This window comes from Emydura macquarii, unplaced genomic scaffold (assembly GCF_026122565.2).
Source record: "Emydura macquarii macquarii isolate MOO-44397 ecotype Brisbane River unplaced genomic scaffold, CSIRO-AGI_Emac_v2 contig_3114, whole genome shotgun sequence".
NCBI lineage: Eukaryota > Metazoa > Chordata > Testudines > Chelidae > Emydura > Emydura macquarii.
In genome coordinates this window covers 5,941,227-6,013,315 of record NW_027133251.1, presented here as the reverse complement: position 1 = coordinate 6,013,315, position 72,089 = coordinate 5,941,227, and positions in this window count along the sequence as shown.

Genomic DNA, 72,089 nt, shown 5'->3' with positions numbered 1-72,089 from the left:
AGTGGGGGTGTCCGAGTTTCTCGTCTGCATGGTATTACCCGAGAAAGACTTTTTCCAGTGGATACCGCAGGGTTAGGCCGACTTGTGATGCATGCTCTGAATACCAAAATATGCTTTACAAGTGAGAACGGAGGAAGGCAGTTCCAATATTTAGCCTCCACACCTTCTCTTAAGAGTGTTTTCAATTTAATTAAAACTCTATTTTATCCATGTGCATTGTATTGGTTCTAACATCTTTCTGCCAGTGTTAACTCATAGAATGGCCTTTCCCTTTCTTATTTCACGGATTTGCTTTCTCCATTTGTTCCTTGTTGACCTAGGAAATTGCTGAAAACTGGGCTTCTCACTGCCCATAAATATCATTGGTCATACTATATGATTATTAAGTCCTTATTGGTGTGGTTTCCTGGCTTTGGAACCCTTTGAAAATTAAAGCACAGAATTTGAAAAAGCCTTTTTTTATTCTGCTTCAGCTACCACCTACATCATAATTTAAGTGTAAGTAATCTTTGTTTTTTGAGGCATCTCACTTATGCAGAGAATTTTGAGTCAGAAATTCTGTGCTACCTTCCCAGCTTTGCAATTCTTTGTCTATTATTTAACCTTTCTCAAACCTAGGTTATCTGCTTGTTAAGTGGTTTTGACCACCTGACCTGGACATTGTGAGTCTTAATTCAGATTTGTAAACCTCTCTGATTCCTTGAAATAATTGATATAAACACAGAGTTACCTATTTTATGATTGTCTACTGACACCCAGGAGAGAATGGGAGTAAAAATGGAGTAGTTGATTTTGTGAATAGTGTTCAGCTTTCATCAGACAGGAAGTTCTTCCAGCATTGAATCAGATATACTCTACTTCAAACAGGAACTATTCAGGAAAGTCCTATGGCCTGTGCTATAAGAAACATAAGAATGGCCATACTGGGTCAGACCAATGATCCAACTAGCCAATTATTCTGTCTTCTGAAAGTGGCCAATACCAAGTGCTCCACTGGGAATGAACAGAACAGGGAAATTATTGAGTGATCCATCCCGTCATCCAGTCCCAGCATCTGGCAGTAAGAGGCTTAGGTATCTTGGCTAACGACCACTGATGAACCTATCCTCTATGAATTTATCTAATTCTTTTTTGAACCCAGTTGTACTTTTAGCCTTCACAATATCCCCAGACAATGAGTTTCTCAGTTGACTATGCATTGTGTGAAGAAGTACTTCCTTATGTTTCTTTTAATCCTGTTGCCTATTAATTTCATTGGGTGATCCCTAGTTCTTGTGCTATGTGAAGGGATAAATAACACTTCCTTATTCACTTTCTCCACCCCATTAGTGATTTTATAGCCCTCTATCATATCCCCACTTAGTATCTCTTTTCTTACTGGTACAGTCCCAGTCTTTTTTAATCTTTGTTCAGATGGAAGCTGTTCCATACCTCTAATAATTTTTGTGGCCCTTCACTGTACTTTTCTCAATTCTCATATATATCTTCTTTGAGATAAGGCAACCAGGACTGTCTGCAGTATTCAAAGTGTGGGCATACCATGAGTTCATATAGTGGTATTATGATATTTATTGTCTTATTATCTATTCCTTTCCTAATGGTTTCTAACATTCCATTAGCTTTTTCGAGTGCTGCTGCACACTAAGTGGATGTTTTCAGAGAACTTTCTGCAATGACTCCAAGATCTTTTTCTTGAGTGGTAACAACCAATTTAGATCCTATCATTTGGTATGTACAGTTGGGATTATGTTTTCCAATGTACATTACTTAGCATTTATCAACACTGAATTCCATCTGCCATTTTGTTGCCATCACCCAGTTTTGTGAGTTCTCTTTGTAACTATTTTCAACTATTTTGGATTTACCTGTTTTGAGTAATATTGTATCATCTGAAAACTTTGCCACCGTGCTGTTTACCCCCTTTTCCAAATCATTTATGAATGTGTTGAACAGCACTGGTCCCAGTACAGATCCCTGGGGGACCCCGCTATTTACCTCGCTCATTCTGAAAACTGACCATTTATTCTTATCCTTTGTTTTATCCTATCCTATAATACCCTAACTTTTAGCCAGTTACTGATCCATGAAAGGATCTTCCCTCTTATCCCCTGACTGCTTACTTTGCTTGAGATTCATTGGTGAGTGACTTTGTCAAAGGCTTTCTGAAATTCCAAATGTGCTATATCCACTGGATCACCTTTGTCCATATGTTTGTTGACCAATTTAAATAATTCTAATAGATTGGTGAGGCATGATTTCCCTTTACAAAATCCATGTTGACTCTTCCCCAACAAATCATGTTCATGTATGTGTCTCATAATTCCATTCTTTACTATAGTTTCAATCAATTTGTACTGTATTTTTTCAGGATTGCTTCTGGAGCCTTTTTTTAAAAAATGGTGTTACATTAGCTACCTTCTAGTCATCTGGTAATGAGGCTGATTTAAGGCATAGGTTTCATACCACAGTAAATATTTCTACAATTTCATATATGAGTTGCTTCAGAACTCTTGGGTGAATATCATCCGGTCCTCTTGTGACTGCTCCTTTTAATTATACAGGTGGTCAGACGAGATGATCACAGTGGTCCCTTCTAGCCTTACAATTTATTAATCTATGAATTTTGTAAAGGTGGTCAGATTTTGGATTTACCTAATCTCTTCTGAAAATTCGCACTAAATCATTTCAATTGCCTTATCCCCAGTTTTCATTTCTTTAGTACTTGGCTTTGTGATCTGCTTTGTTCCAGAGAAGCATGTCTTTGTGGTGATGGGGTTTCTTATGTAGCTCAAATCTGATTGATTGGTTTAATATCAGGACCAAGGTCTTAAACTGGCCGCAGAAGAAGACGAGGAACCAGTGGAGGCACCAGAGGAAAGGCCTGATGTGCTCACAATGAAGGAAGTTAAGTATTATCTGACAGTGATGGTGTAGGTATACTTGGTCCTGCCTTAGCACGGGGGAATGGACTAGATAACCTCCTGAGATTTCTTCAAGGCTACATTTTTATGATTATTTTGAGGCCAAATCCAGGACTAAATAGACTGGTTACAATTTTTCCAACTGATATATGTATATATATAATGGCTTTAAAATAAATATTTTTTTCATTTTTTGCAAAAAAATTCTTTGCATTTTATCCAATATTAAAAATTAAACTAAGAACAACATTTGTATCAAAAGTATTATAGAAACAGTATCAAAATATAACGTTTTTAAATAATTTATTAAAATATAAATGATCAGAAAATAACTGGAAAAGGGTCTATTTTGATCACTTTGAAACAAAACCTTTGACATTTCTTTAAATGTTTGAGAAACTATTTTTCCATCTTGACCAGGTCTAGCAGTGAGCCAGTGCTCTAGGAAAGTGTTAGGAGACCCTCTGCTCCCTTTTGCAGGAGCTATAAACCAGTGCACTTGGAGTCATTAGAAATCCCATGACAGTCTTTAACTCTAGTGACAGGCCAATATTTCAGTGTGGGTAAATAGGATAATGGAGATTAAAGTAATATTGAAATTATTGCAAACATTGCCAAATAGAAATTAATTTGCAAATTAGAACAAACATTTGAAAATTCCACTGTTTCCATTTGTTCCCCCATCCCCAGTTGTAGCAACTTCAATTAGTGTCTTGCAGTTTTGTTGCATGCTATTAAACATTTGCTGTGTGTCATCCCAATAGTGGCTGCCTTTCATGGGGGGATGGAGTAATAATGATGCCAAGCTTTTATAGAGCATATTTTATCCATAAGTGCAAAAGCATTTCGCAAAGGAAGCAAATATCATTATGCTCTTTTTATACATAGGAAATCACTTTAAAGTGACTTGTTCAAGGTCATGCTGTATGCCAGTGGCAGATCCAAGAGTAGTACCCATAGCTCCCAAACGCCAGTCCAATGAGCTACCCCCTGGGTCATGCTACTTCTAAGGATACTCTATGTTTTAGCTAAATACTTGTGCAAAACACTCAGAGATGAATGTGACTGTAAAGTTACAGAATCATAGGATTACAAGGGACTGCAAGTGTTTCTCAACGACCAGTCCATGGACCAGCACCGGTCCCTGAGATCTCCCTGACACAGTATAGGATGCCGGTCCCTGGTATTATGAAGGTTGATCTAGTCTAACCCACTGGCAAGATACAAGGTTTGTTGTGTCTAAACCTGGGTTGTCTAACCCATGGCCCGCAGGCCAGTGTCTGGCCTGCCAAAGGCTGCTATCCTGTAGTTTGAACCCATTGCCTCTTATCCTGCCTTCTGTGGCAACAGAGAACAGTTTTTCTCTATCTTCTTTATGGCAGCTTTTCAACTATTTGAAGACCACTGTCACGTCCCCCCTTAATCTCCTTTTTTTTTCCTAACGAAACATACCCAGTTCCTTCAGCCTTTGCTCACAAGGCTTCCATGCCATCCTTTTGATCATCTTTCTTGCTCACTTCTGGGTCCTTTCCAGTTTCTCCAAAATCCTTTCTATACATTGGTGACCAAAACTGGTCACAGTACTCCAGCTGAGGCCTAACCACTGATGAGCAGAGCGGTACCATCACCTCCCGTCCTGCCTCTGGTAATGTAACCCAAAATTGCATTTGCTTTTTTTGCAACAGCATCGCATTGCTGACTCAATACACTGTAGTACACTCCTCAGCTATAACATTTGTGATTATTAAAGGCCTTCAGTTTTATGAAGGTGCTGGAGTGTCATAAGAAATGTGCTGCTGTTAGAGAAACAGAACTGTGGCGCCGCAAATATCACCACATCAACCAACTCCTCTCCCCAAATTTATTTAGTGCTTTGAACAAATACACATCTTCCCTTCACTGCAATTTCTCAGGGGAGAAGGGGAGGATGTGCATCCTCTCACAGCTGGACTATGTGGGACCCACAGCGTCATGAACACTTTCCATATTGTTCTCAGGGTCAGGTGAAATATCCTAGAAATGTATTTATAACCTCCCAAAGAAAGTTCCTATAGCGAGTAATATCCTGGTGTACTGCTGTTTCTTTATGAAGGGAAAAATCAGAGAGGGCAGATGAAGCAGGGAGTCTCAGGGTATTCCTGCTTACCTGCTGGAACACAGCAAGCCTGAATGAGCTGATGCACTCACAAACCTCACAACAGCAACATCGCTGCTTTAGGCAAAGACAACAGCAAAGGATGTTTACTGACCTGCAAACTGTTCTGTATGTGGGAGGATGTACTACCTGCACTTGGGATGTTTGCAGAGTACATTGGAAAGCCACTAGCTGAGTGTAACCAAGTGTGTATTTCTCTCCCGTCTCTAACCTGGGAATGTCTGATCAGATAACTCCTTCATTCCTTTGGTCTGGTGAAGCTCTCCCTTTCAGGCACATCATGCAGGTTAGATTTGATTTTTACAGACAGGCACCCCACCTTTAGCACTAAGTTTTGCCACTGCACACTGAACTTGTTCCTGCTAACAGAGGGGAAGCTGCAATGTACAGCGAATGAATATATAGAGCACATTAGAGCAGCATCAAGCCATGCTTGGCGGGAACTGTATGACAGTGCAGCGGTTTGTTCCAGCAGTCCTCGGCTCAGTGAAGAGGGGCAGAGATGTTTCAATAGGAGCAGCTCATTTGTTGCAAGCAGCTACCGACCCCAAGGTGCGTTCTTCAAGTAATAACTAGCCTGGGCAATCGAGTTAAAATGGAGTTGTGTTTATGTAAATGTCAGCTTCTTGCTTCACAGATCAGCTCCCTGTGGGCCCAATGCATCATTGCTCCGTGGCCGCATCACACCAGCTGGAGGCCATAAATCAGGCATCCACCCCAACACCTCTTGGGAATACACTGTTGTAATAATGGTCCGACAAAATTACCCTAATTGTGAGCTCAGCTGTGAAGAGTGGGTAAAAGTTCCTAAAATGTCACAATAACCTATAACTATAAATGTTGATGGGAAAGGTAGAAATGAAAGACAGGAAGATTGAATTAGTCCAGACAAAAGGGCCTGCTGATACAACTCAAGGACTATGTTAAAATCATGCCTGGTAAAGAACTGAAGTGTGGGGCCAGACACCAATGAACCAAAATTGGTGTGTCGGAAATTAGGCCTATGGGTGAAGAAAATAATGAGGAGATGGGTTATTTCACTTCCTTTTGGAGATCTTAAACGAAGAGACTGTGGAAGAAAATATGGATGGGCTGATGAACATGGACGCTGATGGACTGAAAGAAGGGAGAGTGGCAAGCTTCCCCATCATGGTTGTCACCGCCATTGTGTCCTGGAACTTCAGGCCTTTGCCATCCTAATCCTGTGTTTGCCGTGGTGTTAAGCGGGCCGAGGTCTCTGTATATCAAAGCCCGAACCTTGTTTAACACTGTGAAATGATGGACAGTTTCACTGTCTTGTCTACACTTTTGGTTCTTTGGGCCCTTTATTCCCGCCAAATGAATACAACACAGGAGGCGCTTGAATCACCTCTTCTACTGTCCTGGCTGCATGGAGAGTTGTGGGGCAAAATGTGGGTAGAGCGGAAGCAACGAAGGAGGGAGATATGTTGAGGCAGAGCTACGCCCTGGTGATGGTGCACCTCTGCAAAACTCCACAGGGGCCAATTCACCAGAGGCTAGCTAAGAACTGATGTCAAGAGCTGCCATTTGCAGGGCACCACAAGCGTCACTGCTCCAAGAGAACTCAGGAACTATGCTACCTTTTCCTGAGCACCATTTACCGGCACTTTGACTCTTTACAGAGAAATAGGTAGCGCATGGCTGAAAGAACGGTGGGACTTAGAGCTCCTGAACAGGAGAGGCTCTGTCTGCCCCTCTTTATCCCCATTCCACTGTGGACACCATTGCACAAATGAATTGACCTCTGTGCCTTATCCAAACCAGTTCTGTAAGGTATAAATGTGTATGCATCATGTACAGTGCCTAGCACAGTGCCTATGCTGGCACTCCTAGCTGCTATGATAATGCAAATAATAAACAACAGTCATAACTAATAATAATACATACAGCACATTTGCATCAAACTATAATTATGAAAGTGACCACGTAAAGGGGATGAGATCATCTCAGAATGGGAATGACTGTTAGGTGCTGTATAAAGGCTCTGAGAATGAGTGCACAAGATATCTTCTAGAAGTTTCCTCAGAATCAGTCTGGGTTGGCTACTCAAGCAGTTAATAAAAGTGATTCTTTCACTCCAGAAAAGCTAAGTGGTCTTAAACACTGCTTTATGGCCAAAACACATTCACGTGACTGAAATGGGTATAATATTTGCCAAGAAACTGGTAATTGAGGCCAGCATTAATACAAGTGACTCTAGGTAAGCTGCTTGCTAATTTATGGGTCTAATTCATTGATGTTGCAGCTAGAGATTTATAACATCAGGAAGGGGTGCTGGTTAGGCATCAGGCCCCAAAGGCTGTCTGGTACTGCTGCTGCTCTGCTCGAGTTTATTAATTACACATGGGACTGGTAGGGTGCAGGACCATTAATAGTAGCCATAGAATTGCAAAAGCAGTCTTGCCAACTATCACAATTTTATTACCAGATCCCAATATATTGGATTTATCTAAAGCCTCAGCTCTTGGAGTCAGGTGATTACTTGAGAATCTCAGCTTCCTGTTACCAAAAAAAGAAAAAAAGAGTAAATTTTTAACCCTCACGACTGTAGACAAAATCTCAAAAACATGACCCCCTAGACCTTCAGAAACCAGCAGGCAAAACAAGCAAATAGAAGAGCCCCACATCGATTATTTTTCAATGTCAGAATTTTGAAGCCACTTTTATTATATTTCAGGGCCTGATTCATGAAGTGGCACACTGGAGCTGGTAAGACTGGATCTGGATTTGGATCTGGATCTGCTGCTGCTGCTACCCCTCTGCATGGATCTGACCCCTCTGCATGGATCTGATCACGGATCTGGATCTGCTGCCGCTGCTACCCCTCTGCATGGGTGAAATTCGACCTAAGGAGAGGAGCTTGCACTGACTGTCTGCAGAAGACTGAATGCACTCTACCTGTTCTTTTGATCCTGCTAATGTACGTTGCTAAATGATGCAGACCAGGATGAAATTCTATTCTACATCACCCTCAGTCCTCTTGTTTAATGCAAAGCTGCAAACAAACAAATGCTTCATGATTTACTCCCATTCTCACTTTTGTCTCTGTGTGGGGATGATAGGTGGCAGCAGAATTTTCATACACATTGGAGACTGTAAAGGAAGTGTTTGGGAAACACTGCTAAGATGCCACTGTGCCACCACCATTGATTTTTCAGGTGTGCATGAGAGTGTACGTTTTTTGAAGATGAGGTATGTATTGTAGTTTGGTGTCACGCTGGCTGGATGGGGGGGGGGGGCATTTATTATATTATTTAACATCAGTGTGTCAAAATCATAATAATTCATATGAGATATGCCATGTCAGGTACTGTTAGAAAGACTATAATATGCTAATTAAGATGATAATGTTTATGTTCATGTGTTATATGTGCAATGGAAGTTATGGATATGGTTGATATATCTGTATTTCAAATTGTGCTGTGTCTGGGCAACACCCCAGACAGGATGGCTGCAGCACTAGCCTGCTTAATAGCCCATTAAGGAAATTCACAGGTACAATGGGCCCAGGGGGAGAAGCCAGGGATATACCTGATGAGTCACCAGGACTTACTCATGTAACTCTGGACTCCGTCTTATTCCTGTAAAATGCCACAAGCAGCATGGCAAAGGCTAAAGGACATAAAAGGCAGCTGCACGACATCCATTTTGTCTTTAGTCTTTCAGTCTTTGTCTTCAGTCTTCACCTACCTCTGGATCAACTCATCTACAACGGAATTGAATTGAAGCTGGGAAACAAAGGACTGAGACCCATCCAGGTACTGGATGTACACCAGAGGGACTATACAAGCCTGCAAACTCCACAATTCTACTAGAAACCTGATATATATTGACTTTCAAATCATTTGTATGTACCTGATTGATTTAACCCTTTAACATTTCTCTTATAGTTTCTTTCTTTCTTTTTATAATAAACCTTTAGTTACTAAAGGATTGGCTGGCAGCGTGGTATTTTGGGTAAGATCCAAACTTATATTGATCTGGTGCTGTGGCTGACCCTTTGGGGTCAGGGGAAACCTTTTTGGTAAAGAGCATAGAGTTTAAATAACTGGTCTCTTTACTGGACCTAGTGGCTGATTGGGAGTCGGAAACTGAGATGCAGTAAAGGGGGCTGTGTGTATTTTTTTATTTTGGCTTCTTGATAACCAGTGTGGGGAATCAGAAGCACTGTTTGTGGCTGGTTGGGAAGTCTGACTTCAGTGTCACCCACCAGTGCTGAGAGAATCTGCTCTCCTTTTACAGCCTGCCCTGACGTTGGCATTTTCAGGTGGCTACCCTGGGCAGATTCCACTGTGCCACCCCTATTGATTTTTCAGATGTGCATGAGAGTGTAAGTTTGATGAAGATGAGGTATGTATTGTAGTTTGGTACCTGCTGGAGACAGAAGCAGGTGGAGTGTATTGTCCCCAGAGTTGAAGGCAATATGAAGGTGGAAAGGAATGCACAAAGCTTTCCCCTTAATTTCTTATTTCCAGTCTTTTAAGGTTTTGTGTGGAGTAGTTATATTTTGCCACAACTTCAGTTGCCAGTAAAGGCAGTAATATGGATATTGTGGTAAGGTGGCCTTCGTGCTCCCATGGGCTGAGCGCTTCTTTTGGTGCGGTGGGCACAAAATGGCCGCCCAGGGCTCCCACCAGACTTAAGATGGCGGCCGCCTCGCTTCTACCCTGTCTCCCTTCAGGCCTTCGCCGGCCGAGCAGTGCCCTCAGGACCTTAGATTCTACGGTGGGGTAGGGGGTGTCCGAGCCCGCCCTCTTCTTCGGACACCAGCCCAGAGACTCTGGCTGACAGCAGTGGCTGGCTGCTGCTATAAGGCACTATGTAAATCTTCCCTCTGGGCTGCTTCCCTACCCTGGTTTCCATCGGGGCTAAGTGGCCACTCCAACGGCCAAACCCCCTGTGTTTCTCTGGCTCCTGCTGCTCGCAGTTCTCCTTCCCCTGTTCTCCACACTCTCCAAAACCTCCAAACTCTCCAGACTCCAGGAGACCTCTGCCTGGCTGGCAAGGAGCTTTTATCTGCTCCCAGGCAGCCCTTAATTGGTCTCAGCTGATCCTGACCTTGCTGACCCTAATTGGTTTCAGCTGACCTTGGCCTCAGCTGGCCCTAATCACCCTGAAGGAAACCTTGGGCAGCTGCTAGGGGAACAGGGCTTTGGTCATTCCTGGGCTAACATAGCGTCCTTCTACTACTCTCCGGTAGCCCCTGTCACAATATGTACAGTTTGCAAGTCACACTTTAACATACTGGAATTAAAAAAAAATAGACAAAGTCTCAGTTTAGCAAAATGATAGAAAATCATGGAATCAGTGACTTCCCTAAACACTATAGCAGAGATATTTCCATGGTGATCACATCAAATTAGGGTGCTTAGGGATTTAGAACATGCCACCATGAACACAGCTATGCACAGGTGAAAAGGCAGACACATATTGCCTCAGCCCTGTACTGCTGCAGTGGTTAGGGTACCCCCCACCCTCAAAGTTAGGTAACTTTGGTTCAGTCGTCTACTCTGCCCCAAGCTTCCCATCTGATGCTGGACAAATCATTTGATTTCTGTGCCCCTCAATTCCCACTCTACAGAACAGAGATAACAGGACTTGCCTTACTCATAATGGTCCTTTGAGGATAAACACATTAAGATCCTGAGGAGCGCAGCTACAATGATATCAGGTGTCATATAAATACCATTGATGGAGGCAGATGAGCTGCAACTTCTTTTACAGGATTAGACTATCTGAGTTCTTGGCCAGCCCTTTCAGATCACATATAAACTTTACATAAAAGTGGCCAACGTAGAATACAAATAACAGAGAATATTTCTAAATTCCCTAGATAACAACTTTCAAAATTGTACCCTAAAGCTTCAGTCCTGCATCTAACCTACACAGAGTCCCAGAGAAATCAAGGGGAGTCTGCCCACACAGTCCAGTTGCAGAATCTGGTCCTAGATACAGTCTTGGTTCTTGAGCTTCACTGTTTACGCATGTAATCAGTCCTGAGCATTCTTTTTTTGAGCTCCCTAGCATAGCAGCTTCCCTGCCTACACTTCCTGGGCAAAGTCCCATGACTAATTTTTATAGTTCCACCCTTATCAGGATGAACAGCTGGGCCTCTCAGGTGCATCCCATAAGAGAGGCCAATAAACAGCCTTCCTAGACTCATGAAAATCAGTGCTAGTGATTTAAGCAAAATCCCATGATTCCAGAACCTGAAGCCCTACCGTCTAGTCAGTAGTGCTTTAATCTGGGCCTGGTTGCCGTGGATGGATTAAGGTCTTTATTTCAATGTCCAATGGAATCCATGCGATGCACCAGATTTTCCCTAACGTACATGAAGCTGAACTCCATCTGTTATATTTTGAAGTCAAAATATAGATTCCCTGTGTAAACTAGATTTACAGAACAGGCAGTTTTATCATTGAAGCCATGATTAATTTACTTAAATGTCACTTTTGATTCTTTTATCCACAAACAAAAACAATATAGTTTTAGACAGTCTCATTAGTTTTCCCTCACAATTCAAGTTAAGAGACCTTTTCTGTAAAAATGTGGACAATCATTGTCTTAATTGAAAAGCTACCTGTAACTCTACCATTCTTTTCTTGTTATACTAAGAAATGTCATCCCCTTCTAAGCACGGTCAGTGGTGATCAGTAGTTGGATGGAAGAGGACCAAGGCAGCTCTGGTTGCAGCAGAGAAGGTTATTAATGATGTAGATGCCCAAGCACGGTGTGTGGGGGAATTGTGCCATCATTGTGTATTATCATTCAGCTGTGACATAAAATTGAGGTGCTGACCACCTGTGATAATGAAAAAAACTGTAGCACTGCTGCAGTAATAGGGGTGCTAAAGCAATCTTAAGTCCTCAGCAAATGAGGCTAATTAATTTGCCTTTCCAAACTCCCCATGTAATCACACGTGGAAACAATGTTCTTTAATTCTTGCCCTAAACTGCTGAGCTGCTGATGTCTGATCTTTGCATGTGTTGCCTAGACAAGACAGACTGGAAATAAATTGCTAGCTAGGTCGATAGGCTGAATGGTGGTGTCATTCACACAGGGGCCTGCAGAATCAGAGGAACTTGGTTTGTTTCTTGGCTCTGCTGTAGATTTCTTGTATGACCTTGGGCAAGTCAGTTAGCCAGTTATTTCTTCCTAAAACAAAAGATGGGTGATAAGAGTTACCTTCTTTCTAAGAGTGCTGTGATGCTTAATTCATTTATTTTTAAGCTATTTTAAATCCTTAAATACCACATGTGGAATCAAAGCATTACTATGAAATGACATTTACTGTAGAGGATATGTTTATAACTTTGTGGTTATGCAGAAAAAAAAGTATTTCTCACAGCATGCATACTTAGGAAAACCATATTCACTCTTGTTTTTTTTAAATAAAGCATCTTTCCCCCCTCTCTCCATCCCATCATACTATATGAGGGTAGTAACTTGCTGTCTATTTTTGTTAGACCTCTGTAGGAAAAAAAGTAATTAATATTTTAGAAGGCTTCCTTGTAAAATAAAGCTTAAATCAGGAGGAAAATATAAATAAATTATTCTGATCTTGTTCTTGAAAAGCAAGCCCCATGTAAATTTAAAGACAACATTATAGTGTTTTCAAGTTGCATTTGAAAAGCCAGTGGATCTTTACCTGGCTGTCCAAATCTGTTTGTTTTGTGGAGAAACATAACTTAATTTTTGCAAAAAACCCCAAACAAATCCAAGTACATTGATACATTCTTGCATTTTATTGGTAGCATTTCCTCACACTCTTGCAGAAAGGGCTATACAATTGGATTCTTGTTATGGCAGCACCTGCATGGGCTCTGTACCCTGCCTGAAAAACTTAGTCTAAACAAGCGTGGTACACAGAGTGTGGGTGAGGACACAGAAAGACAGAGTGACTTGTCCAAAATCATGCATCAGGTGAGCGGGACAGCTAGGCAGAACTCAGGATGTCTGCCTTTCCATCCATGTCTATCCACTAGACCACACTCCCACACCGATGACCTGAGCAAGATGTGCCTGTAGAGACCAGGAAAGTTGCATGTGGCTCTAGACACAGATGTTTAGATGCCCCACGTTAGCCACCAAAACAAAAGTGGCCATTTTTCAGAATTGTGGATATCCAAGACTCTCCGCAACTTCAACTTAAGAGTCGTGGGTGTTCGGCAGTTCTGAAAAGGGAATCAGTTTCATTTAGATGCCACTTATGGGCTTAGGTGCCTAACTTTAGGCACCCATGTTTGAGAGTGTTGGCCACCGGCATGGCAAACTGGAGAGAAAATTTGGGAGCCGGTCTGAAATGTGGAATGACCCTCCCTCCCGTCAGGAACTAAGGACCATCACAAGTGTCACCCCTTCCACTCCAAGGTGGAAGTTCTTTGAGCTAGCCTTCTGTAACACATCCATACAGTAATATGTATATTAAAAAAACAACCCCCCCAAAAAAACCCCTACCAAAACAAAACAGTCCTCCACACATGCTTCCCCCGAAGAGAGAGGAAGAGAGAACAATGTACACAAGAGATATGAGTCAAATAACTTTATATGTGAGTGGAAAGCTTTCAGATAGTATGGTGATGGACACAGTATAAGAATTTCTATGGAATGGAATAGAAAGAACCCGACTATTCACTACAATAACTACCAAACTCTTTAGGACACTGTGGAAAAAGAGGTAAATTTTCAAAAGATTTCATTTACAGTAACCCCATATTAATAAAATCCTTATAAATATTAATCCACCAAAGTTAAAAAATCCCCACATTTTTCCTTTTGGGAATGGTGTTTCAATGATCATCAAGTAAATTCATTTGACAGAAAATAATTTTGCACTGTATTCAGTGTTTTCAGAGCAAACACCAAGAAGATGTTCAAACATTATTTAATACCCAAAAAGTATTCTTTTAATTTATTTTTTTTTCTTTTAATTTAATTTTAATTAAATCTTGGGCTGTAATAAGGAAAGGACAAGGATCCTTTCTGACTATAGCAGAAATACTGTGTAGTGCACCAGGAGTCTAATTCAGCTCTGATGTGACTCCACTAACGTCAGCAAGATTGTTCCAGAGATGAATATAGAGCCATTGGTGTTACACCAAATGTGAGTATGATCTCATTGGAATTACCCATGGATATTTTTGGCCCAATGACTTTATTAACATTCACCATTGGGCAGTTATTAAAAGGCTGTGGTCTTTAAAATGATTTTCTCTTTGTTTGCAATAATTCTAAGGAGAAGTGGAGTCTTAAAATGAACAGTTCAGCTCTGGGTCCAGATTTTAAACACCATAATTATCAGTCAATTATAAAGAAAAGAGATTCTTCTTGCAAAGTATGGAAATGGATTTAAGACTGGATTTTGCTGCCCTTCTCTCAAGTACATAGGTGTCTGGATTTCTGGTTTGATGCAGACTGTTGCTAATTCCTAGACGTTACCAGATGCCTGCCAGCATTCTTCTAGCCTAATCTCAGCTACAATTTTTGGAGTATGAGTGAAATGAGTGAAGAATAGAGAAGAGCAGCGAGGCCAGAGAAGAGCAAGAACAAAAATCCCTGGACCCGTTCTCAAGGCGTTTTATTAACTCTTATTATGGTGACACGTACAGGTTCTCACTGAGATCAGGGCCCATTGTGCTAGGTGCTGTACATACAAATAGTGAGAGATATTCTCTAAAGAGCTGCTGATCTCGATAGAGAAGACAGACAGTAGGAGATGAAGTGACTTGCCCAAGGTTAGTGGCAGAAACAGAAATAATCCCACAGTATCCTGATTCCCAGTCCAGCGCCCTAGCCACAGGGCCACGTTGTCACAAAGGACGCAGAACGATGGAGTTTTAACTATCTTTCATGAAGACTTTAACCATCCTTCTGTGCTTCTGGTGGGAAGGTGTGCCCTGTCTGTCATTAATTATTTATTAGGAGTAATATATTCTACTAGTGCCAACACACGCAAACCGAGGCAGGTGCCATGTTGTGCTAGGCGCTGTACATACACATAAGGCACATGTACAATTATGTAGAGAAGAGACACTGCACACCTAGCTATCGTGTATAAAGAGCAATATAGCTAGTGAGACATGGCTTAGGCAAGCAGAGTAGAGTGAGCTACGTGTCTGAACCCTAGGGTAAATACCTTACCTGGGTATCTAAATGCCCAAGCCACGCTTCCCATATCTACGCTGCTATTTTTAGCAGTATGGTGTCTCACTATCTCCCCCGGCTGGAGCCTTTCCTTGTTGCAGTGAATCTAAACAAACAAGACAAGGGGAAACCAACAAAAAAACCTTCTGCAAAAGAACCAGAACCCGCTCTTTATATGTATATAGCTTCTTGTTGATCACACAGGTGTAAGAAAGCAGAATTTGGCCCTACTATAGGTTATGCATTTGGGATATATCACAGTATTTGTACACGAGTTGCATGTAAGACAGTGGTAAAGTCAGTAAAGTGATTGTATTATAAATACTACAGGATTCCATTGGTCATACTCTCCTGCTCAGCCTTTTAAATCAGATTTTTTTTCCTGTTATTTTTGAGTGCTGGCAACATGCTCAGCCCACCACAAAACCATCAGGCAGACAGGTTCCTGCCCCAAGAAGCCAAAAACCTAAGAAACTCCCAGCACTGCCAAGTCTACCTAGGATCAAGAAATCAAGCTAAGCAATTGACCTCTAGTAGCAAGTATTTGGAAACAAACCAATATCTGTTCTAGCTTGCAGGTTACTCTCCCATCCCTATATGGGCTCTGCTGGTTGAAAAGTAGCAAAAAAGTTGTTGTCAATGAAATAAACAAATGTATGTCTAGATATTGGCACCAACTGGTTAGGTAAATGTCAAGCTAAGACTTCCACTTTTTTGCTGAATTCTGTTCATTTTTTTACTTTCCCCACCCACCATCCTCATACCTTTCACCGTTCTGTGGACACCCCTTTACCAGATTATTTTCACACACACACCCCAACACAGGTAGTTATGAATGTTTAGTGTAACAGTTGGTTGTATTGGGAGAGGATAGTTTGGTAAAGGCTTAAAAATGACCACCAATCCAATTTTACAAACTCACCCCCTAATTGCACCTCTCCACCAAGCTTTCCGTATACAAAACAATGTTGACCGATAGCGGTGAAAAAGCAAGGAAGAGTAGAGCTGTCAAGGAAAAACTAAAAACTAATCAGAGCCAAAATTAAAAGATTTCCTACTAAAACTTTATGAAGGGAAACCAAACAAAAACTGCACAGAAATTTCAAAGAGTACAAAAACACACTGTGAAATTTCACACCAGTTGGCCCCCTGTTTTTAGAGAAAAACACGAATTTATGCTACATTTTCAGATGCAAGGCTAACAATGGAGGTGTTACCAGGCACCTCCATAATCATTGAGAGATGAGGGATGGCAGACATGGGGAGAGAAAAATCAGACAGCATCCTGATGCTAAGAAGTCTATGAATGTTGTATATAGACAAGGAATACTACATAAAATATTAAGAGACTAATGCTGCCTGGGAAAATTTATAGAGCTGGAGTTGTCTGTCTGAAATTATGCCTCTATTTGGCTGCACTTCATCTCCCCTAACTTGGCTTCTCTGAGCGGTTTGCTTGGTTGGTGGCTGTTTTTAAATCTGTATACCTATGCAAAATTTGCAAAGGACAATTTTAAACACCACATTAAAAAAAATCCAAGATACGTTTAAAAAGAGAAAGCTTGCTAGAAATAGGCTCGCAAACCAACTATTGCGAAGATTTTTCCCTCCCTCCCCCATGCAAATTGTCATCATCATCTCTAGGGAAGCAATTATCTGGTGGTTTGTTGCTACGTCTGTTATGGAAAGAAGCTAGCCTTCCGTGAAAGCGGAAATTTTGATCCCTTGCTTGACATTACCAACTCTCAACAAATCTGATTCAAATTTCAAAGGCGTAAATTTATGTGAGGTTAGAAATTTTCTGAGAAGGTTGATGGGAAATTGACAAGGGAAATACGAGAGTTAAAAGGCTGAGGTGCTCTAGTTTCTTAAATATGTTTCTAACGTTCATTTTCCTCAATAAAACTCTGCAATAGCTGGAGCGCCATATTTGGTTTAACTGGTTGGGTGAGGACTGGTGCTCTCAACAGGTTTCAGTGGAGGAAGGGTGGGTGTTTGCGGAACGACGGTGTTACCCAAAACAGCTCCCACACACATCATGTGAACTACTTCAATCTGCTAGGGACGTAAAAGCCAAAACGTTTAAATGGTAATCAGCTGTTTAAATGTTTTAAACAGCTGATTACCATTTAAAATGGGGGGGAGGGAGCTGAAGCTGGGCTCTCCCCCTGCACTGGGCTCTGCGCCTCCCCTAGAGCAAGAGCTGCCCCCACTTGTGGGGAGCCGAGCCCAGCTTTGGCCCCCCGTTTTCCCCTCTCTGATGTGGAGCACATTTTTGTGGACCACACTGTTATGGGGAGCAGTAACAGGCAGGGAAGAACATGCAGCTGGATGGGGAGGCGTCTTTGGGGTAAAGGGGGCAAGAGACACACACAGTATGGTTTGAACGGGAGGGAGAGTGGGGCGGAGAAAGCTGATCTGTGGAAGAAAGAGGGACCCCGCTAGAATTCTAGAGCCTGCTCCCCAAACAAATTCCTTTTACATATTCCCACTCCAGTGATGTTCTCTCCAGGTGCTGTAAGGAACAGAAAGAGGAATGAAAGTGTGGCCATCCTGAGATGCATGGGGTTTGTCCTTGTACAAGTTTCGAACTTCATACCTTTCAGGGTGCTCAATCACTAGGCAATTCCTATACATTAAAAACTAAGGAAATTCCTGGGGAAAGAGAAATTATTAAACCGGCATTAGGTCTGTAAAAAAAAAAAAGGCCATTTAGTTAGAGGAAAACTCCTTAAAGAGAATGGGCATTTTCGAAGTTATGGTTACATTTCAGGAGAAGCACAGTGGGAGGGAAACTACCCAAACATTAGAAAGAAGCGCTGCCATCTGGCTGACCTTCTAGGGGAGCCTTATGGGAGTCCTATGACCCCATTGCATCATGGAAGATAGTCTAGCCAGGGAACCTTCTGTAGAAAAGAATGGTGACATGATGCACCTTCGGTACAACTCCCCTGAAGTGCTGAGGAAGACACGGTTCAATGTCACACGGAGCTGGAAACAGAATGCCTTGCCATGTTTTAATCAAAGCTTTTCTGAAAGGTTTCAGGATGAAAATAAATGTCAAAATATTAGAATTTTCCATGGGACAGAAATTCTGGGTTTTTTTTACCAGCTTTGCCCTCTCTCTTTGTTCATTCTTATTTATTTGTATGACTGTGATTGCTAGAAGTCCCAGCCAATGCGAGGGCCCCAATTCTGGTAGTGCAGAAACACATAATTAGAGACAGTCCTTGCCACGGAGAATTTCCCATCTAAACAGATAAAGAATTGCTCAGCTTTACAGACAGGAGAGTGAGGCAAAGAGAAATTAAGTGACTTGTCCAAAGTCATACATGGACACTGTGGGAGAGCCAGGAATTAAACCCAGGTCTCATGAATTCCACTCCAGCACCGTCCCTGCAGACCATCCTTCTCTTTCTACCTAGGTTTGTATAGCCAACAGGCAATACTATGGGTTTATCGGGGTAATCAAGCAAGAATCCCAGTTCTTCACACCAGTAATTTTCCTTCTTCCCACCTTACTTCCTGCTTGACCTCAGTTTTTATAGTGTATCTTAACCAATCATTTCTTTAAAATATTACAAGATAATTCTTTAACCAATCCTAACTTACTGCAATATAATTCTCTAACCAATCATACCCCATCATAGAATCATAGAATATTAGAGTTGGAAGGCACCTCAGGAGGTATCTAGTCCAACCCCCTGATCGAAGCAGAACTAACCTCAGCTATATAATCCCAGCCAGGGCTTTGTCAAACCTCAGCTTAAAAACCTCTAAAAATGGAGATTCCACCACCTCCCTAGGTAACCCATTCCAGTGCTTCACCACCCTCCTAGTGAAAAACTTTTTCCTAATGTCCAACCTAGACCTCCCCAACTGCAACTTGAGACCGTTGCTCCTTGTTCTGTCACCTGCCACCACCAAGAACAGCCTAGCCCCATCCTCCCTGGAACTCCCTATCAGGTAGTTAAAGGCTGCTATCAAATCCCCCTCATTCTTCTCTTTTGCAGACTAAACAAGCCCAGTTCCCTTAGCCTCTCCTCATAAGTCCTGTGCTCCAGCCCCCTAATCATTTTTGTTGCCCTCCTTTGTACTCTCTCCAACTTGTCTACATCCTTTTTGTAGTGGGGGGCCCAAATCTGGACACACTACTCTAAATGCGGCCTTACCAATGCCGAATAGAGGGGAATAATCACTTCCCGCAACCTGCTGGCAATGCCCCTCCTAATGCAGCCCAATATGCTATTAGCCTTCTTGACAACTTGACAACACCTTAACTGATTACAGTTATACGACAGAAAGAAACAATCAGAAAGAAACAGACATGATCAGAACAGTGGGGACCATAATGACCAAACAATACAAAGTGTAGATTCTACAACCACATCTATTGACCAGTGTTTAAAAAAACAGACAGAATGCTATCAGCCGAAGTTTTTTTAAACATTCTAGGATCTTCCCTTTACCTGGAGGTGTTAGATTGGATCACCTTCTTAACCGCCTGGTATTGCCTTATTTTAATGTCATTTTAATGTATTTGGAATGCATGGATGTGACCGCACACTTCCCAGTCTACGGCTGCCTCCGCTGCTTGTTTTTGCTTAGCCACGGTACAAGGCCTTAGACTGTCACAGTGAGAGAAGGCCCATAGAGAGGCAGCCTGTGATTTTGATTCTTTGTTTCTATAGCGCTATAGCTAGTTAAGTGATAAGAATATACTTAAACAATCATAGGCCTTTACAGGCAGGCCTATACATCTATATTCTAACAATGCCCACTGCCGTGATTGAGACATACCTGAGCTAGTTTTACTCTAGCTAGCTCAGGCACCATCGCAGCACGGACTTGTGTGGGTTGTACAAGCCTGCCCAGAAAACTAGGTAATTACTTGGGTGATTAGCACATTCTGAAGCTTGTTCTCCCCAGCTGTCCTGCCCCAGTTCTGGAACTAGCTAGATTAAAGCTAGCTCAGGTACGTGTCATCCCTTGATTACAGTGTGGACATATAGCAAGCAGGTACCTCCACTCCCCCTGGGCCGAATGCCCGTACAATCCCCTGGCAGACGGGTCTTTGTATGGGTGAGTACTAACCCCCGCATGGAACAAATCACAGAGGAATAGCAACCTATGCAGACTTTACACTGCATGGTGTATCATGCCTTGACTCTTTTCCAATCTCTCCATGATATAGGACTGTATTACCAAGTAACATTGTTCCATGGAGGGAAAAAAACAAGCAAGAGACAAGGTACAACCCCGTTTTGTAAACTGGAAGGGCTTCAGCTAATGCTCCATAAAAACTGTCTTAATATACAGTTATTACAAAGCTTCAGATTTTTGACAGGTTAAGTGCTATTAAATCACTTTGCTCTGAAGGCACTAAAAGGTCACAAGATGAATTAGTTCAGGCCGTCTTAGCTTAGTCTTCAGCACAGTGCTCCACTCAGAAAAGAATGGGGGGGGGGGAAAGAAAAATGAACTGGAAATTATGACCCTCTAAATGTCTACAGGATGCGAAGCTGTGAAGAATGACAGTGCCTTGTCAAAAGCAGGCAGATGGGCTTTTATCAGGTTGGAGGGGGCAATCTTCTTTCTTTCTTCCATCCTTTGACTCTGATCCAAAATGTTGTATTCTGCCTTTTAGGATATAGGAGCTGCAGTAAAAACAGTAAAATCTCCACTTTCATTGAGGATTTCATGTGTGTTTTAGGGCAGGCTCATACACAGTAATGTTCTATTTCTATGGTCACTGTTCTAAATAGAAAGCAACTCCACTGACGTCAGTGACGTTATTCCAGATTCTCAACAGCGGTGTAAATGAGATCAAAATCTAGCTCCTGGTCCAACTCATATTGAAATCAATGGCAAAACTCCTCATGACTTCAGTGGGAGAAGGAGAAACATCATTGTGTATCGAACCTATTAAGGGCAAAGAAATGCTGTAGTCAGAACCACTCTGTCCCTAACTCACCCCACTGGAGTCTAAAAGTTGCCAACATTGTACTGCGCTAGCCAAAGGTTTTAAAACAGCAGGTGATCTTTACGTTCAATAGGACATGAGCTGCATTACTTAAGCACAACGGAGTGAATAAAGGATGAAGCAGTGACCTTAGCTTTTTGATTACTTTGCATTTCTGGATTTATGTCAGACCTTTAACCTCATTTGAATGCAGCTTTTTCTGTTTATTATATTCGGCTTCTTTTATTTTCTGTATCGTGTGTGTGTGTTTTAAGGCTAGCTTCCCACTGCTCACTGAAGAATCATGAGTGCCAGCAGCCGAAATTTAAGCATGTGAGTAGCGACAGTGAAGTCAGTGGGACTTTTCATGTGCTTAAAGTTTGGTGCATGCTTAAATTTAGACATCTGTTTAAGTATCTTGTTAACTGGACCTTATTGTGTATTATTATCCTGTTGGAACACCAGCGCTTCAAACTCTATGTCCTATTGCTATATGTTCAGCTTTCCTAACGTCACCCTCTGCCCTTGTATTTTCAACTGGATACAGTACTCACTTACTATCCTGAACTGTTGTGTGGTGATGATGTGTGCAGTCAAACCATTATATTCACCTCAGATGCAGCCATCCCTACCAAGTTTCTAAACCAGTTTGTAACAAGTTAGAAGACCTGGTCAAAACATGTTTCCTTAGAAACTTTCCTGCCAAAAAAACACAGTTCTGTCAAAACTGAAGGTTTTCTTACTTGAAATAATTCAATTCCAATATCAAATTTTGGTTTCCCTGTGAAATTTTGAAACAAAAAATGTGTTTCCAATTGACATTTTGAAGCTAGCAAACAAAAAACTTGTTATTGTTTTTTGTTTCTTAAACCAAAGCAACAGTTTAAAACAAAATGTTGATTGGAAATAAAGATTTTTGTTCCATATCTAATTAAAAGGTTGTTTAGAACTGGTTTTTTTTATAAGGGTGATGGTAATTGGTGGATTATTTTTATGAGAGGTGGAAACAGTTAGAAAAGGTGCTCGTGGATGCAGCTAAAGCACATTGCTGGAACATGACCATATGATTTATGCCCTCCATTGAAATGTTATTTTTAAAAAAGACTTAAATATCCATATGGGTGAGTTAACCCTCATGCAAGAGAAGATGAACCAGCCGGAGGTCTAGATAACATATATGGGCTCATCAAAAGCCTTCATCAGAAATGTTCATATAAATTTTGCTGGTTTCATTCCCCAGCCCACAGGAGGATATCTAAACGCAACTACAGTATTGTACAAGTGACTCAGTATGGCCCGGATCTGGCCATATTGTGCAGAATCTCAACTTTCATTAAACAAACAACTACTTTTTTTTTAAACAAAAGTAAGTTTCTAGCCCTCATGATTGTGAAGAATATTTTCAAAACGCAAACTGAGGATAACTCAACAGTGCTGCCTTCCTGAAACTGCAGACAACCTGAAACACTGGCCCTAGGAACTGTAAACTCTTCTGCCTCCCCATTGTGGGTGTCAAGTAAAATCACAGGTTAATGTCAACGTTAACTATTTCATTGCTGAACATTTTCGTGGATGACATGGAGGCAGAGGTGAGAAAGGGAGATTGCTGCAGAGGAAGCAATGCAAAATGAAGAAAGAAGGAAAGCTACAAAGACGAGGAAGAGACGGAGAAACAGAAAAAGGAGGGTGGGGAAAGAAGAGGGGGAAAAGTGGTAGCCCAGCAAGAGGAATATTTTCCCACTGAGTGATTCTGAATATGACAATAAAATATGACTTAACAAATAATAGATAGTAAAAGTTTAGTTACTATACACAGGCCAGATTTTTATCTTAATCCCTGCTCTGGACAGAGGTGAGTACAGTGTCCACAGTTTACACTCCAACCCACATACCATTACTGAAAGTGGAATTCACCCTTCTTCTCCCAATGAGTTTGTCATCACTGTACTAGTGTATGAGAACCAGAAAGGGAAAGTACTAGTCGACAGTTTCTCTTTCCATCTATAAAGAGACTGCTTTAGTTTAATTGCCTGACTGAAGAGCAAAATGCAGACAAATGGCAGATTAGAAGGTTTAGAGAGTGTTTCTGGCCTTTTTTTTTTTACTCAGAGAAAAGGGAAAAAAAACTAGATGAAGTTAGGGTCAAATTCATCCCTGGAGTGATGCAATTGCAATTAAAACACAAAAGAAGCATCAGTCACCAGTGCCCTATAATAAAATACTCACGCCAAGTAGTGCAAATAAATGCAATCAATAGGGTTTAAACTACTAAGTGTTTCATATGATCTCTACATTGAATGCAAGATAGGATAAAAACCAGGACAAAGAAACTTGATTTGAATTTAAAGTTATTTATCTCTTGACAGTGTCCCTTTAAAAATCGATGTATTTATTCTGGTTATGCCTAAATCCATCTGAATAATTACTGGTGCAGAAATTCTACATTTTGACAAATATTCGGCTGGTGTTTTAATCTGCCTTAAAAAAATAAAGATTTAAGCAAGTAAAATTATTCTTATTTAAACATTTTTGCTCTTTAAATGATTTCTACTTCATAAAAGTGGACAGAAGTTCATTGACTCCAAGAAAGTGGGATTTTCTCATTAGTGCTGTGAATATTTAACATGGGATATTTGAGCACAGACCTCTTATCAAGGTAAATGTTAGTCAATATAAAAGCTTTCTGAAAGATTACTTACAAAGCCTGTGCTTTAGCTGCCTTTAGAACAGATCTATGAAATACCCCACAAATGTTTATGGCCCTTGATGGAAATGAATACCACTCCATGTGTGATGACTTCAAGATGTCAAGGTACAGAGAATCCACCAGCAAGTGACCCGTGTTCCATGCAGGAAGGTCTGACTCGGATCAGCAAGCACTCAGGACCTGATTCTAGGATCCTGCAGGCATGGGTCAGAGCCCAAGTCCCACTGTGACTTGGGTTCACATCCTGTCATTTTGCAGTGTGGATGCAGGTCAAATGTAGATCTGGGTCAGTAAGAGTTTGTTTACATTGCAATAAAAAACCCCACGGAATCAAGTCTCAGAACCAATTGACTCAGGCTAGAGGGGCTTGGGCTGTGGGAATAACAATTGCATTGTAGATGTTCAGGCTTGAGTAGGAGTCTTGGCCCTGAAATGCCAGGAGGGAGGTTGGTCAGAGACCCTGGAGGGCTGGAGATTCCCATGTAATTATGACTCCAGGAGCTGGGGCTTTAAGAAAAAACCCAAAGATGGTAAGACTTGTGTCACAGTTCAGGATAAATGCACCTATTTTCCCCGTCTATGGGAGGCCCTACTCTCAGACTTCCAGTTCCCCAGCGACTCTCTCCATCCTGACCGAGGTATTTTCACGTTGCACAGCTCCCTGTCTACATGGTGAACTCCCTGGCAAAATCAGGCTAGCTAAGCCAGACGGATTTACTTTTCTCCTCAGAGAGAGTAAACAATGTAATTGCCACAGTTAAGCTATCATCCAGTTCTTGATAAGCAAGCACAATTATTCTTAGGGCAAAAGCATTCCAGAGAAAACATATTTAAAACTATAAAAGAACCTACCCAGACGTTTACCAGAGATCACCCCGCGACTCCAACAAAGACTTTGGGTGGTGAATAGTCCTTCAAATCCCACTCAGGGGTTTTCCTGTGGTTACTGATTCATCAGAAAAAGAACACTCATGAATCTTTGATTTACTGCTGTGTACAGTTTTTGGGTCATTGATCTGTCCTCATGCAACAGGTGATCAGCAGATTAAAAGTCCCCACCTCCTCATGAAGCTTTAAATGATGAGCTCTTGCGTAATCAGACTAGGTACATTTGAAAACCCCTCCTCCTAGAGATTTCCTGGGAAACCCACTTTTCTAACCATTCATTCTTGTCTTAGTCCATTGTATAAAAGAGTCATCTGAAGTTCATACCATTTCCCAAAGTTTACATTAGTCATGTTTCTAAGACACAAAAACATTTGCACAATAACACAATAACACAAAAACATTTGCATTTTAATACAACGAGATCCTAAAGATACTTATATATAATTAAATAAGGTTTGTCCAGGATGTCATAGGAAATTGCCTTCTCTGTCACAACTTGCAATCAAATCATGCAAGCTGGCAATACTACTTAACACATACCGAACAACAGGGCTGACTGGGAAAACAAGTACCCCATTTCACTAACATTTTTGAGGTTTTCCAATTTGTTTTCTTTCTGCATCAAAACAAAACTGAGACCTTCTAAAACTTTTCACTAAAAATGTACACACATGTTCCAAAAATAGCCAATAGCCCAGTGGTTTAATTACTTGCATGGGATATGGGGCGTCAAGATTCAAGTCCCTGCTCTGAATTAAGCAAAGTAGGGACTTGAATCTGTTTTTTCTGCATCTCAGGCGAGTACTCTAACCACTGCCTATCAGCTATTGAGGGGATGGAGAATTCCTCACTTTCTGGTTTGTTTGGTTTTCTGACTGGATATTCCATCCTGGATCTGAGAAACCTTCCTGACAACATTGCTATCAAAAATTTTCAGTTCCAATGAAAAAGCATTTTGTTGAAAAAATTGCCTACCAGCTTTCCTGAACAATGTGCATTCTCTTAACATTAAAACAATCCACCCCCGAGTGTGAATTTATACCAGTACACAGTGAGTTAATACTCTGTCTCTGGCATACACTATAACCTGCTAAAATCACATTTCCCTAGCACTTTACCTGTCCTAATCATAGTGCACCAGGTCTCAGGGGCCCTGTACCTCCCCTCACACAGTTACATGGTCAGAAGGAGAAAGCAAATTCAAATGTTGTTGGCTTCTGTGAGCAGAGCAGAGCCCCACATGGTAGGTGGAAGGGTACACTTTACCGGGGCCAGGAAGCCCTGGGGGGCCCAGCCCAGGCTGCAACCCCCATTAGCATGAGAAAATAAATTGTCATGGCTCATGGGATTGTATGTATGGGATGAGGGATTGTGGTAAGTCTGTGGGAGGGGGCCCGTGTTACAAGTTTCTACTGGGCCTGAAAAAATTTATGCTTGGGCCCTGTGTGTGAGCGAAGTGTCTCCTCTCCGCCAGCAAATCAGTGAGCACCAGGGCACTGTCAGAACCTTCAGACATTGGTGATATCAGACTATTTTCTACCGTTGACCTCCCATGTTGCACTGCAGCAGCTCAGCTAGAGGGGATGCCATGGTGCATCATGGGAAACATAGTCTGTCCAGGAACCCTGGCCCATACTTTGGAGTGGGCGCATGAGACAACCAAACTACAATTCTCATTGAGCAGCTCAGACAGACAGAGATTAACATCGGACTGACACAAAACAAAACACTTTGTTTGGATTGTCCTGCCAATTTAGATTGTAAACTTTTCAACACTGAATCCATTTCTTAAAGTACCTAGCAGAATATGTTGGTCCTCCCATAAAACAAAATAATTAATATTATAATGAGGTGATAAATAAATAAGTAGCCTTAATGGTGTGTTAATAAAAGGGTGGTGTGTTTTTCTTTTGTTTGTTGTTATTGTATAAATATAAAGAAACCTCTCTCAGCTCTCCTGCAAAATACTGATCATTACTGAAGCCAATGGGAACTGAGGGAGCTCAGTATCTGACATCCACTGACTTTTCCCTGCTGTTTCCCTGCTTCCTCGATCTGCTCTTTTGAGTGTGTTTACATATTTTGTAGCTGTCGGTGGGATGCTAATGTGTTATGACATCCACTCTATGCCAAAAAAACCTGAAGATTGGATCTATTGTATAATTACGTCTTTGATAGAACAAACCAAAGTAAACCATTTATTAGAATGTGTATATTATATGCTGTAGGTGTGCGAGGACTGTCAGACAAAATAGTCTTAGAATTGCAAGAAATACTAGTTTGGTAGTTGAGGTATTTCAAAGATAAAGTATTTGAAATAGCTTATTTTTGACAAAGCTTTTCCTCTCCCTTCTTCATGTCAGGTCTGGCTGTATATACACACACACACACACACACTCACACACACACGCACACACTTATTTCTCCTGAGGAAAGACTTCAACTTCATGGCAAAACTGAAGAAAGCATGTCAGGATGCTGTCGGAGAAAGAAGCTTTTTTTCTACAACTGTTTTTGGACTCCAGCCAAAATTCACCCTGACTGCCTTTTACTCTTGACACATTTTCCCTACGGAATGAGGGGAATTTTTTTTTTTTTTTTAAACAAGTGGTAGGTTTTAAGTTGTGCACCTCTATGGCCAGTCTGGGAGTCCAGGATTCAAAGAGCAGTGACTCTATATTCATGTCAATATTAAATAAGCATGGCATTTAAAGGTAACTGTAGGCAACTTTTCTTTTGATGGTATCTTGGGATTCTTTTTTATAAAGGTTTTTGTATAAGACATCAAATAGTTATGAGGAACGTGTCTGTGCTTTTTATAACACAAGAAAGCTTAAGAGCAGAAATCTTTATAGACATTGTAAGAAGTTCCAGGGGAACAGAAGACTCTGTGGACTCAGAAGATGGATTTCACCTTCATGAGTTGTTTTCAAGTTCACCAGAGAATCTCAAAGTAACAAGTATTTTGATCTCAGCACAGTTCTTCAGGGCTTTGTGTGTCTGTGTGTGTGCTAGTTGGTTTCTCAGAATGAGCTATATTTTGCATCTAATCTAAAGAGGTTAGTTCCCCACAGATTAGAATTCAAATAGCAGGGAAAGTGCTGAAGCTTGCCTGCCATAGAGGTAAAGGGGATGTGTAGGTCTCCACTTTTGAACCCATTTGAAATTCAGGAAAGACCTCACCTGTTTGATGATGATCTGAACTTCATGAACTGAGGTATTTTTAATTGGCTTTGGAGCTGCTACTTTATCCAGGATGCGTAGCGGTGTATGCCAGTTCTGTCTCTCCTCAGATCCTCAGCGAAGCATCCACTGGGAATGGACAGGTATCTTGAGACAGGTTAGAGTGTTGATGTGAGGCACAGACGAAGAGGTGGGGGTAAGGAGTCTTTAGAGAGTGCATGTGTATGTGTGAGAGGAGTGAGTGAATAGAAGGAGCCTGAGAGAAGAGACGGGGTCTACTGAGAAGGAAACGGGAGCAGAGGGAGTTGAATCATCTAAGTCAAACTTGTAGAGGGGGACAAGTCCCTAAAGGCAGGGAGATGGAGTCCTGGAAGACAAATGCTTTGAAGCTGGCAGAGGTGGAGATACGGGGTTCTGGCCTGCAAAGAGATAAAAAAGAAATGATTGGCACTGCATGTAAACAGAGTGCGTCAAGAGAGCCTGGGGATAGGAAGAGTGGGGAGAGAGTGCATGAACACACCCTGAATGCAGAGTTACAAAGACAAGGCCTTAGGAAGTGAGAAAATAGGTAGGAGAAGTGGAAGAAGTAATACACTGGTAAAGCTAGCTGCCACCAGCCCAGTATTCCTTCCCACCTAAAAGGAAGGGTAGAGACGGTGCAATGTTAAGTGAAGTCATTAAAGACCCTACTTCCAATCCAGGGAGATTGCCCTGAATTGAATCAATCTTATCTCTTTCTGAAAGACACTCTTGTGTGCTTAAAACAGCTCAGTCTGAACAAGGAATTATCTCACCTGTAGTGGAGGTGTTAGGGTACAAGCATATAATGTAAGTTCATATAAGTATTTAGGCCTGGGATTCTGGGCCTCTGGGCCTGCCAGAAAGTTAAAGTCTCTGAGTTACACATGTTCACAAAGAACAAAGACCCAGTGTATTGCTCTTGTCTGTCCGCAGTTAGATGTTTTTTTCTTTATTACTGTGAGAAGATAAGGGATGCAGTTAAAATGTTTCAAGGCACAGTGAAGGTGTGATATACGAATGCACAAATGAGGGAAAGCTCTGACTCCTCTTCAAGACAGATGCCAAAGCAAGGCCAAGCAACTGGCTGGGAAAGCAAGGGAAGCGGAGGGAGGTGTTAAAAAGAAACATAAACATAGGGCCATAGATTGATCATGGCCAAGATGTGACTCCATTCCTTGCCCCATCCATGGAGTACAAAAGCAGTTATACCAAAGCTGCCAGACCAAGAAAACGGAATATGACCATATATTGGAAGGGGTGGTACTGAGGTGGGGGTGGTCTACAGGTATAATTAAGGCTATCAAGAAGAAAGAGGGAGAAGGGGTTTTTGTCAGCATATGAAATATGATCAGGGAAAGAGGGAGCTCTATGGGCATATAGAACTGGGATGGGAGGGGAAGGAATCTCTATCGGCGTATAGAGAAATAAGCCTGACTGGTGTAAAGGGCTTGGAGATACGATTATGGCTTTAAGATTCTCAGTGTAATCCTCAATAAATCCTTCGCAGAGTGCCTGCAGATTGGACTCTGGACTGTTGCTTTCCGGTGAACTGTGTCTGGGAACTGAGAGGGGACTGGGTGGGGGAGCCCTAACAGGGGGGGTCCATTGAATCACACTGATTTCTTGTTTAAAATCCCAAAATTCTTTCCTGTACAGAGGAATAGGAAAGTAACAGGACTCTAAAAAGGGTGACTGATCTTCTGAGCCTTTCTGAGTCTTAGCTCTTTTTCACCTCTGACACTCTCTTGTCTTTGTTCCTCCTGAGCTTTACAGTGACTCAGACACACAAAAATACCAAAAGAAGGGAGAGAAGGAATGGAAAAAAGTTGAGACAGGCCCTACATCATGATTTGGCCAATCAAAAGGTTTTCATCAGTGCTCTAAAAGCAAACAGACTGGACAGACATTCAAGAACCAAGGCAGCACGAACAAGCTAGAATGCAAAACGACGGTGATATAAACATATTCAAAAGTAACCAAGAAGGCGTCTCATTTATGCAACTCTGCTGATCATGTACACAATTCTGAGTGATTTATGAGTGTTACTGGTGAAATAATGAGACGGTGAATGGGCAGACTCTCCTATTTAGTCACCAAACAATGTCTACGAGTTTGCAACTCATGGAGAACCATGAAGACAGAGAAATGATAGAGACATGATGCCCAGGTTTTGGGGAAACCACATTTATTCCTATTACCAGAACAATCTTCAGTCCACAGATTGTGAATATCAGGTGAGAGAAATAATGAAAATGCCACCGTTTCAGAGGTTGCGTTCCATCAGAAGGAGTATTAACATAAAAAGGTAAGAAAAGAAGAATGGCCTTGAGGTTAAGTCACTGGCCTCTGGAGTCAGGAAATACAGATTCAGTTTCTGTCACTGCCAAAAACTTCTTTGGACAAATCACTTAATCTCTACTGCTTTAGTTTTCCATCTGCAAAATGGGGATAATGATACTTCTTTTTTCCTACCCCTTGTCCATCTTGTGTATTTAGATTGTAAACTTTTTGGGGGCAGGGTCTGTCTCTTAGGCCTTTTCTATGCTAGGAAGTTGTACCTCTTTAACTCTACCAGGATCTCCCCCATAGTATGGACATAGTTATAATGATATAATAACATTTATACCAATACAGCTTGTTCCCATATAGAGAGGGGAATAAGTTATACCAGCATAACTATTTCCACATTAGGGGTTGTACCACTACTATTATATTGGCAAAAAAATCGCCCCCTAACCAACATAGTTATATCAGTACAAAACCAGTGTGTAGACCAGGTCTTGCTGGTTGTTCGTACAGCACCTAACTCAAAGAAGCCTTGATTTCAGCTGGGGCCGCCAGATACTACCATAATATGAGTAATACTAATGTGGGATGACTTCTTGTGCCTCTGGAAAAAACTGTTGTGCCCCTCCCACATTAATTCTATATCTGGTAGAAGCCACGTTGTGGAAGGTTTTGACCAATTCTGAAGAATTTTGCCGAGTGAGCTAAGAAATGAAGCAAGAGCGAAGACTCAAGAGGCTGGAAACAGTTCCATTATGGAAATGACAGCCACTGACACTGACATGGGATTGTTGGCTTCAGAAAAGACTAGATGGAGGATCGTAAGGGAAAATAAAAATCCAGCCCTGAAATACTGGGAGTGAATGTTGACATTGTAAAATGTATATGCTGGCAAAACACCATTATCCCAGACAGTGTTGAGTCAGCCCATACCCTGTCTGACCATTAAATAAACCATGGAAACTTTCTGGAGTTAATACTACACAGCAAGCACAACTGTTCTAGCCAATTAAGTCACACATTGTATTTCAGACTCTCTCATGCTGCAAGATACAGATGCCAACTTTGACAAAAAGGCTTTGCTGCAGGAAAGAATCATTTCTCAGCAAGGTAAAGAAGTCCCTGCTTTCTCTCAGAGGCAGGGCCATAAAGTTGATTGTAAATGTAATAACTGAGCGTGCAGGATATTTTCTGTCTTCGTAGGCATTCAGGCTCTGACATCCCACAAGCAGACACAGCCCCAGAGCCTGGGCTGCAGCCTGAGATCAAATGTCTACACTGCAGTTAAACTGCCCCATAACCTGAGCCCTGCGAGCCTGAGTCAGCTGACATGTGCCAGCCCCAGGTGTTTCATTGCTCTGTAGTCATACCCTTAGATACCAATCCCCCCTCTGAAGCTGGCATAGGGGGCTTGAGCTGGAGAAAGGAGGCATGGCCCAGACTTCTCTGCTCCTCAGCAACCCCCAGCCATCTAAGAAACCCCTAAGGGCCATAGGCAGCTAATGTAATTTAGTGCAACCTAGAGGCTGCTCTGATGCATGCTTGTGGACTGACCCAGTGTACTGATGACCAGTATCAGTGGGGTGCAAAGGTGGTTTAAGGCTGATTTTGCAGCCCCATCCCGAGTTAAGGGTTCCTTGGTTGCAGCCAAGAGTCTGGACCTAAAATGTGCGTTAGAAGCAGACACAGCACAGAATATTGATGTTTATACACCAGTATTCTGTCTGAACATCTGTGGGATGCAGAGCTGCTCTGCGGTGTCCCCTTCAAGGCCACCTGTGGTATTGCAGCTTCTCCCGACCACTTTGGATGGGCCCAGAATTCCATGGATGTCTCAATATTCAGAAAATAAAAAGTTGAGGACAAGCCATACGCCTTTTAGTCTGCAGCCAAGTCCATGTTTAAAAGATGCAATTAAAACTTGGTGAAACAACCTTGCTTTAGACCAAATAGCTGGAGCCGCCAAAGCAAACTAAGAGAGACAAAACAAAGGGCACATCAACATAATGTACATATTGTGAGGATTCTTGAAGGTCAGTGCATGATCTTTTTACTTCTTAGTGACATATAATGCCAATATTTGTCAGCTTTGATGAAGACCAAAGCTCACTTGGAAAAAAATGCGTTGCATGACATTTGTTCTCAGACCTCTACCATTGAACAGTCTTAGTTGCAGACACATTCTATGATGATAGTTTGTAACTATCAAGAAAATTAAGGACACGCGGTTTGGAGAAATGGAGGTTTCTTATGGTATTCACTTACGGATAGTGATGAGTGAAATACACAAAAAGTGTACAGGGCTTTGTTTTACAAAATAAGTGCAAATGCTTATCCCAGTTTCTTTAGTATGCAACATTGTCCTGGAGACTGACTTAAAAGGTTGAATTTGGTTGAATCAAATTTGATTTAGGACTCAATAGGATATTCACAGAATTTCTTTTTTTTTTTTTGCCCATCTATCTCTAGTACCTGATAATTTTTCAGATCTAGACCCTTGTCTATGCACAAATTGACAGGGTGCAGATCCCCTCATAGACATCTTTATTTTGGATCCAGAATGTTCTATTTCAGTTTAGCTTAGTCCCCTTTTTAAAAAAATCAAATTAAGCTAAATTGAAATCACTCATTCTTAAACCAAAATAAGAATGTCTACACACAAACTTGCATCTCTTGGACTAAATCAGTTTAGAAACATACCTTCAGTTAAACTGTCTGTAATCAAGGTTTATGAATCTGTCATTTATAATAGACTGCTTCCCAAAGAGACAGATTGTCCACTACTTTGACATATGTATAGTCACTTATGCCTGTACAAACTGAATGCAAAAATGCAGCCATTCTGATCTGGTAGCATTTGAAACCTAATTTTGCAGGTGTAAATTACTCCAGAAGGGACAAGTCAATGAAGACTCAGGACCATCAATTGGACCATCAGGACCAAGGGAATGCAAGTGTGATCAGTTGCTCAGAATTTATATTCTCCCTTTTTCATTTTTGGTTTACTTTGTCAGCCGAACTAGTCAAGAAAAATAAAAAATCCCGCCTCCATCCAGTAGAGGTTCCAAATCAGCTACTTGGAGCTATTAAAGGAAAGTTTCCAGAAGATTAAGCAGAAACCTTATGATCTGACCCAGACTCTTAGATTTCTTCCAACTCTGACAGAGAGATAAATCTTTTAGCTCTTTTAACTAAAACGAAAGCAAACAAACTCAGAAGTATTATAAACAGAATTGATTCTGGTTTGGTAGTGCAGTAATGCTGAGGTGCAACTATGTAAAGCTCTCAGGTTATTTGCCTTTTAGTTAAGACACATGCAGCAGGGCAAACAGTGGCAGGCACCACTAAGACACTTGGGTTAAATGATAAGTTAACTGTCAGAGACACTAATGCACATCGGGCCAAATCTACTTTCCAGCAGTCACAGCAAGAAGCCTGAGCTGCGGGGATGCTCCCCCACTGCTATTGCAGTCTCCATAACACTTAAATCTTCTTGCCCCGTTTGACCATGATTATTAGTGAAAAAGGTAAGACATTTTACATGCCATTCAGATTCCACCCTGTCCTCCCAAAATTACTCAACGTGGGCATGCAGGCAAAAGGAAATATACAGTGTGTTTTGCTCTCTCTCTCTCTTTTTTGAATGAGTAAAATTTCTCCCCGTATGTTAACCAGGCTTCACCATCTATTTTCCAAGATAATCCCTTCACTTTACCTAAATAAGTGCTTCCTGATCTGAAACAATAAAGTACTGCTACAGCGAGTGGTGCAAGGTACATAGGGAGCACTGCACCAATGCCCATAGCGTTATGCCTGCTTGCCCCTATGGTGAATTCAAATCACAGTGAGCGTGGAAAGGGAAGCGTCCTTTGGTTTTACATTTGTTTCTGGTTTAGAAATTTAGTTCATAACATAAAATCAAGCAAAAAAAAATAAATTCAGAAATCAAGGTACCGACATTTTGAGAGGTGGTCAGCTCTAACAGCTTCCGCTGACTTCCATAGGAATTGCTGGGTGCTCAGCACCTTTGAAAATCAGGTTACTTAGCCTTTGATCCTGCAAGGAGCTGAGCACCTTCCCCTTCAGTGGGAACTGATGGTGCTCAGCACCACGAAGGATTGAGCCCTTATTTAGGTGCCTAATATGGATTTAGGAGCCTGAATTTAAGCCCTGAAGTTTGAACATTTTGAACATATGCATGCTAGACACATACACAGGTGTGTGTATAGCCAAGATTTGCAAACCTGAGGGCCAAAAGGTAGGTGCTTAATATGATTTTTGGCATCTATATAAAGGGACCGCGGTTTTCAGAGGTGATGAATACCACAACACCCGTTGACTTCATTCCTAATGGCAAACATCCCCCTCACACCAACAGACCTCTCTCTCTCTCTCTCTCTCTCTCTCTCTCCCCCCCCCACTCCAGTTCTTTAATTAATATTGCAGGTCTTAAAATACAGAATTCTCCATCAAGCAGTATGAATCAATAGTCATAAAAGAATATGGTTAAGACACTGTTTCAGACAACATAAACGAACATAAACACAACATAAAATGAAATGTTACCACTTTTGATGCAGGTGCATATTTCATTAGTATCTGATATTTAATAATCCAGCCTAAATATTATGACCAGACACAATTTTGGTGGGTGCACTAAAATATCTGGGTCAGTGAAAGTGGATGGCTTAATCTCTTTTACTGTACCAACTTCTGTTGGTTGAAGGAACAAGCTTTCAAGCTACACAGTGCTCTTCTTCAGGTCAGGAGAAGATAACCAGAGTGTGTCAGCTAAATGCAAGAAATGTAAGTTCTTAGGCTCATCTTTTGAAGGTGTTGTCCAGGTTTCCTTTGAGGACTGAAAAGTTAGATATGGAGTGATCATTTTGGGAAAAATATTCACCCCTTGGTGATAGACTGTTTATGTCATTTTTCTCTGTGAGAGCATAGTGATTGTCTGCTTTCACCCAGAGAGTTGTTGCCGGGGTATTTGATGCACTGGATGAGAACATAACATGTTGTCATGTGTGGGACCCATGGATCTTGTAAGGGGTGATGAGGGGGCTGTTGATTATAGCAGTGGAGATACGGTCGGCAGGTTTTGCATCTGCAGGATCTAGTGCCGCTTAGAGCTGAGTCTCCTTTCTGTGGGGACTTGCTTCTTATGATGAACTTGGTGATGTTGGAGAGGCCAGAAGAGGGGGTTCTGGAAAGATTGCTTTCAGGATGTGGTGCCTGTCAATTATGGGATGTAATCGTATGATAGACAAAGTGACATGCATGGTGGTGATGGTTGTTTGTTCCCCACATTAATTTAATTCCACCATGAGATATCATTTCCCATTACATTTTTCTCCGATGTTTTCTTATTTCCATTAAAAATGACTCACAAGTGTGCTAAAGTGTAACTCAGTGTTTCCCGACCGGTCTGCCATGGCACACTGGTATGCTGTCAGGCCTGAGCAGGGGTGCCACAGAATTTTTTGGAAAAAAACAACTTGACGATTTCTGGATTGGCTCCTGAATGTTCATGAGTTCATTTGGAGACTATACGGTGGTATGCCTCAAAATAATTAAAGGTATCAAGATGTGCCATGGCAGAGGAAAAGGTTGGGAACCCACTGACCGGTGCCAATTGCAGCTATATTGGTTGCCCCCCCGCTTCATCTAGCCATCGTCACGATTTTGCTTTCAACCTCTGAAGCCAGGCAGAATTGTTCATCACCTTTCAGACGCCACCCTCATGTTATCCCGTTGATAGAGGGCTATGCAATCAAAGTGACAGCTCGATGATGATTTGCATCAGCCCTGACGCATTACTGTGTCCAGCATTTGGCATGCCAATCAATGGAAAATGATGTGCAGTCCCTTGAAAAAATGACAGTCATCCATTTTCCACCAATTGGCAAGAGGTCTCCCTGACAGACTAACAAGTTAGGGCCAATGCCAACTATTATTTGGCAGATATTTTGCTGTGCAGCCATTTTGCAACCCCCCGGGGCATTTATCAAAGTGGTAATATTTTGTTCTGTCATAATCAACGTAGTTTTCAGTGTCTGCTTTTGCCTTCAAGCGGATACCTTCAGTGGATGGGGATTACTTGCCCACATAGTCAAACATGCTTTAAAAAAGGCTTTCAGTTAATACAATCTTCAGTGTCTTCAGTGACCACTTTACAATATCCTCATGGAGTTGCTGGTATAATTTTGTTTACCCTTCAGTAAAAAGCCTATGTACAAGTTCTTGGTACTTGCTTGGTAAGTCATTTAAGACAGGTTTCACTATGTGTCTGCAGTATATTTTCATTCAAAGCCTGCTCATCTAATTTAGTAATCTATCTCTATCCAGCAAAGCTTCTGCTTAAATGCTTTGCTGAACTGGGTTCTCGGTAGGGTGATCAGATGTCCAGATTTTATAGGGACAGTCCCAATCTTTGGGGCTTTTTCTTATATAAGCACCCATAACCCCCCACCCCCTGTCCTGATTTTTCTCACTTGCTACCTGTCACTCTAGTTGTAAGAGTGTGATTTTCAAGCACAGCCAGGATTGCCCTAACTTTGATCAAATTAAAGTTAGTGGTAAGACTCCCACTGAATTTGCTGACAGCAGTTATGTCAATCCGGTGTGCCATTAAAAGTCCCAACCAAAGTGCCTGATTCAACTCCCAGTAGATTCAATGATACTTTTTGCATGGACTTCTACGGGCGCTGCATGGAGCTCACCCTACTGCAAAAACTTTTGTGCAAAAGGTTCTGAAAAACTTTGTTGAAAATGGAAATCAATAGTCTTGCTCTTTGAGGAAGAGAAGGAATGAAATTGAGCTTCCTGAATTCATTGCAAAACTTTGTTCTAGAGGTCCTGGTATAAATCACATGATAGCTCTTCTGGGTCCTTCGTTGTTTGAGCCTAATTCATACAATTGGGATTGCATTCTTGTTGAGAAAGAATGACTTGAGATGATCTCTATAATCTTAGATTCCAATAGCAAAAAACACTAAAAATTTGCGTAAGCTGTCACACACAGAATCCTTTATTCTGAAATATCTTTCAGAAAGGAGTTAATGAAAGATATAATACAAATCCTAAGTAGAAGATTATTATAGGATTTGCTTGATTGTAAAGATTGCAAAATTGTTCCCCCATTTATAATCTCTTATTTTAACTTTATTCTGAAATTTTCTGACATGCAATTTTCTAGGACCGAGCTCTACAGATATGATTTTTTTAAAAGGAGTAAAGACTTTCAGACAATTTTGTGGAATGAGTGATAGAAAAACATAGTTTCCCCAATTGTAGAACTTTATTGCCACATTATTTTCCCACACAAATAACACAAAATAGTCTGAATTTTGCATTTGAAACTAGGTATAAAACTAAATGATCATTATGGAGAAGAACAGCCGCAACTAAATTTGAAACAAAAAGCAGGTGTAACATACTAAGAAACATTTGAAAATATAAGTGTTTGAACAGTGTGAAATGAGCCTAAATAGTGGAGAATTTCATTAAATCTGAGATTAATATTATTTGTATTAGCATAGTGCATATAGGTCTCGACTAAATCTGGGAGCCTGTTTTGCTAGGTGCTGTACTACATATGACATGAGAGAGTTGGAGCCTCAAAGACCAAGACAGACAAAGGGAAGAAGAAAGTAATTATTATCCCCATTTTATCAATGGGAAATTTAGGCCTAAACTATATGTGACTTGCCCAAGGTCACTCAAGAAGTCTGTGGCTGAGTCATGAACTGAACCTCTACATACTGAGACCCAGAGTCTCAATCACAGAATCATCCTTCCTTCTGGGAAGTTTGCAACTCCATCCTTAACATATGGCCCAGGACAAAATTAGATTTTTTTTAAAAGGTTCAATCTATGCCTTTCTATTCAGGCTTTTTGTTTTGCACTCATCACTGTGGTATCTCAGTATTGAATCACCTCTAGGCTTAAATACTAAATGTATCACATCATCTTTGATCCGACCTGAATGTTTTTGTAATCTCCACTACTAAATGATCTGTTATTTAGGACAAAAGTCAGGGACAGTGTTTAATGGACAAATGATAAAATTCATTAAAATTGTGTGTCTTCCCCGAATGTCACACAGTTCTGAATTCCATGCAGTGAGGTAGACATGACACTAATTTAGCATGATGCTGCCCATTATATCATTTGACCATTACAAAAAAAATGGTATGTGAAATTGGGAAGTGGAAGGAAAACTACACTACAATTCTTTGCATGATCCAATTTGTATTCAGAGATTTATCACCTGCCATCGTATTTTTGGATACATTTGCCAGTGGCTTTTCTTTGTCAAGGTCTGAATTGCAAAGGCTCAGACAGCAATGGAATGTTCAAGGACAGAATCTGCACAATTCTATGCTGTTTATTAGAAAGCTGGTAGTTTTATTATAAACTGTTTCATACATTTTTTTATTGTCCTGTGTGATCGCCCAATGTTTTCCCAATATAAAAGGGCATCGATGAGCTAGAATCCTCTTAATCCAACACTTTAGAATTCTACCATTCTTGCAGTCATCTCTGGTTTTATATAAAGGATAATAAATGGTGACAAATGAATTACAAGGTTGTAAATCAATTGAGTGCTTCAGCTGATATTCATCTCAGGGACATTGCTTAGCTGCTATTTTAACAGAATGTGGATGAAAATGGGGAATATTGTGCCTACAGAGAATTCAAATTTTGCACCATCAGCTTTGCTAAATTTTCATAGGATATACCACAACTGCAGAATTATTTGCTATTAATGTTTGTGAATGCTAACCTTACAGGTGAAATTGATTTCACTTCATCACCGTACAGTTTCATCTTCATTCATAGAGCCTTAAAACTATACCTGACCCAAGGAAAGGTTTTTTCCCCCAGGATAATTCAATGGAATTCACCCCACAGGAAAGATGGAATTTTAAAATTCCAGGAGTGTTAATAGAACGTAAACTTTACCACTGATTATAAAAAGCTATATAGATAGGAATCTATACTCTTTTATGAATTAGCACAGCCATTTCTGAATTTAAATATGCCAATGGTTAACCAACTCACAGCAATAAGAAGGGAAGCATATCCTATCCAACAGAAACTCCAGAGTTAAGGTTATTCAGGTGTATCAATTATGTTTAATAATCACCATCAGGGACTAATCAGGGAACTCTAGAGCTAATAATATGAGTCTTGGTAGGTTCAGCAAATAGACTAAGCTCTCTATCTGTAGTAGACCCATATCCAGTGTAAACCAGGCACAGAATGTATGTCTCCACTGCAAAAAAAAAGACTTATGGCAATGAGTCTCAGAGCCAGCTCAACTAATTCAGGTTTGTGCTATGGGGATAAAAATAGCAGTGTAGACATTCAGGCTCAGACTGGAGCCACAGTCTGAGACCCAACCCCCTTGTTGGGCTCCAGCTCAATATCTACCCTGCTATTTTTAGTCGAGTAGCGTGAGCCCTGCAAGCCTGAGTCAGTCGACCCGGACTGTGAGATCCACTGCTGCTGGTCTTTTTTTGCTGTGTAGATGTATCCGGAAGTAACGTTTGCACATGCATCTCCATACATGTCTGTTTTTCTTTTAAGTTTAACATTCACTATGAATTACCTGTGTTTGTAGCATTTGCTTTAGGATTAAACACATCATTTGAGTAATATTTTCTACCAGTAAAATACCGAGATGTACTCTTGTGACACACTGCACCCCATGTACACCTTTATGGTGTGATTGTGCGTCATTCATATTCAATCTTATAGTGTAATTGTGTATTGTTTAATGCAAAGTATGTCATGGAGGTGTTTTTGGAATGCTCATGACATCCTGAACATTATTGTTATAGCAGTATGTTTCTTGCAACGTCATATGTATGGTTATGCAGCTCTGCTACGTAATATTCCCAAATATGTGTCCCACAAGTTTTGAAGCAGATCCAGGCAAACACTAAAAGCGGGGAGGTACTGTACACCTCCCTAAGGCATGCATGAAACAACCCAGCTCTTCCAGGAACAATGGACTGATCCAAGCACCTGATAAGGCGAAGCTCATTGACTCAGGATGTGGAGAAGACCATGCAGGAATACTCTTGGTCACCTGACCCTTGGGGGCATGAAGGCAGCAAATGCTGATAAGGGGGGACATTTTGCTCTCTTGCTCTCTCTCTCTGGCAACCCAGCTAAGAATAACATCAAGCAAGCAACTGAAGCACTGACCACAGGGGAGAGCCTGGTTGAAGGCTGACCAATCAGCCTGTGGTGAGAACCATCTCAGACTGTAAGGCTACTAGAAGTGTTAAGTTTAGTTTAGAATGCGATTTGCCTTTTAGTTTATTTTTGATTAAATCTGACCTGCCTTCCTCTGGCTTATAATCACTTAAAATCTTTTTGTACTTAATAAACTTATTTGTTTGTTTTATCTAAAGCAGTGCATGTGGTTTGGGTGTGTGTAGAGACTTCATTTAAAGTGACAGAGCCAGTGCATATCAATTTATTTGATAAATTGACAGACTAACCAATAAACTTGCAGAGTCCAGTGGGCTGTACTGAACTCGATAAGATGGAAGTTCTTAGGGTGGCATCTGGGACTGGGGCTGTTTTCTGGGAGTCATTCTACTGCATAATCCCATGAGTGGCTGGCCAAAAGCACTCTTGCACTAAATTAAGAGTCACTTGCTTGCAGGAGGCTGTGCGTGGGTTGACTCAAGAGTGGGTGGTTCACACAGCGAGGCAAGTATAAAACGGGTTCCAGGAATGAGAGATCGGAGTGACACAGCTATGCACTGGTCCAGATTGCACAGGGGAATGTCACAACTCTGTCTTAACTTCAGTTTAAGAACTTTTAGCCTGGGAATTTGAAGTGATGTTCTGCTTCTTGTTTGGGGTCTGCCTTAGGAAAATATTACAGGCCCTACTTTTTGAGGGCAGTTTCTGATCGTATGTACACTGATGTAAATCCACCAAAGTTAGAGTGACTCCAGATTTACACCAGCATACTTGACATCAGAATCCAGGACTAAGAATAGCCCATTGACTTTAAAGAGATGTGAGGACTTTGCTGAATCAAGGCCATAAGTAGAATGTATTGTTAATGTGACTTTGCTTTGGATTCTGAATAAATTCAATTTTGTTCTTCCACTGTTATGAATTTTATTCAGTCCAATCAGCCATGCAGCCATTGGTGGGTTACAAGGAAAATGATATTTACAAACGAGGGATTAAATTAGAAAAGAAAGTTTAAGAAAAGACAGTTAAAAAAAGAAAAAAAAAAAGGAAAGTAACATTAAAAGTGAACCAGAACTTTAAGACATAATTGGTAATACATGGGGATAAACACTGTTTGCCTTTATCTACTCTATCACATGCACATTAATGTACTATCTGCATGAAAACATGTGTAGTCCTATGGGAGAAAATCCCTCCCTTCTATGACTTCATTCAAGTCAAGAGTTGCACCACAGAGTCTTTGAGACTGCTCCTAAGAGTTATATGGGTAGGATTTGACCCACTATATAGTTTATATTTCTGGCAATGAGTATTATTTACTGGCTAGATCAGGCGCTGGCAGTCAGGATCCCTTGAGCCAAATCCAGTCTGAATAAATGGGTAGCGTTATTTTGTAAGTCTGAGCAAACTCAGAGAGAAACCAATTTGTTCAAAAGTCACACACACAAAGTCTATGGCAAAGCTGGGAAGCGAACCTAGATTTCACTTCAGCTTCTTAAACAGCAGACCCTCTGTCCATCCTCTTACCTTAGTTCCTCACCTAAAAAGGACATCAACTTTTGTTTAATCTTGTGTAGTTAGCTTGCAAGCTCTTCAGAACTTATTCTATCTTTGTACCATTCCTACCACAATAGGGCTCAATAGCATTTGGTGCTGTAGGTGTTACTGTAATGCAAATAATCATAATAATGATACATTCAGCAATGGTGTGAATATTTATTACAATGATCTATAACCAGTAGCAGTTTCTGTTATGTTTGGGGCTAAGTGGATGTGAACTGCAAAGCATTTATTTGGACTGGAGCCTAAGGTCTAGATTTGTTCACCCCAGAATGCCTAATGAATGTAATTTACACCCATTTCTAACACCCACTGAATGGCAAATCATGGCAAGTGACATTATTGTGGCCACATACACCAGGGGTTGTTTTGAAACATTTGATGTTAGAATTGCATCTTACACCATATTTTATGTCACTCATGGAGTTTCCTTTCCTACTTCTATTTTCACCTTGCCTACTAACTCACTGTGTGGTTTACATTCAGAGATACCAAAGCCAGATCACTGCTTTGCGATCACCTACAATGTTTTTCACTTTCCCGGCAAGTCACCCCTGGAATTGGAACATAGGGCCATTAACTTTGTAAGCCAGAGTCAGATCCCTACTCCATCAGATCACTTTGATACAGCAGCTCTCCATGCCTCAGTTTCCCCATCTGTAAAAGTGATCTCACCATACTTGATTGATGGTAAAGCAATTAGTTTCTTCATAGTGCTTTGAACTTAACACATGAACATGGTTAAAAAAGTGCAAAATAGTATTAACATGAAAAGACTTTTAATTTATCCTCAAATTAGATGATCTCTCTGACTCACATTCAATTACATCCTGATGGATAGAGTTCCTTTTCTCATCTCTGTTTCTGGCTCCTCATTGCTCCTTATCAAAAATTGACTCTCATTCTTTACTGCGGAGCTTTAAAAATAAGCTGGGGAGTCATAAAACTCTCTCTCCCTCCACAAATTCAATAGGCAGCCTAATAGAAAACAATTATCTGGAATAATAAAAAGATCCAATAGCACTGGAACATTAATATTTGTATCAAAAGAATGAACTTCATAATTGTAAAGTCCTGTGCAAGTGAACAGACCAGAATGTTTGCTGTATCCTTTTTGCATTCACATTATGGCATCAGTCAAAGATCTGAAAGTGTCTTTTGACACAAACTTCCTTGCAAGTCCAGATAGCAACAAAGAAGAGGAGTGGTTTACTACCTACCTTCCGTGGTTCCAATGTACCCTACTTTCCATCAAACATTCTTAACAAAGCAAACGGAAACCTTCGGTTAAAAATATCTCTCCATTTCATAATGTAAAATACAAGCAATTTTATCAGCATTAACACTGATTGGCTTCCATTAGTCTCTTGCCTTCTAATAAAATTTATGATACCTTTCAGGAGCACAATTTTATAGAAAGTGAAGTGATTACACCCTGCTTAGATATCTCTACAGCATCTATTCCAACAATAATGCAGTAATTTTATGCATGAAATAGCACAATTGGCATAAATAGTTATAATACTGAGTGCTGTCTAAGGAACCTGACTGCTGGAAAATTAGAAAGAGCTTCACACTTTTGAAACAGGTAATTAGGATTTCTCTCCATGCTCCTAGGAGGCAGACTGGAGTTCCATTTTATATGTCATTAAAATACATGTGTTAAAAATAAATGTTGAATGTAAAGCTGCATACCTTACACAAATTAAAGGAACAGTGCTCCTACAAAGGGTACAGTACAATGGGCCTTTAAAGTTCTATTTTTGCCTCTGCTAAAAGTTTGAGCACTTTCTGACAGATAATAAAGGCTTCCACTGTTCCAAAGAGTCTGATTCAGCAACAGCTGCAGATGGCTGTAGCAGCAGGATGGAGCTGTTTGATGGAGAATTATGCCCCCAAAACGAGTTACTTATTTTAATTTGTGACTGCTCATGAAAGTGAAGGACTAACGACAGAGAAGCTGCCCCCAGATCAGCTCTGACCTATAACCCTACCACACAATTATTGCTTTATCTAGAGGTGCAGCATCCAACTAAACTTCCATTCCTTTGTTCCCTCACCTCAGCTCTACCAATGCACCTCAACCCTGGCCCAGTATAAGCCACTTTTGGCCACCCTTCCGAGTAAAGGTGTCTGTTCTTGTTGTGTCGTGTGGTGACATGCTTGGATACAGATTGTAATGAGAAAACCAACTCATTTTCACCTTCTACCTAAGTCAAAGGTGAACTCAATTTTCCTAAAACGAAAGACTAGCTAGCATATTAATCCTCGGTCCCACCACATTTCATACTCCGTCCAATTTATTTAAGACATGAAGAACATAGCCATAAAACCCACACTTCTTCAGCTGTCTTCATAATACATGGGCATTGTGTGAATTTTATACTCTGTATGTGCTTCCTAAACTAAAATCAGTCCTCTTATGCAGGCTGCTTTATGGGCAGGCTTTAGCAAAACACTCAATAAGAAGTGAACTGGAGACAGGAGGAATACCTGTTTGGTTTCGTGATGACACAAATCACATAGCAAGCCTTCAGTAACAACAAGGTGGTTTTTTAAAGACTATTCTAGGCGCTTCACCTTGGATATGTTTTCCAAATATGTGGGAAAAACTAGAGAAGAAAAGCCACATCAAACGAATGTTCTAGCTGTATTTTGTATCTATCACTCTCGTGTTCCTCTTCTTGGAATTGTAACATATGACGCCGGTCGAGGGAAGTGTACAGCCTATTCCAGAGTTTTATCATTTGTTTAGATACACAGCTGATCAAATTTTTTTATCAAAAAATGTTCATGATGAAACATGGGTTTTTGTCAAAAATCAAAATTTTTCAAAGGGGAAATGTCAATTTCAAGAAAATGTTCCAGTTTTTCAACAGATACATTTGAAAAAGAAACATTTCAATTTGAATCAACATTTTGGAATTGAATTTTTTTTCTTTGAACTTTTCATTCCACAAAATAGCTTGATATTTGATATTTTGACTTTTCATCCTGTTCTGGGATGAAAACAAATGGTACAATATTTGAATTTCCCGTGGGATGGAATTTCTGTTTTCCAAGCAGCTGTACTTAGATACTGTGGGTGTCAAAGTCCAGGGCAAATGCACCTATATTCCCTCGCGATGGTCAAGCATGGGCATCCATTCAGAGGCTTCCAGTTCCCCAGCTGTCACCTCTCTTGAGTACAGACACACATCTCTCCGCTTCCTGGTCAGAGTATTTCCAAGCTGCACTGTTCCCTGCCTACACTGTGAATTCCCCAGGAAGCCAGACTGCCTTAGCAGGCCTGTTTATCCTTCTCCTCAGAGGCAGCCTCACCTCAGTGACACTTCCTTAGCTATCAATACTGGCTAACATTGCGCCAGGAAATATCCGACGAAGTGCTGTGACAGTTAAGGAGTACATAAAGATCATGGCAGATACCATGCCACCGCTCCACCATGACCTAAAATACCCCCTCACCACTGACTGAAATTAAAAAAAAAACCTTCTGGTCTTGTGTCACAGCCCTCCTTGTGGAAGATAAGGATGTTCAGAGAAGATGGTCTGAAGTCTGGGTGGCAGTCGATGTATCAAGCAAAAATCTAATTGATGACCCAACTATGCAGTACTGGGCTTCTTTCCCTGCTGCATGTGGACATCTCTAACCTGTATCTGCACCCATGGAAGATGCACATACTTGCGCCATAGATGGAAAATGAGGGAATCACTGATCTTCGACTGTGGCATGGTGCAAACAGTCGGACACATCACAGACGATCGCCCAACCCATGCTCATCCTGGAGGTGTCGCTGCTATTCACATGGCTACCCCCTCTGCTCTGGACTGGATAAGAGACCTTAAGATCCAACTGTAGTCACACCGTTGCTTTCACTGTTCCCCTGTTGCCATATGAAAGAAGAAGAAGAAGAAGAGGCTATAAACAGTGTAATTGTCACAGTGAAGCTACCACACAGCTCTCCTTAAGCAAGCACATTTATGATTGAAGTAAAAGCATTATAGAGAAAACGTATTTTAAAAAGCTATAAAAGAATCTGCATGCATTCTAACACGCTCGCCAGAGATCACCCCAACTCTAACAAAGGCTCTGTCCAGTGAACAGTCCTCAACACCCCCCAGCTGGTTTTCCTGTGGTTAAAAATTCATGAATTGTTGTAGCTCGGAATAAGCACACTCTTGAATCTGTGAGTCACTCCCTTATATAGTTTGGCTCTTTGATTTTTCTCTGTGTAAGTTCCCTTCCTTGAGGTTAAAGTTCAAAAGGCTAAGTGCTTGCATAACTGGAGGGATTACACTTTGCATACACCCCCCTAGATATTTCAAATTGTCCTTTGAAGCTCATAACACTCAATCTTAGAGACGTTAAATACAATCCCCCAATAACACATAAACTTTTGCATTTTTAATATGATGAAATTCCAAAATACTTAAACTTAACTCGGTAAGGCAACATTCAATAAGGTTTGTCCAGGATATTACAGGGAAATGTCTCTCCTGTTAGAGTGGAGAAGTAGAAAGCAAGAGTGCTGAGACCTCAGTAACTTTTTATTATGGGAAACCAGAAAAGTAGCACCTTCTGCTTATTTTTAGTATGGGGCTATATGTGATACCTTTAGTCACAGTAAGTAGTAACTGAGGCTCTGATCCTACAGTGAGGACACGACTGTACCTGCTCAGGGCCCCACAGAAGTTTATTGGGTGTCCACATCCTTTAGATATCTTTGGAAAACTTTCTCCCAAATTTCTATGAGGATGCATTTCACTTTATCAAAATTTAACAAAGTATGAGTTAGAAAGATTCTGGCCAGAAGAAAATTCTTTCAAGAAATTATATTTTTGTCAATATCACATACCTCCAATTACAACATAGGAATCGGACAATGAAATTTCAGCTCTATTAACTGGGAAAGATTTCTTTTTCTTCCTTTTAAGTTGAGTTGCACAGCAAGATGTGAAGTACCTCTTATCATCTCTGGTAAATCCTGGCCACTTTGAAATCACGGGGAGTTTTGCCATTGATTTCAGTGGGGGCAGGATTTCACCCTGAATGTAGCTACAGCTTAACACCTTTACAATCACATTAACTAGTAGTAGTTAGCTGCATTGTAACCTAGGGGGACTTGAGGATGGTCTCTCTTTCAGATACGTACTCACTTGCTCCGTCCCCACCGGTGAACAAACAACTAAGCCTAGAATGACTGTAACTCAATTATTATTTAACCCTGCAAAATCAAATCCAATTTCTCATGCTTCAGAGCTCCACTTTTGTGAAATTGCCAGGTGCATTTCAATCAACTGATGAAGAAGAAATGTTACCTAGGTCAGCGAAAGTTTCTACTGTAGACAAGACTGGCTTTTTATGCAGGAAAACTCTTAGGTGAACTAAAGAAAACAATCATATACTTTGTACTGAACAAGAAGAAAATATCCTCTCACAATACTATCAGCAGTGGGAAAGAGAAATAAAGCATAATTACTTTATCATCAAGATTCAAGATCTTAAAGATACAAGAACAAAATGATAACGGGGACAAAATTATAACTAGCATGACTGAAATAAGCAAGAAATCTGCTTCAGTCTCCCATAAGGGGATTTGATCCTTTTCTAGCAGTAGTAGTCAACAAGATATTTGGGCGACATTCTCCTGGATGAGAATAATTTGAAAGATAATCAGTACTGTGGTTAAGACCTCAAGACCGGAAGTGTGTGGGTGTATGCAGGCGTGTGCATGCTAGGGTGTGGGAACGGGAACTTAAATATACAGTGAGAAGCGATTGACTTGTCAAAATTGGAGTGAAATCTCTTAAGAATATTTGACTAAAATACCTTCCCCTCTCAATGGATTGCACTCACTTGGTACATGTGATGTTTTCATATCACCGCTGTAAATATCCAGTCATCCACAGAGTCTTCTAGAGAATGCAGGGAAAAGAGGTCCTGAATTTCTAATGTTAAAAAAAAGCCAAAATATCTTTAAAAAAGTAAAAGGAAGAAGAATTTTAAAAGTTCAGATTTCTATGCACAAAGAAGCAATAAAGGGCACAAATGTTTCTTTTTTTAGGCCAATTTGAAATGCCAAAGCCTGCTAGTGCTTGTTAATTAATTAATAATGATTCACTTTCTTTAAAGTTATGCCTTTTCATTTATGTCCCCTCTATTTTTATCCTTGGATCTCTCATTTTCTTTTTCTCTCAGATATAGTTGTTTCAACACTGAGTCTTTTCAGTGCTGGGCTGTGTAGAACAGCCGGAAATGTTCAGAAAGTCTCAGGTAGCACCCTTCTTTTGCAATATCCACAGACTGTCTTGGAGTGAGATAAGGTTTTCTCTAACTGTTGCAGTTTGCACTCCAAACAGTTTCACTTTTGTCTACTGGGGACATTGCCAGACTTTCACTTAATGCACACTACCTTTTTGTAACTCGCCACCAAGAGAATATACTAGAGTTTCCTGAATTATTCCTTGAGAATAAGTTATTCAACAGATTTAGATCTTGTTCCCATACTATGCCTGATTACTATGAATGTGGTAGTTATTCATAAGTATTTGCCAAATAGTTTACTCAAACCAATTGCAGCCAGTGGATAGTTGATTAGTTATTAATTTCAGCTATTCAGATGAATGTTTTCAGCTTTGTTATTCTTTCACTGAATCATATGTTCCCTGAGTGGAGGACTGAAACGTTCTCCTATCATCGCCCTAAGTGGAGACGTGAAACGTTTTAAACAGGACACTAACAAATAACAAGGAGCCGCCAGCAAATTGAGAAGAAAGGTGTGTCTCTGGCTAATGCACTAGACTGGGGTTCAGGGTTCAAGTCTCAGTTCTATCTCAGTCTTCTTTTGGGGCCCTGGGCAAGGCACTTAATCTCTCTGTGCATCGATTCCCATCTGTAAAGAGAGGTACTCAGACTGTGCCCCTTCAAAGGGGAACCGGCATCAATGTTTGTGAAGTGCTTAGCCACTGTGGAGACAGGCACCATAGGAAAGCTAAACACAATGCATTTCTGACTTGAACGTTCAGACGAAAAATCATTAGTGCCAAAAGCTAGAGCTGGTTTGAAAATTTAGGGGGGAAACATTTTAAATCAGAAAATGCTGTTTTGCCAAAACAAACGTTTAAAGGAAACATATGGACTGCGACAACGTTTCTGAATGGAAGGTTTCTGAGATCCAGGGTGAATTCTCTGGTCAATTCCAGAGAGACCAATTGAAAACATGAACTTTTCAATCCTAAAACGGATGTTCTGCCACAATCCCATTTCAAAAAGTTTGGGCTTTTGTTCCAGTGTGGAATGAAAACCAATTTTGAAACCTTGGAAAGCTTTCACAAAACAGAATTGTCATCCTCTGGACATCTCAACTAAAAACATACAGAATTTATGGGATTCACAAGGATGCTCGCAATTAAATGGTCTTGTGGGGAAAAAAGGGAATCATGTGACCCCCCCCCTTAATAAAAGAGAATACAAAACTACAGGTTTATTCCTGCAAATATTCTAAACATGCTCACTGGCCTATTTGACCTGTTCTTGGTGTCTACCTCTATGTACCATGCTGCCCATAAGTACTTTAAATACAGAATATTTATTGGAAAACCATTGAAAGGGCAAAGTCATCTGAACAAGAGCTTTAAAAGAAACAGAAGTAGAGATAACAGGATAGTAATTGCCTAAACTTATTTGCTTAATTTTAGATATAATTGTAAACAGAAAAGTTGGGTAATACAATGAGGTAAATTTCATCCTTAAAAGATTCATACATCTGGATTAAGGATGGATTCAACCCAGATCCTTGTAGTGGAAACTTTTGGGTGGGTATCAGAATCGAAACATGTCTCTTATCTTTAGATCTTTAGATCAATGGGACAGCATATGGATGGGGTCTACCTACATAGTTGTGATTAAATGATTGGAGCCTTAATTGAATCAGTCCCGTCTCTGGACTAAATCAAAACCTCATATCTGGACACACCCAACTCGGGAGAGGGCAGGGGCCTAGTTTGAAATCCAGATTCGTTTTGAATGCATCTTGTGTCCCTCTCTGTTTCAAAGTGCTGATCGTTTCCTCAACCTCTCTGTCTTCTGTAGCTAGTTGGCTAATCTGGAGTATGTCTGAGTCAACTCTCTTGTTTCCCTTCAACTCCTCCTTGTTACTTGCCAGCCGTTCCATACTATCTGCATAAATTAAATGAACACTCAGGGTGTCCTAAAGTGCTTTGCAAAATAAATGTCTGGGATGCCAGTGGGGGTACTGTCTGTGTTAGGCACACAGAACAGCCATGAAAATACGCTCCACAGTAGCGCTCACACACCGCCCTGGAAATGGAAAAGGAACTAGAGCAGGTTGCTGGCCATCTGAATTTTACTTGCTGAGTTATTTCCCCAGATAGAGTCTTCAGTCACAGGCTGGCAGATGCCTCAAGCACTGCCAGAAAAGTCATACCACTTTATTAGCATAACTAATGCTGCTGAAGAGGATCTGCTGATACGGAAATCATACAGCTTTGTATGAAATTTCAACTGGGTGTCATTTAGGCACTACAGCCAGCAACGCTTCTGAGAATGTCTACCTGCAGTGGCTTCTCTCTCATATCCAAAAAGGGCAGTAAAGTGACACCCCCACCTCCTCCCCCCCCCCGATCACTCTACCCCTCCTTATAGTCACTGTTCATCACATTTGAAGGCAAATAGAGACACGAATACCAAATTGCTGAAATTTGCTACCTAGGCCAAAAGAAAGCAAAAACCACAGGCCTCGGCTAACAGAACAGAATGATGTCTTATAAATGGCTCGTAAGACTCAGGAGGAACAGTGCTAGAATGATGTCTCCACTTTCATCTGCAGTATTGTATCCAGTTCTGGGCCCCCCACTACAGGAAGGATGTGGACAAATTGGAGAGGGTCCGGCAGAGGCAACGAAAATGATTAGAGGGCTGGAGCGCATGACTTACGAGGAGAGGCTGAGGGAACTAGGCTTGTTTAGACTGTAGAAGAGAAGAGTGAGGGGGGATTTTATAGCAGCCTTTAACTACCTGAAAGGGGGTTCCAGGGAGGATGGAGCTAAGCTGTTCTCAGAGGTGGCAGATGACAGAACTAGGAGCCATGGTCTCAAGTTGCAGGGAGGAGGTCTAGGTTGGATATTAGGAAAAGATTTGTCACTAGGAGGGTGATGAAGCACTGGAATGGGTTATCTAGGGAGGTGGTGGAATCTCCATCCTTAGAGGTTTTTAAGGCCCAGCTTGAGAAATCCCTGGCTGGGATGATTTAATTTGTGTTGGTCCTGCTTTGAGCAGGGGGTTGGACTAGATGACCTCCTGAGGTCCCTTCTAATCTTAATCTTCTACGATTCTATTATTCTTTTAGGGTGTTCTGCTAGATCAGAAATAAGAATCAAAATCTGTGCTTGTCACCTGCATTTTTTTCTACAATGGAGTAAGATTAGTGGCATCAACTGTATTGGAGCAGAACATCGGATCTTGCCTTATCGCATCAGACCAATGGGCCATCCAGACTGTAGTCTGTCTACAGCAGCAGCCAATGCCTGACACTGCAGAGGAAAGTTTAGAGCATCCAGAATGATCCTAATTGTGACAGACTGGGGTATTCCTGACCCCAGCTACTGATCAGTTTATGCCCTGAAGCGTGAGGATGCACAGCGCTTGTAATTGTTATGCCAGCTAGCACAACTGTAGATGCTCTTATTCATTCTGAAACATACTAAGCCTCCCTCATTCGATCTGCAGATGCTTTATGCTGATGCCTTGGGCAAATAGTGTTGGCATTTCCAAGGGGACATCATACAGAGAGAGAGAGAGAGAGAGGCAGAGGGAGGGAGCAAGCAAAATCAATGGATGCAGGCTGGCTTTGCAAGGCACCATAGCTTCAAAATTTCCCTTACAATAAAAAGTGCATTAATATCCTTCTGATAACGAGGCAGTGGTTGAAACAGACAAGCAAGCAGTCAGAAAATCCCAGACATTAATGAGGTCTGTGCGAGGCTTTGGATTAAGGGATAATACATATTTTAAGTTGGACTTTTTGCTGCTAACTTGTGGCATGTTTCATTTCCAGAGTGGCAACGATTCCATCTGCTTGATCAGGACAGTCCTATCTCATTCTGGGAAAACAGTGCATTTGTCTTCCTATGCTCAGCCCCATGTCAGTCACCTGCTTCCACTTTTACTGCTCTGACACTTTCCACGCACGGCCTGCTCATTTTATTTTAATCAGCATGAAGGTGTTAAGAACTTAAGTTAGAGAAATATTGGAAGTATTGGATAAGAACTTAACTTAAAGATGTATTGGATGTTTATATGGAAAATGTGAACACCTAGAGTTTTAAATAAATAAGGCATGGAAAGGCATAAGCCACCTCTGACAGGTGGGGTTCCAGAGAGGTGGGTGAGTCCAAAATTGTCCACTTCAAAAAGATTTTCTTGCACCTTCTCCTGAAGTATCTGGTACTAGCCACTGTCAGAGAGAGGATAGTGGATGAGACAGACCATAGGTTTGATCTGATATGACAATTCTCATAACCCTAGCTATTGATGGTGGCAGTTCTCCACCAGCTGCCCCATTACTTTCCGACACTTCCTCACCATAACTGCTGCCAGTAGTAGCAATATGTTCCCAGGCCCTGCAAGACATATAGGGACACGGTTAGAAGAGTTCTATAAAGTTCATTCCCTTTCTTTCACATTAATTCTGTTAACACTCTTGGTGGAGGAGCCAATCTTTTCTCTACCAGTTCAATCCTTTGCTAATTGTTGGAGGGGTATTTATAGCCAGTGGGAAAATGGAAGCCAGGAATGGCTCCTTTCAATAATGTTGCAGATAAAGAAGTTTAAAAATTAAGACCTTTAAGTCAACTTTTCCATTTCCCTGCCAAGATAAGGTTGTTTCTTGCAGTATGTTTTGTTCAATTTCATGTAACGTGAGTGATGGCTGTTCTACCACTTCCCTTGGGAGGCTTCCCCATGTGTCTCTTCAATTCACTACTCATCACATTCCCACCACTTAGGTTTGTTTGCTAATTTTAAAGACATAAGACAAAGAACATAAGAATGGCCACATTGGGTCAGACCAATGGTCCATTTAGCCCAGTATCCCCTTTTCTGAGCGTGGCCAATGCCAGGTGCTTCAGAGGAAATTAACGGAACAAACAATCATTGAATGATCCATCCAGTTGTCCACTGTCAGCTTCTGTCAGTCAGAGGCTAGGGACACCCAGAGTGTAGGGGTGTGTCCCTGACCATCTTGGCTAATAGCCGGTGATGAATCTATCTTCCATGAATTTATCTAATTCTTTTTTGAACCCCCATTATACTTTTGGCATTCAAAACCTTCCCTGGCAATGAGTTCCAGAGGTTGACTGTATACTGAGTGAAGAAGTATTTCCTTTTGTTTGTTTTAAACCTACTGCTTATTAATTTCATTAGGTGGCCCCTGGTACTTGTGTTATGAGAGGAAGGAAATAACACTTCTTTATTTACTTTCTGCACACCATTCGTGATTTTATAGACCTCTATCATATCCCCTCTTAGTTGTCTGTTTTCCAAATTGAAAAGTCCCAGTCTTTTTATTCTTTCCCCATACAGAAATAAGTGTCTCATAATTTTGTTTTTTACTATAGTTTCAACCAATTTGCCTGGTACTGATGTTCGGCTTTCTGTTCTGTAATTGCCAGGATCACCTCCAGAAAATTGGGGTCACATTAGCTATCCTCCAGTCATCCGGTACAGAAGCTGATTTAAGGGATAGGTCACATACCACTTTTAGCAGTTCTACAATTTCATATTTGAATTCCTTCAGAATTCTTGTGTAACTTATTACTGTTTTACCAGCACCAGATGGTATTCGATCAAGAGTACTTCATGCCCAGATTTTAAAAAATAGCCTCTGATCTTGACTCCCAAGTTAGTGGGAGTTGCTGGAGCACAGCAACTCCACATATCATGTCCTACAAGTAGGTGTCTGAAGTAGGGTATCAAAAGTGTAAAATAATTTTTGCAATTTAGGCCCTTATTTTTTATTAAAATATTGCAACCAAAACCATACAGCACAGAGCTTCACAAACTCTTGAATTATGAATGATTATAGCCACAAAGGGCAAAAAGCAACTTTACAACATTTCCTATCTTAATAATAGCTGACACCAATGAATAATTAATACCACAAAAAGTATAACAAGAAATGGGAATGTGAGTAAATGACTTGGAAAAAAATAAAGCAACAGTAGGAAAAAAAGTAAACAAAGAAAAAGAGACAAGATGGTAAAACCTCATCATATACCCAAGATCACAAATATCTCTGTTGCTTTCCAAAGGCTCAAAGAATCATGAAACTTAAAGCCAGAAAGGACCACCAGATCATTTAGTTTAACCTGTATATCACAGGCTACCACCAACATCCAGTACCCAAACACTAAACCCAGCAACCAAAATCAGACCAAAGTATTACAGCTCACAGGAAACTAAACTATTACATGCCATAGATAAAGCACAGACGGGACCAATATGCACCAGTGCCCAAAGCCCCCACAATGGCAGGAAAATGATTAAGTGAGATATACCCTGATCATCCTGGCAAGTGATCCACCATGCCCACATGTGACAGAAGAAAGTGAAAGACCCCCAAGGTCACTGCCAGTCTGACCTAGGGGAAAAAAATTTCCCAACCCTACTGGCAATCAGTTAGACCCTGAGCATGTGATAAAGAATCAGCCAGCCAAGCGCTTGAGAGAGAGAATACTTGGTGCCGTCATAAGACATAAACCAGAAGTCAAGCCCGTGGACTGTTGAGCCCAGCCCCCTATCATCACAAGTAATGCCATCAGACAATTGCACTCATTAATGTGCCCAGCTTTCTCTTAAAACTAATTTAGTTGTTTGTCCCAACAGCTCCTATTAAGTAGCTGTTCCAAAATCTCACCCTTCTTCTAATTTCCAGCCTGAATTTGTTCACAACCAGTTGATATCCATTTGTTCTTGTGCCAACATTGTCCTTTCACTTAAATAGCTCTTCACCCTCTCTGATATTTACCTCCCTCCTATATTTATAGAGAGCAATCATATCCCCTTCTCACCCATCTTTTTGTTAGATTAAACAACTCCAGCTCTTCCAGTTTCCTCTCCTAAGATAGGCTCTCCATTCCTCTGATCATTCTAGCAGCTCTTCTCTGCACCTGTTTAAATTCATCTTTCTTGAACATGAGCTGCCTTACACACTAAAGCAGGGCTGCCCCATGATACCTGCATTATCAGTCTTCACACAGTGGGTTGAGCAGCTGCTGTGGGGCTGCTACTCCCCTCTCATGCACCAGCCAGCATCGCTGAGCAAGCATGGACAGGGAAGTGTAGAGCTGGTCATCACAGGTTATTTTCTGGAGCAAGGGGAGAACGGGAAACAAACTGACTCAGAGCCACCTTTTGGTCTCTGCTCTGCTACTGCTGCAGGGAAAATATGTGCTGCCCCTTACTCAGAATCTCTGTTAACTCTATCTTCTAACTCCCTGTAGAGAGCCCCCTAGCACTGTGATATAATCGATCTATTTTATTGGAAGGTGAATAGAATAGAATCATAGTATGGCTAGAATAGTAGAATAGTATAGTAATCTAGTCCCCTGCACTCAAGGCAGAACCAAGCATTATCTAGACCATCCCTGAGAGGAGTCTATCAGTGAGAGTTTCTGGGCACCTGGCATTGATATAGGATAATGCTCTATTACCCCTGGACATTGCATTGCCTTCCTCACCCTTTCCACTCCGCCCATTTACACCGGCCTTGATACCCATTAGTCTGCTTTCAGTATTCTCCCATGCGTGTCCATAGGCAAGGAGCACTTCAATGTCCCAATCCCTCTCTTTTCAACCAAATCTTGCTCTGAGAGCCACTTCTGCCTTGGAACCTGCAAGGAGCAATCTATAATGTTGATTTGTGCCTCTTTACACATATTAGGATCAACTTTTTTCCTAATATTTACTAAGGACATTATATCTGAACCTCAGTGAAATGATTATGTATCTCTCTGCCAATACCGAGTGCACTATTGATGACTTTTAGCACAGGGAGCTCGAATAACCTGATGCAGGGCCTCATCTGGCACTCATCAAAGCCATTACAAATATTCCTATTGACTTCATTGGTTTGGAATCAGGTCCATAACACCAGGCCTACTTTGAAGTAAGCAGTACAGTTTACTAGATTGCTGGGGCAATTATTTTCACAGAATCATCCAAGGATTTCTGGAAGCACATCTTGATTGTTATGGAGAGGGCTATCCCACTCAATTCAAGAAGCGGTGGCAATCTGTGTATAAAGTCTCATTGGCTGGGGGGAAAGCATGAGATTAGTCATTGTGGGATCTTTGAAGGAAAGTATGGAAGTCACTAGGAAAACACAACACAGAGCAGATAGTCAGCTATTGCAATCTTTCCTGTCATAGCAACACATCAGAAAAAAATACTCTAGCTGGATCTTAATAAATAAATGAATGGCTAGGAAATTTTCTGACCATTAATATCGGCAGCTATGCAAGATGATGCGATGAGATTGATATTCAACAGCAAGTTCCAAAGCATAAGATGATTGTGTGATTGAAGGAGGGATTTTTCTCCCCACTTCCCAATATGTAACATTGCAAAATTGGTCACGTGTCTTATAAAGGGTTTTTGCTTTCCTTTGAAGTATCAGGTAAGGGCCATTGCTGTAGAAAGATATCAGGCTGCATGGTCTTATCCAGTAAATGACTGGTAACTAATGCCAGGTGCAGATCTGTAGGCAAGGCTATAGATTCCTTTCCCACTACTAAAGCAGTACAAAGCAGAAGTGAACAGATATCCAGGCATTGCCATATGAGGTCTGTAGGCATGGGATCTTATGGGTTGCAAAAGGATTTCTCCCCTCCTCCCCACATATTTATTTTGATTATTTAATGCTAATTAGGGTTTCTGGATTGACAGATCGCTGGAGGGAATAAAACCCTCTCTCCATAGAGTAAGTATTCATGAGTATGCATATTCAGTACTTGGCCTCTCTACAGACACCGCCCACAGGTAGGTAAATTAGCACCAGTGATGATGTGGATGGGGTTGCTGACCGGTCTAACACTAGTTAGACCAAGACCACCAACTCATTTCACACAGGGCACTGTACAGCCGGCAGATGGGAAAGACTTTGGGTCACCATAGGACTAATTTTGGACCAGTGTACTAGAATTAGACTTTGTCACTTTATGAGTTTCCTGTGCTGCCTGTAGGCTAGGGTAGTTGAAATGTCACCACATGTAGAATCTTAGCTGCATAGGCTCACTATAATGATGGAAGGCCCATTGTTTGTGTTGGTGCATTGCCTTGTAGAAAACGATGTCTACTGGCTAACGCAGGGAGCCAAGAGACTTCGGTTCAAATTCTGACTACCACTGACTCACTTCTGTGACCTTGGGCAAGACACTAAACTTGAGAGCCTCCCTTTGCTCACCTATAAGTTGGCCACAACACTTGCAAATCTATGCCAGGAAAGGAACTAGATAGGAGCAAAGATTATTTATTATAGTTATTATCTTAATACCAAATTGAAACATTCCATGGAAGATAAGTGCATAATTGATAGCAATGACCTTCACCATAAGCCAAAGACATGTGTTAAGCTGAGCAACTGATCTATAGTCATTGATGATATGCTATTGAATTATTTATCACAGCGTGAATGGGGGAAATGATATTTGCTATTCAAAGCTATAGTAATAAAGCTACAATGGAACTTCTTGGAGGAAAAGTGCTGGATTTTATACGAGTTGAGGATGATGAGGCAATATATATTGTACATAACTGGAGGTGGGGGGCAGCCAATTAGGCAAATTATTAGGCCCAGCAATTAAAAAAAAAAAAAAAACGAGAAAGAGAGAGGAGAAAATAGGTACATTAGCAAAACCCTTACAACAGATGGCAAAGTGTCCTCAGATCCTCTAGTGGTAGAAAAAATAAACTTTCAAGGAATATTTTATATCAGTGTATCACCTAGAATATATTCACTCTGAGGACTCAGAGAGCTATCTAGGAGACATTCAACTAAATTATTTAACAGAGGATGACAGGAAAGAATTAGAGAAAGAAATTTCCCTGTTGAAAAGTTAAAGTAACAATCCACTCTATATCCACTGATAAATCTCTGGGTCCAGATGGTTGCCCAATAGAATTTTTAGCAAACATTTGGAGAGATAATAAGCCCTGTAACAGTAGATAATTACTCACTTCTATATGGCTCAGTGCCCCCTTCATCTACATTTGTTTCTATAGCAGTTCTTTTGCCAGAAAAAAAAAAAAGAAAAGAAAAAGAACAGACCCTTTACCCCTCATCCCCATCATTTGCAATATCCTTTCTTTCTGCTCTATGCAGATGTCAAAAACATAGTCACTTCTCTCTTGCAATTCATGGGATGATCTTGGTGACATTGGAAACGATAAAGCTGAATTCAGCACAACTAAAGTGGGTTATTAAAATAGTGATTTTAAAAAGTAGAAGAAAACACAGGATTGAAAGATCTGATTGAAAAACAGGCTTTTGACTCAGAGAGGCTAGGTGAATAAATACAATCTGGATAACAAAGGCTAGAATATTCAGGGATGTAATTTCATTACAATACGGAAACTACTGTGTTTGGAGCCATTGTCATGGAATTCTGCCACCTTTTCATAAAGGTTAGCAGGGGAATTTGGCCCAAAGGATTCCGTCTGGAGCAACATATCTTTCTTCCAGTCCTGTTAGAACCTGAAGCTACTGTCTTAGACTCTCAGCATAGTTTCACTGAAGCCAATGGACCTATACCAGTGTTCACCCACTGACAATCTGGTCCATGATCTGTAAAGAGCCCGAAGGGGAACACACCTTAAATGGACTGAGTCAAGGGATGCAACCAGAGGAATGAATATTGTGGACCAGATCTTGATCTGATGCCAAAGAGCATGACTGCAGTAAAGTCAATGGGGCCGTGCACCAGCTCAGGGTCTGTTTCTTTGTTTAGGTTTTGCATTTTTAAAAATACGTATCATGTGTGAAGAGGCTGATGTGTCTTAGATGTTCATCGCAGGAATGCTAAATCAAGGCAAGCTGTGGCAGGTGAGGGAATTTGTTTGTTTGTTTTCCCCCTTAGCTGCAAGATACCCATCTGAAAAACTGCTAGATAACAGACTTTAGCAGACAGGTGAATGGACAAGAGCTAAATTAAGTTCCCAGTGCCTACGAAGAAGTTAGCCCCACATTAACATGTTAGGACCAGATCCTGGGCTGGTATAAACTGGCATTGCTTCACTGAAATTAATCGACCTCTACACTGATTTACATCACCTGAGGATCTGGCCCCAGCATTCCATAACTGGCTCCCTGATTCAGAAACAAGAGGTTCATTGGTCCAGTTCTTCAGGAGATTGTCTGAAGAAATTGTTAAAAGAGAATATTAAAACAAAACAAATCAGGAGGGGTGGAGAAAACAGAAGAATCAGTCTTGTCTGGAAAGGGATGGCAGAAGAAATAATACCGCAGGGGACAAACTCAGAGAAATGAGAATAAAAGAGCTCTCATTTACTAATGTGTCTCTTGTGTTTACTCTTCTCTAATGAACAAGCGATGACAGAGGAATTAAGACACTAGTGTTAGAAAGACTGGATAGCTCAGGAAATGTAGCTGGTGAGAGAGCCTTTAATCTTCTGGCTGCTCAAATCCATCCTAGGTAAGTGTGGTGGCGAAAATTGGGGTTGTTCTGTGCACATGAGTTGGGTGTCCAAATCACTATCTGCTACCTTGGATGGCAGTGTCAGAAGGCGGACATAGAAAGCAAGCTACTCTCTTGCCTGTAGAGGTGACCCCAAGTCAGGGAGGTGACTGTGTGGGACAACCCACCTCTTTAGAGGATTTCATTCTCCAGGCCTGTCTATTTTTGCTCCTTCAGAAGCAAAAAAGGCCCCATAAAACAAACCAACCCAAACAAAAAACAGCCAAACCTTATCCGAGATCTCCACTTTCAATCTCAAACGTGTACTGCATGGAGATTTTCTACCTGTTTTCTCAGGACACCTCCGACTATGTGAGTGACCATGCCTTTCAGAAGACGATGACATATGTAGCCATCCTTTTAGGTAGGAAGATTTTTACTCAGGGGGTAAACATGGGTGGTTGCAGCAATGCAGCACCTATGAAGATGATCCTGCAGATATTCACACCCCTCCTGGATTTCCACAAACATAGGAGCGAGCTGCATATGAATGTTCACAATAAGCAAATTTCAAAGAAAATATCAGTTTTCACACCAGAAGAGCTGTCCCCTTATCCAGCCAAGGAGCAGAGACAATGTCCTGTGACTCCTCTGAATAAATACGGCTAAATGAGAGAGCTAGATTTAAGAATACTTAAGTAAATTTGATTAGCGAATACATTGGAACGTGTCATGATCTTATTTCTTAGGGCCTAGATCAGGGGTAATCAATTATTTTTTGTCAAGGTCCAAATTTCTTGGTCAAGGTACAATCAAGGTCCAGACTCCAGACAAAATAATCCAAAAATAATAATAATAATGATAATAATAAGTAAATAAAAAGATTTTGCAGTCTGTTCAAAAGCATCTGTTGGTCTGGATGTGGTCGGTGGTCCACCTACTGACTACCCCTGGCCTAGATCTTGCAAATGGATGTACCTGGGCAAAGCATTCACAGTATCTAGCTTTATATGAGGTGAATGAATTGTGCGCTATGAATCATTTACTTCATTGTAGTGGTGGTGGTTCTTCTGGTGTGATATGGTGTGATACTGAATATCAAGAGACCTCCAGGAATATATCTTGGAAGATAACTCCTCCACACACCCTCCAATTCTAGAAAGGATCTTTAAGGTATCTGAAGAGGTCCATGCAACTTTTAAATGATCCTTTGTTCTCTACATACGGAGCCAAATTCAGAGTAGGCATAATGAGTGCAACACCCACTTAGGCCAGCACTTAATTTAGATTGTAAATTGCTCAGAAAGTGATGATGGCTCATCTAGTGAATGGCTTTGTCCTCTCTGAATCAGTGCAGAGCCAATGACTCAGCATGGTGTTAGAAACCTCCAGACCAGCTGTCTGGTTGGCATCTCCACCAATTCTATGGCTCTTTCCAGTGGCTGGTAGAGAAACCCAGCCTCTCCCTCTATACTGGTTTCCAGTCCAGGGACCCTATAACAAGATGCCAAGGTCTGCTCAATTCTGCTTCATGCTGTTGTTTCCCTGGGCTTCTTTCTATTCAGCCCTCTCAGCCTTTCTTTCCCCACAGTTCGCCTGGGTTTGATGCTTATTCCAGGGCTAGGAACCCAAAGCTTATTTTCCTTCTTGGTTTTTTTCCTTCACCACTTCTCTTTTCCCAGAGAGTAACTGCAGATGATTTCCCTGCAGGCTCTTTCTGCTTTCAACTTCCTGACTTTATACCAGGGGTGGGGAACCTTTTTTCTGCCAAGGGCCTGATGGTGGTACGCAGAAGACGGCTGAGTGTCCGCCGCTTTTCGGCAACGGGCACTGCCCCCCCTCCCCCCACGGAACCCCGCCGCTGCCGAATTTCCCCCCGCCGCCGAATTCCCACCGAATTCCCCCCTGCCGCCAGGGCCAGACCAAATGATTTCGCGGGCCTTATATGGCCCACGGGCCGGACGTTCCCCACCCCTGCTTTATACTAACTAGCTTGATCCTGTCCAGCTGGATTTTGTGTTCATTTAAGCCTGGCTCTCACTCTGGGTGTAGCCAAATAAAATGGCTGGCCTCTCAGGCCCACATTAACAGCTTGAGGACCTGTGATGATGCACGCCCAATCACAGTTCTAGCCACTTCCATTCAAAGCTCTTATAATAATACATAATGAATGGAAGAAAGGGGATTTTGATAGTAATGGATATAAATCAGAAGCTAGGAATTGTAGAAATTTGATAAGGGAAGCAAAGGGACACAAGGAGACCTCTATGACTTGTAGAGTTAAGGAAAATTAAAAGGAGTTTTTTAAAGTATATTAGGAGAAAAAAATAATCCTGACAATGGTATGGACCCATTATTAGATGGAAATTGTAGAATTATTAATAATAATGCCGAAAAGGCAGAGTGTTCGATAAATATTTCTGCTCTGTATTTCGAGGGGGGAGGAACAGATGAAGTAGCCTTCTCTTATGATGATGATGACAACATTTTTTCCATTCCACTATTGTCTCAGGAAGATGTTAAATGGAAACTACTAAATTTAGACATTTTTAAATGAGCAGGTCTGGATAACTTGCATCCAAGAGATGTAAAAGAGCTGCACAAGAGCTTGCTGGACCATTAATGTTGATTTTCAATAAGTATTGGAATGGCTGGGGAAGTCCAGAAGACTGGGAGAAAGCTAATGGTGTGCTAATACTTTAAAAGGTTAAATGGGATGACCTGGATAATTATAGGCCTGTCAACCTGACATTGATCCTGGGCAAGATAATGTAGCCACTGATATGGGAGTCGATTAATAAAGAACTAAAAAGAGTAATATAATTATTGCCAGTCAACGCAGAAAATAGATCCTATCAAACTAACGTGATGTGTTTTTTAATGAGATTACAAGTTTAGATGATAAAGGTAACAGTGCTCTTATTATATATTTAGACTACTATAAGACATTTGACTTGGTACACACAACATTTTTATTAAAAAATTAGAATGATATAAAATTAACATGGTACACATTAAATGGATTAAAAGTTGCATTAAATAGATTTAAAGCATTTTGATAAGTCTCAAGATGTAACAGAAAATGGAGAATCATCATCAAGTGGGTGTGTTTCTAGTGGGGTCCCACCCGGTTCTGTTCTTGACTCTATGTTATTTAAATTTTTTATCAATGAATGAAAAAAAAGAAAGAAAACATAAAATAATCACTGACAAAGTTTTCAGATTTGCAGATGTTTGCAGACATAGAAGTTGGGAGAGTAATAAATAAAGAAGAGGACAGGTCACTAACAGAGATTATTTATTAAACTTGGTGCAAGTGCCAGTATCTAGGCATTTTAATATGGCTAAATGTAAATGTATCTATCTCGGAACAAGAATGCAGGCCATACTTGCATGATGGGGGACTCTATTCTGGGAAGCATTGACCCTGAAAAAGATTTGTGGGTTATGATGGATAATCAGCTGAACACGAGCTCCCAGCGTGACACTCTGGCCAAAAGGGCTAATGCAATCCTGGGGATGCATAGTCATGGGTGAAGAATCTCAAGTAGTTTAGAGAGATTATCTTTCCTCTGTATTTGACACTCATGTGATCACTACTGGAATACCATGTCCAGTTCTGGTGTTCATAATTCAAGAAGGATGTTGATGAATTGGAGAAGGTTCAGAGAAGAGCCACAAGAATGATTAAAGAATTAGAAAACATGCCTCATAGTGACAGACTCAAGGAGACCAATCTATGTAGCTTAACAAAAAGAAGGTTAAGTGGTGACTTGATTACCGTTTGTAAGCACCTACATGGGGAAAATACTTATTCATGGGCTCTTCAATCTAGCAGAGAAAGGTATAACATGATCCAATGGCTGGAAGTTGAAGCTAGACAAATTTAGAATGGAAATAAGGCACAATTTTTAACAGTGAAGGTAATTAAGCATTAGAACAATTCACAAAGAGGTATAGTAGATTTTCCATCACTGATCATTTTAAAATCAAGATAAGGTGCTTTTCTAAAAGATCTGCTTGGGAATTATTTCGGGGAAGTTTTATGGCCTGTGTTAGACAGGAGGTCAGATTAGATGATCACAGTGATCTCTTCTGGCCTTGGAATCTCTGAATCTCATAGCACTTTTTGCAAGAGTTGGAGCTATTAGCCCTAGTGTCTTGACCCACTTCCAGTTCAGGAAATACTATTCTATCTCGGCTCTGAAGGGTATGGCTACATTGCAATAGAACACCCGCAGCTGACCTGCCTCAGCTGACTTGGGCTCAGGGGCCTTGGGCTCCAAGGTTATAAAATTACAGTGTATCTGTCTGGTCTTAGACTGGAACCCAGGCTCCGAGACCCCACAAGAAGGGAAGGTCCCAGAGCCCAGGCTCCAGTCTGACCCCAGATTTCTACACTGCAATTTTATAGCCCTGCAACCTGAATCAGCAGACACAGGTGTTTTATTGTAGTGTAGACATATCCTGGGTGGCTCCCATCACCATAATATCACTCTGCCTACCTACCCTTCTCCCAAAGTTGCACAGGGGTATCACCACTCTTAAGTGCTGGGGAGGAGTATACCATCCTCCTACAACACTGGATATTGGGGGGTATCCCCCCACAGCCCTGACACTTGGTGTTGATACAGGATGGGGGGCCAAGGGACTCTACTAGCTGCATTAAAGCTGTTTTCATAACTGTCCATCTTATATGTCTAAGGTACAATAACAGCTGCAGTGAGTGCCATCCATGAAAATAGACAGAGACTATATATACATACATGTACATCTATATAGCCAATACACATGTGTTAAAGTGATTGTTATTTCCATATTACCGTGTTGATTATTTACCCCCAGTGCTTTCTTTTCTTAACTGCAGAAATATTTCAGCATATATGCCACACAATTTGGCTTTAGAAGAAGCAGGACATTATTGTTGAGGCAAAGTGATGGCAGTCTGTGCTGAGCCCACGGCTACAGCTGGAAAGCTACTGTCAGTGGACAAGTAATAGATCCTGCTGGAAGACAGTAAACCCAGACTCAATTACATGAAGTAGCACATTTCTCACATACAGAAATAATAAGAATGTCCAGTAATTTTGCAGCTTAGCTCCCTAGCCCTGGCTTTTAATGCACCGATTTCATTCAGTTCTTTTCCAAATCCTAGTTGCTTCTTATTAGTAGAATTATATCCATAACTGCCTAAGCAACATTTATTCAGACAAGTTACTGAACATCTAGGATTCCAAGGAGGCATGGAAAACAGTTTTGGATTCTCTAGTACCTGGTACCTTGTATAGGCTTTGATACATATACAACATGGATATAAAATGCTTTGCATGACAATACAGAATCAGGCTTGTTGTCTTTAGATCATTGAAGGACACTGCATAATATTTTCACCAATTTCCCTAAGAGTTTTGCAGTTATTTGTGAGTTGAGTGAGATCATAGTTTCACTTTTTACAATACAGTTATTGCATTCAAATCTTTTGTGTCTACTTATCTCCTGCCTCCTGTCATGGGTGAGAAGAAGCATGCTGTTTGATGGCTTGATTAAACATGTTTCATTAGGTGAATGTCTTCTTATCCACATATGAAAGCAGGTAAGAGTCAGCCAAGGGAGCTTTTCATTGTACATTAAGGCCACTTGTGCTGCCATGAAAGGTTATATACAATTGCACAGGGAGTTGCAGAAGGACTCACAATGGAAGAATGCTGTTACCATGACTTTAGCAATGAACAGGAAATTAAGTTGGCCCAATCAGAAAATGTAAGGTGTATCACTCTCCGGGGAGAATTAAACAGCAGTACATTATTATGGCCATTATGATTATGAGTGGGTAACAAGTCAACAGGAAACTTACAAAGGGATGTGGGGGTGATGGTGATGGTGGGGAAATGGACGTATGAGAGACATGATCATCCAGATGATATGGGCAAGGAAGGACAGCTTCCCTTTTATCTGCATCATAGCAGAAGCCGCATACTTTGGAATATTTAATGTTTGCAATCATAGTGGACAGATATAAAAGCCACCTCTCATACCCTCCTGTCACCTAGCAACTCTCATAACTGGCATATGCGATGGCGGAATGACCCGACTTCATTCACAACTAAATCAGTACTAAAAAAGTCAGGATGATAGATGGCGATTTATCAATAATTGAAAAGAAAGGCTTAGAGATGTCCCATTATCTGAATAATTAATGCTTCACTTGGGCTTTGTAATTCCTTAATAAAACTGACTGATTGATTTGCTTAATTAATTCCTACTTTGACAGGCTTATTGCATTCTTTGGAGATGAGGTTGGGAAAAAAAAAAAAGAAAATTATTCAAAATGGGGAAGAAAGATTTGAAAGTTTCCTAAACTTTAACCCCTCCTCCCTCCTCAGAGAATAGTGGAAACATGTTCAACAGTTAATTCTGTCTGACAGACCCTCACAGCACCACACCTTTGGTTATCCAGGAAAAGAGTTTTCACAAAGGGAAACAAAAACATTTTTTTTTGCTTCCTTCTCATGGTCATTTCTCTTTGTGTCCCATTGCAGCTGATCAAACATTATGATAAACTATAAAGTGCCCCCCCGACCTCACCACTAGTAAACTTGGCTGAGCCTTAAACACCTTTGAATAAATCAATCTGTATGAAATGTTTAAAGCCCACTTCAGTTTAACAGCAATAATTACTGTGAAAGTCAGCTGCTGCCACTGCTCTGCTCTGTCGTAAAGGAAATGCTTCCTCAAGTTGTAGAGTTTGCCAAAGGGAAAATTGTTTTAGAGACAGCTTGAAATCAGCAGACCATCAGCCTGTTTTCTCTAGTTTGTTACTTTGTTGTTTGTTTTCTTACAGTTACCTAAAAGCGGACGGTGCTGGGGAAATGGGAAGGCCATCCTGTACAATCAGCCAACCCCGTCTCCATGCACACACACATTCAGCTATGGTTAAACTGCAATATAACAGGATAGTTACACAGGTTCAGTCATTGGATCAATTGAAACCATGTTTTTAACATGTTAGAAACCCTGTTTCCTGGGAAAGATCAAGACTGAAAGAAGGTTTTTAAGTAGGCTTGAAGTAGAGATGGGTCCCATTATTAATTACTATTTATACATCACCCCAAGATGTGCTGTGTGTTTTCATGTCCAAGCAACAGTGCTGTGATCCACATCCAAATTCCCCCAAATCTTAAGGGTTTACAGGTTCCAACCTGTGGTCTGTTTGAATATAAAGAAAGTTTTCAGCCACAAAGTTTGGATCCAAGCGTCCCCAAAATGTGAATGTACAAATCTGGGTTAAGGGTTAGACCCAGCTCTATTTATAACAGCTTTATGTTCCGCCCACACAAGTGAGACCCAACCAAAAACCTGGTTTGACAAAAGCAGAGATCATTAATTATTCAACCGCAAAATCATTGTTAAACTGAGTGAGCCAAACTTCTCACTTGTATAATTCCATTGGCTTCCGAGGTGTTACATCAGTCTTGTATTCAACCTATTTTTTTTGCCTGTGTAGAAGGGGAGTGGACTCCTGATTTGGAGCTTTACTGGGGAGAGATTCATTTTCCTTTTGGATTATCAAAAAATAGAAAGGAACCCTAATGTAATAAAAAGGATTGAAGGAAGCCAGGAATGGTTAACCAGTTAACAAAACAAATCAGGTTCCAGTGTTTCCCCTATGAAAAACCAAAAAAAAAAAAGAGACCTAGCATATTCAAAACTAACTTGACTGGAGCAACAGCAATTATACTGGCGTGAGAGGGATAAGATGACCTAATTCTTCAGCATAAATCTCTTCATCGTGGTAACTATTTAAAAGTTAATATTGCAGTACCATCTAGAGGTGCCAACCAAGATGGAAGGCTAGGCTTTAAGAGACAGTCACAGCCCCCAACGAGACAGAGAAAGCAAGTACTATTATCCCTATTTTGCAGATGGAGAACTGAGGCACAGAGAACTAAAGTAACTTGCCCATGGTTTATAACAATATTGGGAATCAAACCCAACTGTCAAGTGCATTAACTACAAGACCATCCTTCCTCTCAATTCTTTTTTTTTTTTTTTTATTTTGTTTTGTTTTTTTATTGTATGAACCAGTGTGATCTAGAAGCTTCAGTTTTCTTCCAGCCTTAGAATATAAGAAGCAACATCTTGTGCTTTTCTTTCCTTGATCTTTTTTGGAGTACTCTCTTTTCACTGGTGATTGGTTCCCAACACCAGTATTTCTTTCCTTAAGCATTTTAGGCCTGACTCTCTTATACTGGTATAAATTAGGAGTAACTCCAGTTAAGTCAATGGAGTAACACTTTTGTAAAACTGATGTAAGAAAAATCAAGGCCCCTGACTGGTAATTGGTGAGGAGAAAACCTCAAATGTTTAAGAGCTTTGGTGTGGATAAGCACCCAGTTGTTATAAATAAATAGACTGAGTCAACAATCAGAGATCCTTGGGAGACAGCCACACAATTTTTCCAATGGAAAAACAAGTTCAAGATTTCTGATTCTTCTTCTGGTCAGACAGGATATATCAGGATGGTTTTAGAACCTCCTCTTCCAATCCTGTGAAGATCCAGGAATTGAAGAGGCAAGAGGAAATTAAAATGGATTGGATGATTAAAGTTGACAAACATTTTTGAACCTTAGAAAGTTTGGACTGAGTTTGGTTAGAGTTGTTGAAGGTTAATATTGGCGTTCACTTTATCCAAACCGATTTGGCCATCCTAAAATACCCATTGAGATTGATGATAAAATCATATATACAAGCAGAGATGGGCTTTAGCTGCAAAATGGATTTGGACTGTGAAACAAACACTCCCCATCCCCAAAGTTCAGTGTGTGTTTGGATCTGGGGTTTTGGTAGAGACCCGTCTTTCCTGAATATTGATTTGATAAAACGCCTGGATAATCTTTTGTACAAAAAAAATCTGTGAGACCCACTGCATATATTTAATCAGTTATTCAAAACTTGTGCATGTGCAAAGTATCTGAATCTCAAATGACACATTAAATTGGATGCACAGTTGAGGGAAATAATTAGCATAAGGAATGGCTTCCTTGAGACTCACAATGAAGTTTCTAGGCTCATCAGAGAGGAGATTTTGATACAACCGAGACAACTCGTTTTCAGCAGTTCTTCAGCTACATAATCCACTACCCCTCTACTCAGCATTCCAAACCAGAAAACAACCAACACTTACAATTTCAACATTTTTGGGGCCAGTATCTGACATCAGCATTACTCATTGCCCGACATGACCAAGCCAGTTATTTCCTTCTGCCTCATTCATTCAGGATGGCAGCATCACCAGGAAAGGGATGGACTTTTTAAGCCAGGCAGTTCTGACACCGAAAATGGAGTTTGAAAATTTGCTTCTCCAACCTGTTAAAAAGGATGCTACAGGGGGACTGGATGGTAACCTAAGTAACATGGTTTGGAAAATGCAAGAGTCCCTTTTACTGATAGCAAATTATTTACAAATACTTGTAATTTTTACATGGAATAGATTAGATTAGATTGAGTAATGAAACTGTGGGTGTTCTCAGTATCTATATAAACATATATAGATAAGCTCACATCCTCAGTTTATTGTTCAGATAATACTCTCAGAAATATTTACTCATCCTAGTATTCTCAGTATTTTTTCTTTCTCTAAACATTCTTGCAACTAAAAGAAATATTTTATTCATAGACACCAACAAATCAATGGAATGATTTTAGTCCAAAGGATACTCAGAAAGGGGAAAATTCACTGCATTACAGAAGGCCACCCCGACATCTCATGTTAGCCCTAATTTGAGGGTGTAATCAGTTCTTCAGTGGTGCTTAAGCCTTATTGTCTGGTCCTCTGCACAAGAATTAATTTCATCCAAACACTTTTTTTCTTTGTATTTACCCAGTCTTTCAAATAACCCCTTACTACAGATAGTTGAAATGTTTATATTATTTGCTTACTTTTTCTTCCACTGCAGGCAAAGACAGCACTGGACACTCGTGGGATAGAAACCTTTTGTAACCAAATGTTATATTTGGACCCAGTGGAGAAGTAGCTATACATAGACAAAGAACGAGCTGATAGACATTGAGCTTTCTGCTGCAGTAGTAACTTTATTGTTATGGCAGCAAAATTGAAACCAACACAAAAGTGAGGCTTTGCAGAGGGGAAGGAGGCTGAGGGAATGCCCAGACATTGAAAAGGACACAACATCACAAAAAACATGATCAAATTGTTTAATGTACTGACTCCTTAGTTTCCATCATTGACATTTTCAGATAATTTCGATAACAACTTAGAAAAAAATGTTATTTTTTCCTGAAAACGTTTTTAAGAAGTAAAAAATGGATCAGTTTTGAACCCTGTAAAATGGAAACAACTTTGACTTTTCAAAACTTTTTCTGCAACATTTTTGTAAAAAAACCTTTTTGCTCAGCTCTAATGTTTAGATAACTAAAACGGTGAGGAAAAAAAGAAGCTATTTTAAATTGATCATTTTTGTTTATATCCTATTTTCTGTAGTGCATGGACAGAGTCAGTAGACTGGTTCGTTCCATATTCTGGTTCTCATGAACCAACACAGTACACGGAGGGCCTGTGGAGTTCCCAACACAACAGAGAACTGCTTCATTTAAAAAAAAAAATTTCCAGTTTCTGAAATAAAGAAAATAATAATGGGAAAAAATTAAACATTTTCATTTATATCAGGTTGTGGTTTGTTTGGTTTGGGACATTTCAGGCTCAAAACTAAGGCTAGGTCTACATTAAAAATTACATCAACCCAGCTATATTACTCAGGGGTGCGAAAAATCTATACCCCCGAGTGACTTGGTTAAGCCTTCAATTGACCCAGCTACTACCTCTCACAGAGGTGGATTAAGTACAGTGATGTGAGAACCCCTCCCATTGCTGCAGTGAGCATCTATGCTGAAGGGCTACAATGACGCTGGGGCAGCACTTCTAGTGAAGACATAGCCTAAGTTGACAGCATATTTTGAACACTATAACAATAGCAGATGCAACACCAAATTCAACAGAAATTCAGGAATGCTGGCGTTGTCCTTCGTCTTCCAAGGTATTTGGGGTCAGATTTTCAAAAAGCTTAGCACTCCCAGTGGGGACCCAATTTTCAAAAAATTAGTCCATCAAGTTCGGAGTTGAGAGCTCTTGAAAAGTTGCCTGCAGTGGTTGCCAATTGTTAGCTTAAATTTTATATTGAGCTGTGGGAAGTAGTTTAGGAAATTAAATAATTTTCATGCTTCCCCACTCCACCATCGCACACAACAGCGTTGATATTGGTTTTTGCAGAAGGGGGAGGAGAGGGGGGAACAGTTTCTCAGACTCTCAAAGTACCAAAGTCCTTATTATTCTTTTCAGTGAAGGGAAAAAAAATCCTTGAAAACTTATAAATAATGAAAATATATAGATTTTTTTTTCTTTTTCAATAATTGTTTCCTTGGGGAAATAATGATGCAGCTCAGTGATGCTTGAGATTTTATGGGTACCATGGATGAAACTAATGTTTGCTTAATTGTTTCTGGCGTATAAACGTGAACTGAAAAATGCAAGATCACAGCAGCCACAGAAAAACTGATCCTAGTTGAATGAAATCAGGGTTCTTGAGTTCTAACCAATGGATAAATCCTGCCCTTTCAGAAAATAACTGTGCATGGCGACTTGTGGAGTAGCAGTGTATATGTAGCTGAATGAATGGGACTTTAGATTTCTTCCCTTGCATGTATTTGGATTGAGCCAGAAGTATGAATGGCATGGAACATGTTACTGCTCCTTTCATCAGGTTCAGCATGCACTCCCTGACTTCAAAGGACTGCACTTGTGCTAGGTGCCTGCGAGGGTTGCACAAGTCTCTCTTCCTGCAGACAATGTCCCATCGGGAAGGTGGTGCACATACCATATACCCTTCCTAACTTCCACTCTGCAATACACTACTAAATGTAGAGGGTTTAGTAATCTGCAATAAAATGTTCCCTCCCTCTCAAGCTCTCTTTAAATTGACTTTCCCAATAGACTCTTAGAAATACAGGATGGAAAAGACCTCTGGGGAATTTTTCTCTCCACGGTATTTTCTAGTGCTTTGTTCTGTCTAGTTTTAAATGTCCCAAGTGATGAAGTTTCCACCACTTCACTTGGGAGAATATTCCCTAGTCTGATTGATTTGTCATGCAAACTTCAAAGGGGTGACTCTCAATAAGAACATAAGAAAGACCATACTGGGTCAGACCAATGGTCCATCTAGCCCAGTCGCCAGTCTTCCAATAGTGGCCAGTTCCAGATGCTTGAAAGGGAATGAATAGAACAGGGCA